We start from the raw sequence: 72,089 nt of genomic DNA on the forward strand, positions 1-72,089 counted from the left end.
CTACAAGTGATTCAATCAGTTGAACAGCTGCTTCTAGAAGCATGGATAAAATTCGGAGATGAAAATCAGAAGAATGATTGAAAACAATTCCAAGGAAGAGAAGAAAACGTAACTTGTCTGATTGTCAGTGCAATGTTTATTCAGATTCATTACCACCTCTGGAATCCAGCACATAGAGCTGCTTTCTTCCCGGCTTTGGTCATTTACTAGTAGAGGGAGTTGAAAGGCAATAAAAACTTCTATCTGACAACAGACTGCACATCGCTGTTCTGTCTCCTCTTTAACCAAACATGAATCAACACTTCTCGGTTTGCCATGGAGGAAGCAGGGATTGACATCGGAAACACCATTGTGTCACTCGGAGACTGGAGGTCAGAACCAGATCACCGGCTTACCACCTGAGAATAAGGCTAATATTCGGGAGATTGGCCCCTGATCATTTGACCATTCCCTTTTCCTATTTAGGGTCACATGGTCTATGAGCAGCATTTTCCTTTTGGAGGCCAACCACAGTGAAGTGAGCAGCGGGCTCTGAGGTGAAGAGCCACTGCTGAAACTGGTGTGAACTCTGACTGCCCGGTGTCCGCAGCAGAGTTAGATGGTGAAGGTGGCAGCTGGCTCAGAGGTGTTGAGCCACTGCGAAAAGTTTATCCGGTGATTCACTCTGCTGCCTGATGACTGCAGCAGAGCAAGATAAGTGTTTTGGTGTTTTTCCCTTTTTCCTTTGGGTGTTGTGCAGTACACTTTATTCCCTGTCTCATCTCCTGGGGAGGGGGTTGGTGGTTTAGCTCAGGGCTAAACAGGAGATAGGGACAGGTCGGGGACTTGGGCCTCACTACCATCAAGTGTACCCCCAAGTTAGGGAAAATCAGAGCACCTCCTTAGCCTTAGGGGCAGTTCAGGGGCCCAGGTTCCACGTCTCCTGCTTTGTCCCCACTGCCCCGTGACACTAAGGCTGTGTGCACACGTTGCGGATTCTGCTGCGTTTCCGCAGCGTTTTTGGCCCTGCGGAAACGCAGCAGTTCCGCTGACATGGTACAGTACCATGTAACCCTATGGCTTTTCAAAACCGCTGTGCTCGCGCTGCGGTTTTTTCCGTGCGGTTTTGCTGCAGTTTACAAACCGCAGCATGTCAATTGTTTGGGCAGTTTCCGCAGCGGTTTCACACCTTTAGCATAGTAGAGGTGTGAAACCGCAGGCTAAACCACAGGAAAACCGCAGGTCATTTTTTTCTGTGGTTTTACCTGCGGATCCGCACGGAAAAACCCACAGCTTAATCTGCAACGTGTGCACATAGCCTAAGGCTTTTCAGCATAAATGGATGGGTGGTGACTCAATTCATTCTTAGTGGAACTGCCGGAGATTGCCAAGCACCGAACTAATTCATTTTCGGCAGTCCAATAAGAGTGAATGGAGTGACAGTGTATACGATAGACTAACAATCCTTTCACAAAGAGCCCTAGTTCTCGGGATCGTGAGGGTCCAAACGGTCAGACCCCCTGCAACCGAGAAGATAACACCTATCATGCGTTCACTGGATAACGTCCAAGCTTAAAAATACCCCTTTAAGCTCTGAGACATCAATGATGTCTCCTTCACTGAATCTACTTGAGCTCCTGCGACACTAATTGTACACTTGTAATTTTGAGATATCAATGATCTACATGGACAACTGAGGCAGAGGCATTGACTTCAGTCTAATTCTGACACTGTTTCTGTTGGTTCCTCCTCCCATGATTGAGGTTCCCTCAAAATAGGCAATCTCTGAGTAGCTGAGTAGGTGCTTTTTTTTCCAGTGCCATTGATTATGGGTCTCTTACCTCGGTTCCACCATGAATTGGTTAGTCAACATGCACAAGAATTAATATTTCATGAATGGTATCATGACCATAGTGACCGATGTTGCTGACAACCATGGTGGAACAAGCAATAACCCATCATTAGAAATAAAGTACACAAGTAGATTTCCCACACAGCAAATAACTCACAAGCAGCAAAGAGGATAATTCCTCTGTACACTGTCTGTAACTTGTGCCTAAGTGAAAGGAAACCTAAGCATACAGGCTGTGTTTGTGCAATAGATCCCTATTCTATACTGAGCCAACAAAGTGTTTGAAAAGACGCATTATCGTAGAATTATTCCTTATAGTCGCCGTCAGTCATTGCTTCTCTTCCATTATCAGATTCCCGGAACAATAGAAAGTCTTGGATCTCGGAGGTGATGAAGTTCATACCTGGCTTCATTTAATACGTAGAGTGGATTATATGTTCCGTGATGTGGGACGAAGCTTCAGAAAGGCATGTGCAGATGGCACGAAGTCAGACGTGCACCAAATAATGGAAAAAACTGCATCGCGTGCCACAGAAAATAAAACCGTAGTTCAGCTACGTCAGCGTAAAGAGGAAAAGTTATAGCAGTCAGAATGAGGTGAGCGGTAAAACATAAATGTCCTTGAAGTGACCCAAACTCTCAGTCTTCAGTCATCCATCTGCCCGACTTCTACAAGACAGAAAAAACACAACACGATAAAACAAACGCTCCTAACCAATCAGGATCGCTGCAATCATAATCTTTACCTTGGCTGTCAATGTGGATACATCGCCTGTCCCGCCCAGCGTTTGTTTATCTGCAGGCAGCTTGTGACCGCTGCAGTCAATCAGTGGCCGCAGTGGTCCTGTGCTGTACTTTCATTATCATTCAGTACAGGGCCATGATGCCAGTATTAAGGCACATGATTGACATTGCCAGTGATGGGCTGCAGCGGTCACAAGGTGGCTGCTTGTAAACAAAGACTGGGAGGAACACACAAGCATCAGCGCTGGTTAAAGGATGGAAAGGGTGAGTGTTGTATGGGGTTTGTTTTGTAGCATCTGCCTTCGGCTTTCTTATTGTTGGAGGGGGTTGGGCTCCTAAAGACTGACAGCTCTCACCAGTGCATGGCTGAGCTTTTCAATGCTGTAGCAGAGGTAACTTGGCATCAGAGGAGTGCAGGGACACTAGGCTTCACATCAAAGACTTGCAAGCATGCCTTTCTTGCCTGGAAAGCCGACTACCTCTGATAGACTGAAGAGGTGGCCAGTAACTTGGATAACGAGCAATAAATTATAGATTCAAAATATCCTTCCATTCTTGTGAATGATAGTTAATAAAAGGTAAATTGAAAAGTTGCTTGTTTATGCAAGTCTGAGCCAAGTATCATTTTATTGTCATCACATGAGAGAATCCCAGCACAGGTGCAGAGAAGACGGAGAACTTAATCTCTCCATCTTCTCCATTGTCTGAGTCCGCTGTGGTCAGACTGCACTTGTATGACATCCGAGTGCAGTCTGATGTTTCACACACACACCCATAGACTTGTATGGGTGATCTTGATCCAAATTGCGGAGCCACTCATAGCATGCTGTAATTTTTTTCTACAGTTCGATTCAGTCTGTAGAAAAAAAACGGAGATCTACACTGCCCCATTATATAACATTGGTCCGAGTGCTATCCAATAAATCATGGTCCAATATATACGCTCATGTGAGCAAACCCTTACTAATATTACCCTGCCTGGAGGAAGCCAAGATTTACTACAAGACCAATATTTCTAATAGTACCAATAACACCGCTATAAGAATGAATAATAATAATACCACAATAACAATATTGCAATGTAACAGAAATACTGACAAACCATAATCAAATATTACCAGCATATACAGTATTGATAATATCGCTGACCGTTAAAAGGGTTGTATAGGCTTGAGGTTAAAGTCTGCATGACTTCAGACTTCGGAAGCTTTACAGCGCACACTGTCAGGATTCTCCGGTGTCATCATTGGGTGCGGCCGCCATGTGGCTCCAAGTATGGGAGTTCCACCCCTCTGGTCACGTTCCGACTAAACATACTCGGCTTTGCTAAATTCACTTGTATCAAGTGAGACCACGAACGTCTAGTCAGCATGTGACCGTCACAAATTTGCGGTCACGTGACCTCCCGGCATCGGAGAATCCTCACAGCGTGTGATGTACGCACTGTCAGGAGTCGCATACAGTGACTGCAGACTTTTAAGTTTGGACAACCTATTTAACCAAAACCATTTTACTAGGACTTTTATCACCGCCATACAGTGACCACATAATGGTAATATCGGGTCTACACCAGTGCTCTGTGTATATTGTGCAGGTTCTCACCAGTGATGTTCTAGCTTATCGTTGTCATTCATTTTCTTTTTAACCTTTGCCTTCAGTCCAGACAGCCATGTCCTTTTCTTCCATCCATAATTCGTCTCTGTAAAATGTAACACAGACATCTTTACTGCTTTTCCAGGACCGTCCTCACAGTCTTCTACCCAAACCACAACTTGTGCTACCTTATAATAATTCCCCTCTGCCTTCTTTAATAATATTCCCCATTGACCTCTTATAATAATGACCCTGTACATCCTTATAATAATAAAAAAAGACACCCCCTGTGCTTTCTTATGATAAAGCCCCTGGAATGGTAATGATCCTCCTTATAATAATGACCCGCAGTGAATCTTTATTGGAATAATGCTCCTGAGCAGGGGCATATATGGAAATATCTGGCGCCCCATAGGAAAAGTCCTATCACGTCACAGTCAAAGAAGAGCATACCTTCCAACATTTCAAAAAGCGGAGAGGGATATTTATTGCAGCACTTACAGTTATTTTTCCCCATCTAAAGCCCCAAAGTAGTGTCCCCTGCCCCACTATGATACCCCTCTCATGACCCCCACACAGTATGATTGCGCCACAAACCCTACACAAAGGATGATGCCCCACAGCGCCACACAGTAAGCTGGTCACCACAGCCACCCAAACAGTATAATGTTCACCACAGCCTCCAATATGTAAAATGAGGTGCACCACAGACCCCTTTATAAAATATGATGTCCACCAAAGCTCCAACTTACAGTATGATGACCCCCATAACCACCCCATATAGTTCAATGGTCCCCCCAAACAGCCCCTTATATAGTATGATGGCCTGGCCCACATCCCTCCATATAGTATGATGGTCCCCCCAAACAGCCCCTTATATAGTATGATGGCCTGGCCCACATCCCTCCATATAGTATGATGGTCCCCCCAAACAGCTCCCCAAATAGTATGATGGTCCCTCTCATTCAGCACCCTTTATAGTATGATGGCCCCCTCAAACAGCACTGTATATAGTATGGAGGTCCACCCACAACCACCCATATAGTATGATGGTCCCCCCCCCATACACCACCCTATATAGTATGATGGACCCCCCCATAACCACCACATACAGTATGATGTCCCTCATAACCACCCCATACAGTATGATTGTTACCCCAAACAGACCCCTATATAGTATGATGGTCCACCCCACAGCCCCCATATATTAAAATGGTCCCACCCAAACAGTTCCCCATATAATATGATGGTTACCGCATACAGCACCCTATATAGTATGATGGTTCACCCAAACAGTACCCTACATAGTATGAGGTCCACCCCATAGCCACCCAGAAAGTATGATGGCTCTCCCGTAACCACCCCATACAGTATGATGCCCCCCATATAGTATGGTGGTCGCCGACAGCCTCCCAAAATAAAATATCCTTATACTCACCTAATCCAGAGTCTTTGTCCTCTGCAGCACTCATCTCCTCGTCTATCCAGTCTTGCAGTGGACACTGGCAGTGCGATGCAGTGACGTAATCGCATCGCCGAAATCTTCTACATGCGGCTGCCTTCAGCAGGTTGCAGATAGAGAGGAAGCCTGCCTGGGTAAGTGACGGAGCCTGCCCTATCACAACTGTTAGCAGCACAGCAGGCAGTGTCACCCATGGTCAGACCATCCCATCTGGCATTTGTCGGAATTCCCAGATGGCCAGTTCTGCCCTGTCTAGGGGGTACAGATTCTGTTTTTCATGGATAGGTATGCATGCTGGGCTGTTATTGTGAAGCACAGAGGATGATTATAACCATGGGGGTACCTTAATTCATTTATTTGAGGAAGGAGTGCTTGGAGTTGAAACGCTGCTCTACATTAGAAGGTCGGAGGCCCTTATCATAACGGACACTAATGTTATATTTCCTACTAATCAGGGTGGCTTGTGCATAGGATAGATGTCAAAGCTGGAAATGTGATGCATAACATTGTGCAATAAATCATCATCATATTACAAAAATAATGCAAATGATGCAAGGAGGATCTGTGCAGATAAACATCTGTTTACACTCAGTAAGCCCAAATACTCTGCTGCAGGAACCACACATGTCATTGACTTCCTCCCCGGGAAATGATTACTGCAAATTTCCCAATATTCTTCCTTTAGGGCATGTTCACACACAGTAAAGATGTGTCGGAATTATGCAACGTACATTTATTTTATAATTTGTAACGGAAATCCAGGATGGAACCATAGGTTTCCTTCTCGGAATTTGCCCTTTAGGGTGTGTGTACACGTTGCGGATTCGTCTGCGGATCCCCAGCGGATTTGGCCCTGCGGATCCGCAGCAGTTTTCCATGTGGTGTACAGTACCATGTTATCCTATGGAAAACAAAAACTGCTGTGCACATGCTGCGGAAAATTCCGCGTGGAAATGCAGCAGTTTATCTTCCGCAGCATGTCAATTCTTTGTGCGGATTCCGCAGCGTTTTTACACCTATCCCATTCTAGGAATCCGCAGGTGTAAAAATGCAGGCGAAATCCGCACTAAATCCGCGGGTAAAAAGCAGGCATTTTGACCTGTGGATTCTGCAGATTCCGCGCGGAAAAATCCACAGACAAATAATAATAATAAATTTTATTTCTATAGCGCCGACATATTCCACAGCGCTTTACATTTCAGAGGGGATTATAACAGATACCAAGAGGAATGAGGGCCCTGCTCGCAAGCTTACAGTCTATGAGGAAAGAGGTAGACACGAAAGGTGGGTGGTAACAGTTGCCCTGATTGTATGGACCAGCCATAATGTTAAGTGTGTAACAGTACAGACACAGAGGGCTAATGGATGCATAAAGCATGTGGGAACATGATGCGGGGAACCTGGTTATGGTAATACTTTTGGCTGTGCCACACAGGGATAGATTAGGTTAATGTGTTGGGGCGGTAGGCCAGTCTGAATAAATGCATTTTCAGGGCACGCTTAAAATTGTAGGGATTGGGGACTAATCGTATTGACCTGGGAAGTGCATTCCAAAGAATTGGTGCAGCACGTGTAAAGTCTTGGAGACGGGAGTGGGAGGTTCTGATTATTGTGGATGCTAACCTCAGGTCATCAGCAGAACGGAGGGCGCGGGTAGGGTGGTAGAATGAAACAAGGGAGGAGATGTAGGGTGGTGCTGAGCCATGGAGGGCTTTGTGGGTGAGGGTAATAAGTTTATACTGAATTCTGGAGCGGATGGGTAGCCAGTGTAATGACTGGCACAAGGTAGAGGCATTGGTTTAACGATTGACGAGGAATATGATCCTGGCTGCAGCATTCAAGACAGATTGGAGGGGGGAGAGTTTGGTAAGAGGGAGACCGATTAGAAGAGAGTTACAATAGTCCAGACGAGAATGAATAAGAGAAACAGTAAGAGTTTTTGCAGAGTCAAAGGTAAGAAAAGTTCGAACTCTAGAGATGTTTTTGAGATGCAGATAACAAGAGCGAGCCAGTGATTGGATGTGGGAGGTGAATGAAAGCTCGGAGTCAAGTATGACCCCAAGACAGCGGGCATGTTGCTGGGGAGTAATAGTGGAACCACACACAGAAATGGCAATGTCGGGTATAGGTACATTAGTAGAGGGAGGAAACACAAGGAGTTCAGTCTTTGACAGGTTCAGTTTCAGATATAGTGAGGACATGATATTAGACACAGCGTTTAGACAATCGCCGGTGTTTTCTAGAAAGGCAGGCGTGATGTCAGGAGAACAAGCGTATAATTGGGTGTCATCAGCATAGAGATGGTACTGGAAACCAAATCTACTGATTGTTTGACCAATAGGGGCAGTGTACAAGGAGAAGAGGAGGGGGCCTAGGACTGATCCTTGAGGAACCCCAACAGTAAGGGGAAGATGAGAGGAGGAGGAACTGGCAAAAGATACAGTAAAGGAGCGGTCGGAGAGATAGGAGGAGAACCAGGAGAGAACGGTATCCTTGATGCTGATGGAGTGGAGCATAGTGAGGAGGAGCTGATGATCCACAGTGTTGAATGCTGCAGAGAGATCCAAGAGAATTAGTATGAAGTAGTGACCATTAGATTTAGCTGTTAGTAGATCATCAGAGACTTTAGTGAGGGCAGTTTCAGTAGAGTGTAAAGAGCGTAAACCGGATTGGAGAGGGTCGAGAAGAGAGTTATCAGAGAGATAGCGGATCAGATGGGAGTGGACCAGGCGTTCCAGGAGTTTAGAGATGAAGGGAAGATTAGAGACAGGTCTGTAGTTAGCGGCACAGTTTTGGTCGAATCCGCAACGTGTGCACATACCCTTAAACTTCATAGAGTGTAATCAACATGACGCCTCCCACTGTTGAAATCCCTTTCTTATTTATACCATGGGTAAATAGGGGTCATCTTGTGTTTTATTAGTAGATTTTCTCGCTCAGAACACGCATTTTTATTTCCACCAAAGAACCTCGTGTGAACATGCACCTATACCCATACACTCCGTCTTAAAGATCTGATATTCCAGAACAATTTGCATCCTTTTCATATACTGTATGAATGTATTTAAAAAAGGAAACTTATATTTTTGACTAACAAGCATACCATAGTTTTATGTCTATAGCTTTTTTGCAGATTTATGTGTCTCCAGAGTAACAGACTACAAATGAACCCTGTGTAGTCTGATCAGTCATATTGCCGTTTATCTGTCCCCTTCTCCTTACTAACCTACTGCATATTTGCTACCAAGCGGTAAGGAGTGTATATAATCAGACCACTTAGGTTTGTAGTCAGTTTGTAGCCGTGGAGACACATAGGCAGGGGTGGGATTCAGCGGGTTCTCCCCGGTTCGGTGAAACCAGTTGTTAAAAAAGCAGCCGGTTCCCCGAACCGGGGAGATTCACAGCCGCAATCCGGTACTTTGATGTTCCTGCAGCAGCCGGCAAGGAGCAGGAGCAGAGGAGGACTCTTGCTCTGCTTCCTAGTTCCGCCCGCCGCGCCGGATACCGCGCACTGATACGTGCAGCCGGCCAGCCGCAGGGACTGAGCACACCCCAGCGGCCCCCGCGCACTGATACTAACCAGGACGAACCGCGCGCCGCTACCCAGTGTGAGCTGCGCGTGGTCTGCGGCCTGCCTTCCTAGTCACCCCGGGCCCGGCCTGCCATCTTCATCATCCTGGACTGGTCACACCAGTGCTGCTGTGTCAGGTCAGTATGTGCTGCTGCCTAATGGGGACCTGCTGTGCTGCCTAATGGGGACATGTCCTGGCTGCATATTGGGGACCTGTCCTGCCTAATGGGGACATGTGCTGCATATTGGGGACCTGTCCTGCCTAATGGGGAAATGTGCTGCATATTGGGGACGTGTGCTGCCTAATGGGGACGTGTGCTGCCTAATGGGGACGTGTGCTGCCTAATGGGGACGTGTGCTGCCTATATTGGGGACCTGTGCTGCCTATTGGGGACCTGTGCTGCCTATAGGGAACAATGTTGCCTATTTGGGAACAATGCTGCCTATTGGGGACCTGTGCATGCCTATTGGAGACCTGTGCCTGCCTATTTGGGAACAATGCTGCCTATTAGGGACCTGTGCTGTCTATTAGGGACCTGTGCTGTCTATTAGGGACCTGTGCTGCCTTTTTGGGACCTGTGCACTGTTCTGATCTCATTCCAATTTATTATTTTTTTTTTTAACTGTTTGACTGCGCCCCTACTTGTATATGTTTGAGGAAAAGGTGCGTGTAGATGGGTGTGGCTTAAAATGGGTGTGGCTTAAATGGGTGTGGCTTTCCTACACACAAACACAGAACCTGTTGTTAAAAATTTGAATCCCACCACTGCACATAGGTCTGCAGGGGAGCTGTAGACATAAAACAGTCAGACATTTCTTCATGGTATCTACATATACAGAAGACACAAGGAGTGATATTGGCAATAATTATTTCACTGTTTTTACATATTTCTAATTTGTAAAGAATAAAAAAAATAATGATACATTAAATGTCGATGAGGTTCCTGCTTTGCAATTTTGTAAGCTTAACCCTTCAATTCATCTAGGTAAAATGATTCTTGAAATGGATGTTACATGCAGATATGTTCATTTTCTTCAATTTGGTGACGGATACATTAATCATGGCAAGTGAGCAGAAATCTCAACAGGATGCAATTCTCATCACAACCAGAAAGTGGCGACATACACATACAGGTGCTTCTCACTAAATTAGGATATCATCAAAAAGCTCATTTATTTCCGTTCTTCAATACAAAAAGTGAAACTCATATATTACATAGAATCATTACAGAGTGATCTATTTCACGTGTTTATTTCTGGTAATGTTGATGATTATGGCTTACAGCCAATGAAAACCCAAAAGTCATTATCTCAGTAAATTAGAATACTTTATAACGCCAGCTTGAAAAATGATTTTAGAATCTGAAATGTTGGCCTACTGAAATGTCTGTTCAGTAAATGCACTCAATACTTGGTCGGGGCTCCTTTGGCATCAATTACTGCATCAATGCAGCGTGGCATGGAGGCGATCAGCCTGTGGCACTGCTGAGGGGTTATGGAAGCCCAGGTTGCTTTGATAGCAGCCTTCAGCTCGTCTGCATTGTTGGGTCTGGTGTCTCTCATCTTCCTCTTGACAATACCCCATAGATTCTCTATGGGGTTAAGGTCAGGTGAGTTTGCTGGCCAATCAAGCACAGTGATACTGTTGTGTGTAAACCCGGTATTGGTACTTTTGTCAGTGTGGACAGGTGCCAAGTCCTGCTGGAGAATGACATTTCCGTCTCCAAAAAGCTTGTCGGCAGAGGGAAGCATGAAGAGCTCTAGAATTTCCTGGTAGACGGCTGCGCTGACTTGGTCTTGATAAAACACAGTGGACCTATGTGGGGAGGTTGGTCTGACGGACGGATCTGCCTAAGGAGAAAGGCAGAGGAGCAGCGCAGTGTAGGCTAAGATATAGAGCCAGGGGCGACCTGTGGCCGTTTGACCATTAGAGGGCAGTGGGGAGCGTAGGAGAGAGTGGTTATGTAACTGCCATGGGTCAAGGTCACTGCCATTGGTTAAGGGTTACTGTCAGGTGATAGTGGGCGGAGCTACTGGAACTGGGAGTATAAGAGGTCAGGGAAGGTTCTGGAAGTTCCAGTCAGCCAAGGGAGCTCACTAGAGAGGAGAGTTTGCTGTAGGTTGGAAGACGGAAAAGGCCTACAGAGGGCTACTGACAGTGGAGACGGTCACGGGGGGGTGACCCAAAAGAACAGTGGCTGCGGACAGACAGACTGTGAGTATCAGGTGGATGGCGTACTCTCTAAAGGGTGAAACGCTGTGGTGAAAGTACTTAGGGCAGCCACAGCGGGGAAGAGCCATAGAGGACGCCACGAACGATAATACTAAAAAGAGAAGGTACCCGGGTCTGTGTAAAAAGTGAATTGTGGACAAATCCTATGATGAAGTTCGGTGGTCGTCCGAAAAGCGGCCAATAAAATCTGAACTGTTGGACACAACCCTTTTCTCAGTCTCATGTCTGCCGGCGCCACAAAGTGGGTCACCCCCCAGTCCTGTTGGATCAGCACCACCTAATCACCTCACTCAGCCCGATCCTGCATTTGGCGTAGTCGGCAGGATCAATTGCCACCAATACAACATCTTCAGTGGCAAGCCTGCTCCCAAGCACCACAGGCCCCCAAGCTGTACGGGGTGAAGAGTTTTTATTTATTTTTTTTTCTCTTTCTTTCTTCTCTTCCTCTGTGGATTACAATTTGGGACTGTCCTCCAGATTGCTGGCTGCCAATAAGTAAAACTGGAGCAGAAAAGTGTACTGTTACAATGGCTGTGGCATTTCAACGTCCGAAAAAGACACAGAAGTTTACAGCCATAACGGACAATCTAGGACTGTGTCGCATCCGCCCCTGGGGGGAGCGGCTTACATCAGGAGACAGCCGCCCTCCCATGCTGGACCTTGGAAAATAGGTGGAGAGGCCATCCAACGCCCCACCCTCGGGCGGGAGTGGCCCTGATGAAAAGACTGAGTGTAGCTGCTTGGCGCCATTTATTCTCGGGAACTCGGGCGATATGCGACGCTGCTGTTGCCGTGGCCTCGGATGCCTGGAGTGGAAATGGCATCAGGAAGTTGAAACCCACCGGGAGACCTGCCCCTGGGAGCCGTTCTCGGTGCCCCGTACCCCGATACAACCGCCGGTGGAAGAAGCTGGAAAAGTATCTCCCACTGAGCCATCGGGCCTGGAGACCAACCCTGCCGGGCGGAAGAGTAAAGACCCTTGGCGATTGGAGGAGCTGCGGGAAAGCCTGCTAGGAGCCACGAGGCCGGGGAAGGTGAGCGTTCCCCCGGACCAGCTGGCGGCACTACAGACAGATCTCGCCACCACGCCCAGTGCACCAGACAGGTCCCCGGGCCCTGACGCCAGCCATCGGCCCCCTCGACTGACCTCCCACTCTCCAGCAACTACGGCCCTGGATGACATTACGCCTCCTGACCAACATCCTGAGTCACCCCGCCCGGCGACACCGGTGCGGAGCCAATCTGCGGCTGCCCCTGCCGTGACCTGTCTTCTGGCCGCGGCCTGTTTACCGGAGCCTGCTGTCCCTTTGGGCCGGTTGCCACGGCCTACCTACCGACACCCGCGGCCGGTGCTGTCTCATCTGCGGCCATGGCTGCGGCCTACTCATCGGAGCCCACGGCCGCCTTGATTCCGGCTGCGGCCGACTGCACAGCCTACCCAAAGACAACTGTGGCTGTTTCTGCCCCGTCCGCTGCTCCGGTTGCGGCCTGCTCCCCAATGTCTGCAGCCACCTCTGCTCCACTCTCGGCTGCGGCCTGCCCACCGGACTCTGCGGCCTACACCGGACCCTCCACCTAGGTTGCGGAGATTATTGAAAAGAAGAAGGCCAGGGAACGGGAGGTGTGGGCGTTACTACATGAGAAGGGGAAGGCCGCCATGTCTGTTCCACGGTCGCGTGGGTGGCTGGTGTATATGGACACTGGCGGGGGCTATGGCTTTATTAGAGACATCACCGGCTGTAAAGTATATCTGAACGTGGCCTCAATTAAGCACGGCCAGGTTCCGTGGGAGGGAGACCTAGTCTCCTATTATAAAGAACTAGCTGAAGACCCCGGCGCTGCCCGGGCATAGTAACTAACTGTGGTTAGTTATAACAAATTATAATTATCCTCCATCCCATAGTCCCGTGCCCATATACCCATCTATTATAAAGAATATTGCCCCTGCGGTTTCTATGCTGTGGCCGTCATCACGTACCCGGAAGGGTACGAACCCCCATAAAGAGATGAGGACTCCTGGGTCTCGAGCATCAGGGACACTGGAGGCCCAGAGATATTGTTTGGCATTCCGGAGACTCTACGGCTGTGGAGTTCCCCTGTTTTGGCGTAACATCGGCCACCAGGAGGAGGCCCAGAGCACCTGTATATTGGCTGCCGGGACTGCAGTGAACCGTTGCACAACGAGGGGGACTGTTCTGCGTCCCCATAGGAAACATATCCTCCTGGTGCATCAGGAATGCTTAATGAGAAGTGTTTTACTTAAAGGAAGGGGGAGTACCCCTGTCCTCATTTAGTTAATATTTGTTTTGTTTGTTTGTTTGAGGGTTATTGGGGTTTTTTTGTGTTTTGTTAAAAAGAAAAAAAAAGGGGGGTAAAAAGGCTAAAAAAAAATGTTTTGATAAAACGTATTGCAAGAGATATGGTAAGGTGTGTGTGGTAAATTTGACATGTTGAAATGTTATAAAAATGTGTGTTTAACAGGTCCCTGGTACGAGATGTGACAAGGATGCCGACCGTGAGGTACTTAAGTTGGCAGGGCGACGAGACAGGAAGAGTGTAGACAGACAGTGGTCCATGAGTCAAGCCCCCAGTACCACATACCCTCAGACACTGACGATGACCTGACAGGCTGAATGGAAAAGAAGGTGACAGAAGGGGAGAAAAGTGGGAGGTACGCATCCGTAGAGTAGTCCGGATGGACCTAACCCAACCTGAAAGAATTGTCATGGTGGCTTGCGCGCTGGCAAGTAACCCGTGAGTTACTCGGAGCATGATTGCTCCCATTTTGGTTCAGCCCCCGCGTATCGCGGGCCTGGCTCAACAACCGGTCTGACAAAAGGAGGTGGGAAAGTTTCAGAACGGAAAAGGAGATAAGATTGTCGGGGAAGACAATGGATAAAGGAAGAGGAATGTAGGGAGGTTGAGCTGATGGACAGGTCTGTCTGTAGTAAGAGACAGAGAGATAGTGAAAAGGGTGTCATGTGGCAGTTTGGCCATTAGAGGGCAGTGGGGAGTATAGGAGGGGGTGATTGTGTAACTGCCCTGGGTCAAGGTAACTGCCATTGGTCAAAGGTAACTGTCAGGTGATAGTGGGCGGGGCTATTGGGACTGGGAGTATAAGAGGTCAGGGAAGGTTCTGGAAAGTCCAGTCAGCCAAGGAGCTCACTAGAGAGGAGGACCTGCTGTAGTGAGGAAGGTGGGGAAAAAAGCATTCAGAGAGTAACTGACAGTGGAGACGGTCACGGGGGGTGACCCAAAAGGACAGTAGTCGCGGACAGAGACGTTCTGTGAGTACCAAGTGTTCGGTGTACTTTGAAGGGTGAAACGCCATGGTGGATGTGCCTAGGGCAGCCACGGTGGGAAGAGCCATGAAGGACACCACGACGGTGACAAACTAAGAAGTGAAGGTACTCGGGCCTACGAGCAAGAGAACAGTGAAAACTTCCTGTCAAGAATTGTGCTGGTCGTCAGAAAGGCGGCCAATAAAAGCGGAACCTGTTGAATATAACTCTTGTCTCTGTCTCGTGTCTGTCGGCGCCAAGAAATGGGTCACCCCCCATTCCTGTTGGATCAGCACCCTCCCTCGCCTATCCTACACCTACACTAGATGACATGGCTACCCAAACCTTCACTGATTGTGGAAACTTCACACTAGACTAGTGATGAGCGAGTATACACGTTGCTCGGGTGTCCTCCGAGTATTTTGGCGTGCTTGGAGATTTAGTTTGTGTTGACGCAGCTGCATGATTTGTGACTGCTGGATAGCCTGTATACATGTGAGGAATGCCTGCTTTTTAGGGAATCCCCACATGTATTTAGGCTGTATAGCAGCCGCAAATCATGCAGCTGCGTCAACACAAACTAAATCTTTGAGCACGCCAAAATACTCGTAGGACATCTGAGCAACGAGTATACTCACTCATCACTACACTAGACCTGAAGCAGCTTGCATTGTGGCCTCTCCACTCTTCCTCCAGACTCTGGGACCTTAACTTCCAAATGAAATGCAAAATTTACTTTCATCTGAAAACAACACCTTGGACCACTGACAACAGTCCAGTTCTTTTTCTCCTTGGCCCAGGTAAGACGCTTCTGGCGTTGTCTATTGGTCACGAGTGGCTTGACAGAAGGAGTGCGACACTTCTAGCCCATGTCCTGGATACGTCTGTGTGTTGTGGCTCTTGAAGCAATGACTCTAGCAGCAGTCCACTCCTTGTGAATCTCCCCCAAATTTTTGAATGCCCTTTTCTTAACAATCCTTTCAAGGCTGCGGTTATCCCGGCTGCTTGTGCACCTTTTTCTACCACACTTTTTCCTTCCACTCCACTTTCCATTAATATGCTTGGATACAGCACTCTTTGAACAGCCGGCTTCTTCAGCAATGACCTTTTGTGGCTTACCCTGCTTGTGGAGTGTGTCAGTGACTGCCTTGTGGACATCTGTCAAGTCAGCAGTCTTCCCCATGATTGTGGAGCTACTGAAAAAGACTAAGGCACCTTTATTAACGCTTAGGAAACCTTTGCAGGTGGTTTTTGTTAAATATTCTAATTTCCTGAGATAATGACTTTTTAGGTTTTCATTGGCTGTAAGCCATAATCATCAACATTAACAGAAATAAACACGTGAAATAGATCACTCTGTGTGTAATGACTATATATAATATAGGAGTTTCACTTTTTGTATTGAAGAACTAAAATAAATTAACTTTTTGATGATATTCTAATTTTGTGAGAAGCACTTGTAGAATAATAAACAAAAATCATTTTGTAGCCTTCTGATTGGACGGTGCCCAGTTCGGGAGGTTTTTTTTTTAGCAGATGCACTCCAAAATATTTACAATTGCCTATAAGGACAAAATTTAACTACTTCCACGTCACAGAAAGAAGAATTCTTTATTAGACACTATTAAAACTAAAACAGTTTTCTCCTAAGTGCAGGTCAAAATAAAGAAAACAAAGAAAAAGAAGTCGATCTAGTGATGCAAACAGCGGAACTGTACTACTAATAATAGATAAAGTATCCCATGTAAGCGCAATGTTATATTTAGTATTGTGACCATGATCTGCAGAATTCAACACCTACGTTGTAGTTTGTAGAAATTGAGAAATTGCCATCCACACGTTTCGCTGTCTACACAGCTTCATCAGGAGAATAAAAGGGGGCAGATTGTGATTATTTTTTTAATTTGCATTTTGCCCCTTTTCTGTCCCTGATGAAGCTGTGTAGACAGTGAAACATGTAGGTAGGTGGATACTGCAGACCTCGACCACAATGCTGTAACAAATTCATCAAAACGGAGCACAAGGTTCATGAATTCTGCACAAAGCAAAACATAGTCTTTATTTTTATCTTCACCAATTTCTTTGCTTTTTTTTTTTTTTTTTTTTACAAAAAAGTTAAAAATTGTTCCACAAAAAGTCAATAAAAATTGTTGGCGTACAACACATTATTCGGGGGGATGGGATGCATTTGCACAAAAATGTTGCTACTTTTTAAAACGTCACATTTAATCAATCAGTGAAAAAGCCACAATGAGGTAAAAATGCAAAAATTTACTAAACACCAAAAACAACTATAGTTGTAAATCTGCCCCCCAGGGGTAAGTACAATGTGGGAATTATGGTAATTTTTTTTCACATGATTAAAAATTGTAAAATACTTTGAAAGTTCCCCAAAAAAGGAAAATAATAAATTCAATGATAAAAATTCTACAAAATTATTTTCTACTCCCTAAACCATCACATGACAAGAGGGAAGAGAGGTTGTCCCTCATTAATAGCCCTAGGGTGCTGCAAAATAATAACAAAAATAAAAAATATATTCACCTCCAGGGGCTGCGCCTTCGCTCCCATCACTGTGTCACCCAGGAGTTTATTAAAGCAAAGAAGTGGAATATTCTTGAATGGCCAAGTCAGTCACCTGATCTCAACCCAATTGAGCATGCATTTCACTTGTTAAAGACTAAACTTCAGGCAGAAAGGCCCACAAACAAACAGCAACTGAAAACCACCGCAGTGAAGGCCTGGCAGAGCATCAAAAAGGAGGAAACACAGCGTCTGGTGATGTCCATGAGTTCAAGACTTCAGGCAGTCATTGCCAACAAAGGGTTTATAACCAAGTACTAGAAATGAACATTTTATTTACAATTATTTAATCTGTCCAATTACTTTTGGTCCCTTTAAAAACAGGGTGGCACATGTTAAGGAGCTGAAACTGCTAAACCCTTCATGCTGAAAGTCTGAACTTCAACTGCATCTGAATTGTTTTGTTTAAAATTCATTGTGGTAATGTCTAGAACCAAAATTAGAAAAATGTTATCTCTGTCCAAATATATATGGACCTAACTTTAAAGCGTTATCATACCCTCCGACCCCTCTTCCCCCCTCTGTGAACGGGTCACGGAGGTGCTTATCGGTAGCACTGTCTGGAGGGAAGATGGCAGACCCTCTGGTGGAGGCCCTGCATCATAGGATTGAGAGGGAAGGTGAGCAATGGCTGTCATCCCTCATCGCAGGGCTCAGCGCTCACACCCCCAGTGCGTTACATGAGCCTCTTATGAATCCCCCGTCGGTCGCTTACCTAAGCAGCCCACCCGCGGTCGTGCCCCCGGCCCAAACAGTAAATACCCGTGATTCAGCAGTGTTGGGTACAGGACAAGGAGGCAGGCGGTCAGAGCGGCGTTCCCGTCCTCCAATTCACCTCAGAGAGAGCTCTCCTGTCATGACAGGAATCTCACGTCGAGCCATGGCGGGAGAAATGTCCCTCCCACGAAGCTCCCGCCCTCTCATCAAGCAGCAGATGCAGTCACAGCTCAGCAGCGGGAATCCGGCTTCTGCAGCGCCATTATCACATTCTTCCCTCCCCTGTCAGCCGTCGCAAGTACATAGGAGCCCGGTTGTCACTACGGGTGACACGATTGGGCAAGCAGGGGGAATAGACTGCAGTTCTGGTCCAGCGGTGGCTGCTATGGGAGGAAGGAATAGTGTACACTCATCATGTTCCACTGAGGAGCCAATTACACCATTAAGTGTTACACAAAAGAATACTTCTTTGGGTATTCCACAACACAATATAACTCCACAACACAATATAACTCCACAACACAATATAACTCCACAACACAATATAACTCCCGCCCAGGAGTTAATATACGCAGCAGGAGTCATTCCTAATTATACTGCCCCTACACAAGTTTGTCAGCCGCTGGGGGATGTAACTCCATCTGCCCCCCCTCTACCTGACAGCCTGTCTCAGGCTCAAATATTACCTCATGCTGTTACTAATACTGCAGGTTCCTTTCTGCCTCCTGACGGTGCCTCCTTGGCTCCTGCTTCTGTTCCACACTCACACAGAGGAAGAAGTGACAGGCGTAGGTGCCATAGGTGATATTCGACTTCTTCATCTGCGCACTCACGTCATAGCCACCGCACCTTGTCCCGGTGTAAGAGGCGACATGCTCACTCACGTAGGAGATCAAGGTCCCACAGATTTGATAAGTCTCGGGTCCTCAAGGCGCCGCTCACCATCATCTTCTGAGGTGTCCAGCGGGTCTGCGAGCCCTGATCGAGAGTCCATGTCCCATCAAAGCAGAAGGGAGTAGAGAGCGTCGTCAAGGGCTTACAGCCTTTTTGAGCTGGGCGCACTTCCGGGGGCTTCAAGCCAGGGCCTCAATTCTTCCTCTGTATACCCTGGAGCCGGAGTTTCTCCACTTATGGGAGTCCCTCATCCAGCTACTGCATTCGGTGAGTGTGTGGCGCGCCTGAGGCTCAGTCGCCACAGAGGGCCTGCACCTTCTCCTAAGGTGTAGTGCCCCACCAACTAGGTAAGTTGGGAACTCCTTTCCACACTCCAACACCTGCATCCCACACACAGGATAGTTCAGTAGGTCCGCCTAGCAGCTTCAGGCTGGGGGTAGCAGAGCACCCTTCGTGGAACCCTGCTTCGTAACACGAGATGTGCTGGGAGGTGGGTGGAGTTAGTACAAAAGAGAGGGAAAGTAGAGAATAGTAGGTCAGTCTGACGGGAGGTCAGTCTGGGGTGAGTCCCAGAGAAGTTCAGTTGTGAAGTTCAGTTTTGAGTTCAGTTTGAGTTTAGTTTAGAAAGAGAGTGCTGCAGCTGCCTCAGTGATCTGAGCCAGCTGGCACGGGAAAGAGAAGAGAAAGAGAAGGATGTAGACCTGCAACCTCAGCTTCCATAAGAGAGAGAAGGAACAGAGCGGAATGAAGGAGTCGGAGAACAGAGAGGAGCTGTGGGTTGAGAGAGTACCCTGCCTATAGGTTCTCAGAGCAAGGCCGGGGCACGGTCCCCAAGGTTGTATGGACACTTATGGTTCTGCAGCAGACACCGGTGGAGTAGTTGGCTGTAAATGCACTACTCCCATCCAAGACTTGGGACACAACAGCAACTGATTTGCAAGCCAGGACTCTGAGAGGAGTCCCCGATAGAGGCTACAGCTGTCTGTCATACAAGTGAGGTTCTAGGAACATCTGACAGGAGGAATTCCAGAGAACTACGGTACTGGAGCTCTTCACATTAAAAGGCGCCATAGAGGAGTCGTTCAGGAAAGGCACATGTTGGCGGAGTGTTGGAGAGGAGAACCCTGACTTGCCCGGGAGGTTGATTGAGTCTTTACCCCGGAGGACACGGCACGGAGGCGGGCACCAGTGGGTACCACGAACTGTGAGTAAAGCTTTGAAACTACAAGCCCTGGTGTCCTCCATTCATTCGTCGCTAACACCTTCAGCACTGCTACATCTGGGTACCAGCATCTATACCATTCTGCGCCTCTCCTCATCCATTGCACCCACACTGCCCTGGGACTACAGCTCCACCTGTGGGGAGCTACACCATCTTTGCTGCACCACACCATCAGTCCCAGTGGATCTGCATGCAGCGTTTGCTCAACATCTTACTTGCCAAACACCACGGGTGGCGTCACGAACTATTTAAATAAACTTTAACACCATTAACATCACCGCCATTGATATTGGGCGCCCAGGGCCACGGACCGGGTCACCGCTGCTGTGACACATCCCCCTGACACCGGCCCGATACCGAGTACCCCGCTGCCCTGGGTGTGAGGGGCGACCCAATTTTGGCATCACGAACAGGATGACGAGACCCGATGCCATCGGGTTCTGTGTGCCTGACATTTGTGAGACTTTGTGCTTTTGAAAATGTGCAGAAGACCAAATTTAATAGACTGTAAAATGGACATTAGAAATGGCCGCTGGCGCGGAGAAGAAGGGTGTGAAGAGATGGGAGGTCCTAGAAAAAAGACTGCGAAGAGTATTGGGCCTTCCCTGCCTGAATTACTATGTGACAGCGACATGGCCCACCACCCAAGGGGTACGCATCCTGGCTTGGCATGGAGGCCCTGGAAGAAGATGCCGCCCCCAGAAGGAGGGGCAGAAGAAGCCAGTGGCAGGAAAGGGACCAAGGCAGCAAGAAGAACGCCATTTTGGAGAGTGAGGGAAGGAGGCCTGCGGAGCGCAGGGAAACGGATCTCCCTGGTGTCATGGCTAAAGGCTCCAACCCAATCTACGAGATGAACCGCCGGAATTTGGAAGAAGAGATAGTCACGCTGACCACCCGACTGCGGCTGAGGCAGGAGGCCTTAGAGAGACTGAGCCGGCAACGCGCCCAGGAGGGGCCTACACATGCGGTACCCGCAAAACCGGTACCCGCAAAACCGGCACCCGCCGCCGATACACCGGATCTTTTCCTGGCCGACATTGCGGAACTTGGAGCCGCTGCCATGCCACCAGCAGCGTACTCTGTCCCCTCTTTGCCACTAATACCGGAGGAGCGGTACGCGGTCCAGGGAGCTGAAGCGGAAGAAGAGAGGCCCCTGTCCGGACCTGACGCGGCTGCGCAGGTCCCGCCAGCAACCCTCGGGGGACCGGAGCTGCCATCGCCTCCACCGCCATCCCCAACATCTCACCGGGCAGCACCCGCTGCCACCGCACCTGCACTGGAGCAGAGGCCGCGCCGCCGGGAACTCCCAGGTATATACACCGGCCTTCCTAATGGGTTGATGGGGAGGAGGAGGACCATGCTGGTGGGGGTACGGTTGGAGCCGGCGTGCCCGATTCGACATCTACAGGTAAGAAGGGGGTTTGGATCATTTTGGGACGGTGATTTCGGGATTCCTTCACTGCCAAGTCCCCAGGTAGTGGCCTGTCAGAGCCGGCAAGCTGCAGAGGCCCAAGGAACTAGACCTCGTACCAGAACAGTGGAACCACCTATTGAGGAAGAACAGTTGACGGGCACTGAGATACATCATGGGTTCCATTTGCTACAGATTCAAGACCCTTTGGCAAGAAGCCAGAATCACGATGATACCACCTCTGAGAACAGTTCCAGTTCGGCTTCCAGAACCCCAGGAGGGGATCAGCACTAAGGATTACACTTTTCAAATATCGTTACCCAGGAGGGTTTGTTTGCACCAGTTGTGCTTTGTTGTTTTGCTATCATGTTTTTGTTTTTCTGGTAGCACTTTTGTTGCCCTGCCTTTTATTGGCAGCATTTTTCTACATTTGGAACTGAGGAGATCATGAACGCTGTATGATCCAAAACTTTTATTGTAAATAGTTTGCACCTCTTTAGGTGCCCTTTCTTGGTTTTACATTTAGAGACTCTTTGCGAAGATAATGTTTTTGCATGGACACTTTTCGAAGATGATGTCTACCTCAAAGGACACTGCAAGAGATCCCGGCTGGGAGCAGTGTCCAGCACCTTACAAGAATAACTGTTGAATGTTTTACTGTGAAGTATTTGATAACGTGTTTTACAAGAGTATTAGTAATGCCTTTTATAGAAGAATTAGGAATGTCTGATATAGCGATGAGGGATGTGAATAAAGAATTGAAAGTAGACAGGTGACGGACCAGGTACTTGCGGTCAGCGTCTTGCGTCTAGAAGAGACAGTGAAAGTAGAGAAATAAATGTGTACTAGAGAAGGAAAATGAGAGAAAATGTGTTACAGAGAATAGCACTTTGAATTGAGAATTGCACTTAGAATTAAAAATTTTAGATAGAGTTTAAAATAGAATTGTTTGAAACGTTCAAGATGAGTACCTCCTATACTAGTAAGATTAGTATAAGAAAAGTTGTTATGCATTACAAAATTTTTGTATGTTTCTTTGCTGTCTACTTTGTTATCTTGCAGCCCACGGACGTGCTGTGTTTAACGGGGGGTATGTGGCGCCCCTGAGGCTCAGTCGCCACAGAGGTACTGCACCTTCTCCTAAGGTGTAGTGCCCCACCAACTAGGTAAGTTGGGAACTCCTTTCCACACTCCTACACCTGCATACCACACACAGGATAGTTCAGTAGGTCCGCCTAGCAGCTTCAGGCTGGGGGTAGCAGAGCACCCTTCGTGGAACCCTGCTTCGTAACACGAGATGTGCTGGGAGGTGGGTGGAGTTAGTACAAAAGAGAGGGAAAGTAGAGAATAGTAGGTCAGTCTGACGGGAGGTCAGTCTGGGGTGAGTCCCAGAGAAGTTCAGTTCTGAAGTTCAGTTTTGAGTTCAGTTTGAGTTTAGTTTAGAAAGAGAGTGCTGCAGCTGCCTCAGTGATCTGAGCCAGCTGGCACGGGAAAGAGAAGAGAAAGAGATGGACGTAAACCTGCAACCTCAGCTTCCATAAGAGAGAGAAGGAACAGCACGGAACGAAGGAGTCGGAGAACAGAGAGGAGTTGTGGGTTGAGAGAGTACCCTGCCTATAGGTTCTCAGCGCAAGGCTGGGGCCCGGTCCCCGAGGTTGTATGGACACTTATGGTTCTGCAGCAGACACCGGTGGAGTAGTTGGCTGTAAATGCACTACTCCCATCCAAGACTTGGGACACAACAGCAACCGATTTGCGAGCCAGGACTCTGAGAGGAGTCCCCTATAGAGGCTACAACTGTCTGTCATACAAGTGAGGTTCTAGGAACATCTGACAGGAGGAATTCCAGAGAACTATGGTACTGGAGCTCTTCACATTAAAAGGCGCAATAGAGGAGTCGTTCAGGAAAGGCACATGTTGGCGGAGTGTTGGAGAGGAGAACCCTGACTTGCCCGGGAGGTTGATTGAGCCTCTACCCCGAAGGACATGGCACGGAGGCGGGCACCAGAGGGTACCACGAACTGTGAGTAAAGCTTTGAAACTGCAAGCCCTGGTGTCTTCCATTCATTTGTCGCTAACACCTACATCACCGCTACATCTGGGTACCAGCATCTATACCATTCTGCGCCTCTCCTCATCCATTGCACCCACACTGCCCTGGGACTACAGCTCCACCTGTGGGGAGCTACACCATCTTTGCTGCACTACACCATCAGTCCCAGTGGATCTGCATGCAGCGTTGGCTCATCATCTTACTTGCCAAACACCACGGGTGGCGTCACGAACTATTCAAATAAACTTTAACACCATTAACATCACAGCCATTGATATTGGGCGCCCAGGGCCACGGACCGGGTCACCGCTGCTGTGACACATCCCCCTGACACCGGCCCGGTACCGAGTACCCCGCTGCTCTGGGTGTGAGGGGCAACCCAAGTGTTTGCCATCAAGTGGTCAGTGTAATGATGTTTCTGCTTTATTGTCTTCCCTCAAAATGGTACCTATGGCCGGTGGTTCTGCGAAGGATGCCAAACGGATGGACCCTTTAGCTAGCGCTTACAAAGATGCCTTTTATTGTGGTGTTAGCATCCTTGGGTCTCATTTAGTTGACGATACAAAAATCAAGATTTGGAAAAACGAATATGTCGATATTTGGTCTTTAATTTCTGTTGATCAACATACTATTGATAAAAAAGGTGCCCGGTAGAAAAGGTATTTTGAACAAATTATTAAACAACATGTATGTCAGTACCTGGACAAGAATGAAGTGATTAAACAGAGTCAGCATGGGTTTGTAACTAATAAGTCATGTCAGACTAACTTAATTTCCTTCTATGACGGAATCACTGATTGGGTGGATCAGGGAAATGCTGTAGATATAGTATACCTTGACTTCAGCAAAGCATTTGACAAAGTATCTCACACAATCCTTATTGAAAAAATGACTAAGTATGAAATGGACAAGGCAACTGTTAGGGGGATTCATAACTGGCTTAATGATCGGACCCAAAGAGTGGTCCTAAATGGCTGCACATCCAGTTGGAAGAATGTCTCAAGTGGAGTACCACAGGGCTCTGTCCTGGGCCCTGTATTGTTCAACATCTTTATCAATGATTTAGAAGAAGGAATTGAGGGTAAAATGATTAAATTTGCTGATGACACAAAGCTAGGAGGGATAGCTAATACTAGAGAAGAGAGAGGATTCAAAAAGATATAAATAAACTGGAGAAGTGGGCAGCAACTAACAGAATGTTTTTTAACAGGGAAAAATGCAAAGTACTACATCTGGGCAATAAAAATGAAAAAAGCATATACAGAATGGGAGGAATAGGGCTAAGTGACAGCACATGTGAAAAAGACTTGGGTATACTAATAGATCACAGACTGAATATGAGTCAACAGTGTGATGCAGCAGCAAAAAAGGCAAATGCAATTCTAGGATGTATTAACAGAAGCATGCAGTCTTGATCACGTGAAGTCATTATTGCCCTCTACTCCTCTTTGGTCAGACCTCATCTGGAATACTGTGTCCAGTTTTGGGCGCCACATTTTAAAAAAGACATCAACAAACTGGAGCAAGTTCAGAAAAGAGCGACCAGAATGATGACCGGTCTGCAAACCCTGTCTTATGAGGAAAGGTTGCAGGATTTGGGAATGTTTAGCTTGCAGAAGAGAAGACTGAGAGGAGACTTAGTAGCTGTCTACAAATATCTCAAGGGCTGTCACATTGTAGAAGGATCATCTTTATTCTCATTTGCACAAGGAAAGACTAGAAGCAATGGATGAAACTGAATGGGGGGAGACACAGATTAGGTATTAGAAAAAACTTTTTGACAGTTAGAGTGATCAATGAGTGGAACAGGCTGCCACGAGAAGTGGCGAGTTCTCCTTCAATGGAAGTCTTCAAACAGAGGCTGGACAGATATCTGTATGGGATGATTTAGTGAATCCTGCTTTGAGCAGGGGGTTGGACCAGATGGCCCAGGAGGTCCCTTCCAACTCTACCATTCTATGATTCTAAACAAAAAGTGGCTAGAACCATGGGCGGACATACCGCATGTGCAGCCTGTGCGGCTGCACAGGGGCCCAGAGGTGGAGGGGGGCCCCTGCAGGACAGCTAATAATGAGGGCAATCTGGCCAGTTTATCCAGCCCGAGGCTCTGGGAGGCCCCTGGCTAGATTGCCCTCATGTGCGGCGGGCAGGGATGGGAGAGATCCCTGCAGCTCTGCTGCCTGCAAGTGAAAATGGCAACGGAGCTACAGCATCCATCCTGCTCCTGCCCCGCTTCCTGTCTCTCACACAGCAGCAGCTGGATGAAGTCATCATTCAGCGCTGATACTGTGCCAGAGAGAGGAAGCTGATCACCTGGAGAGGTAGGAGTGACTGTGTGTGTCTACGGAGTGCAGGGGGCTTGCTGATTCTGCAGTCTTCTTCCCCCTGTGAGCTCCACTTCCCCTGGAGCTGCTCTCCAGCACACTAAACACCCACCCATTGCTGACTCCAGACTAAAATCTTTACTTCACTTCAACTCAGACAAAGCTCCTCATCTGCGTGTGCTGAAGCCAAGCAAAGGACAGTGAAGTCATATAACTCCAACAGTCCATGCGGTTTATTAAGAATCATAAACCATGAACAGCAACAGAAAGTTCATATCAACAGCATAGCGTCCATGACAGAGCTTCACTCTGTTAACCCCGTAGTCACACAGGTTATGCAATGTCCAATATGCAGGCTCCCTAGCCTCACCCCGTGGCCGGGTTACCTCATGGTTGCTTCACCACACTACAGACGTCCATTCCCTCCTCTGGGAATTCTCAGACACGTGCAGTCATTACACACAGGCACTTCAGGAAGGCAGACACATTTTCCAACGAGACCTTCCAAACGGACCAACTGGATCCAAGCATTCACTCATGTGAGCTACCCTGGCCACCTTATATGGTCCGTAGCCACGCCCACCGGATCACATGGCTATGACCTCATCACAGGTCCTACAAGCACACTCACATAGTCTTTACTATAAGCATTTTTAAACACACCCCTGGGAGGATTTGTAGTTAGCTGGTCCTGCCCGTCCCACCAGCTACCTGGAAAGCTCTCCCTGACACAGTGTAGCAAAAGCTAAGTAGTACCTCTGCTGATCAACACACATATTCAAGCTTCCATCCCAAGGCCACCTACCTTGGGATACATAACGTTCATTCAGCATCCTGCCACTCATTCTCTCTCTTGGGACACCCACACAGCGCCCCCTAGCGGACACAGTAGTCACTACACCACATACCTCCCCCTCTGTTCAAACTTGTGGGGTTGAACACACAACATTACCCTGAGATCTCGAGACTGGGCACTCATTACACCTTGCCCAATAGGTCGAGAGAACCGTCTCCGTCTGTCATACGGCCTCATCCCTACATTAAGCCTCCCCCGCCCCCAGCGGTCAGAATATCGGCCTTGGTCTTTGACCTTCCAGTCACAGTCTGTCTGCGTCATCAGACACTGTTTAGTCTCCATCCTTTATCTGTTCCATTCCCTGACCGGCTCTCCCGGTTGGCGCGGTCATAAGTCTTAGTCGAGCCTACTGTCGGGCCTGAGTCTGACCCATTCAGTGTCTCACAGGAACTAAGGTCTCTCAGCCTCGAACGGCCCGTCGAACTGTCACTTGCTGACATTCTTCGGCGACCTGCCATGTCACTACTTGGAGGAACCCTTCGGGTCCTTACATCTTGGGTTGAAGGCGTCCGCCACCTGGTGTTCCGTACCTCTTTATTGATCCGCCGACGGTCCAGCCTCAACTGTTCAATCTCTTGCAGGTACCCCATTCGATACTCCAAGAGCATCCAAAAGTTTCTCAGGCTTTCCACGGAGCCAACCACCATGATGGGAATCCTACCCTCTTCACTGGATACCTGGTTTTCATCATCAGGAGGTATCCTCACAATCACCACACCGGTGATTTTTACAAGGTCTTGCCTTACCTTCCCGAATCTTCCAATGATTCTCCCAATCAGACCTTTGGGTACCGGAACTACATCTTTCCGCAAACCCAGCCGATCCATAGCCTCCCTTGCTAACTCTAGGCATCGAGCAGCTTTCATATTACTCCGCCTGACTGTCATGATCCAGGTTGGATTATGACAGATAAATGCACTGGTAACCTTTTTTTTCCTTAAGCTGTGTGCTTAAAGATAGTTTTGCCCCCTCAGAGCCACAGTCACCCCCAGAGTCTGAGTCACCCCGACCTGCCGAGTCATCCCTCCAGTTACCCATTAACTGTGTGAATACTTCAGCCGTCTTATCAATCAGGTCAACGTCAGTCCTGTCACGAGACGTCAGGTCCGTCCGTTGGGCAGACGTACCCCTTCTTCCGGTCACTTCTACCTCTGACCTCTCCACGTCAGGAGCCGTCACCGTCTTAATATCTGTTAGCCCAACAGTAGAAACGTCTCCAACCTCCTGCCATATGTCATCAAACACGACAAAGTCCCGGCCCCTCTCCAAGGCATACAATAAGTCTGGTGGTATACCGCCACCATGGCACTCAATGCCTCCAGACCCCTCAAACATTACTCTGTCCACCGCATAGTTCACAGTGACCCCATGTTTACAGCGAACCTTGGACCATTTTCTCGGTCAGACAGAAAGTGAGAGGAGTTCCTGTCAGAGTCACCTGACTCTTTGAGTCCAACCATCCCGAGACTCCTTCCCGGTGCAGCATCACGGTACACACCTGCGGCCCGTCATTATCCGGAAAGAATATCCCACATTCTGACAAAGTCATACACACACACTGCGGTTCCCCAGACAAAACGGCCCCTTTCTGGACCACACCGATTTGGGTCACCGCCCCCCTCTGGGACTCCACCCCTTTTTGGGCCACCACCCCATTTGGGTCACCGCCCCCTTTCGGGATTTCCCCATGTCCGTTCTACAGGTCTCCTTAGACCACAGTTCACACGACACAGTTTATGTCTCTTGGGCCCGTACTGGGCCTTTAAGTACGATACCACACAAGTTCTTGCTAGTACCACCACAGCTCCTGCTGTCACCGATCACCGACACCTCCGGCTGCCGCTCACACACAGCTGCTGGTGTCACCTTCGTAACCCCGCTGAGTTACAGGAAGCCGCTTGTCCCCTTCGTAACCCCACCAAGTTACAGCAAGCCGCATGTCACCTTCGTAACCCCGCCGAGTTACAGCAAGCCGCTTGTTGTGACACCCCAGAGTCCGGTTGTCTCAGTGACATTGCCTCCCTGTAAGAGTTGAAGTCATGCTTGGAGGCAGAAAGGGGACCCCCATGCCAGGTAACAGATTAAATCACAATTCCTGCTGCAGGTCAGAAAAGGAAGCTGCCTTATAAATTCTGGAAAGAGCAAAAAGAAGCCATGTCTAAAATATATCAATCTTTATTGAAATGTAGCTTAAAAAGTTTTATATATGAGATAACAATGTGGATATTAAAAAATGAGGACACTACAAAAAATCACCACACCGTGAAGAGAACAGCAAAAGACATTCATAAAGATGCAAAGTTTCCATGGACAAAGAAAATTGCTCAATTGCATGGAGAAGAGTGGATAATTAGGGTGCCATAAAACCAGTACTGTACTGGTTTTATGACACCCTAATTATCCACTCTTCTCCATGCAAATTTGCACACTTTTGGCTTGTTTACAATGTTATATTCTTGAAAACGCCTATTAAGGTTTGTTACTGTTATATTTACATATATTTGTTATATACATGCTGGTTATATGATACCTCAAAACTTTTTTACTTGCGGGGGGATGGATGGTATACACCAGGAGGAGGTGGCTGAAGGTTATTCACCGTGGTCGAGGGGCCAGATGTTATACACCATGGGGTGAGGTGCCTGGAGGTTATACACCATGGGGTCAGGGGCCAGATGTTATACAAAAGGAGGTATCCTCACCCTCACCACACCGGAGATATTTACAAGGTCTTGCCTTACCTTCCCGAATCTTCCAATGATTCTCCCAATCAGAACTTTGGGTACCGGAACTACATCTTTCCGCAAACCCAGCCGATCCATAGCCTCCCTTGCTAACTCTAGGCATCGAGCAGCTTTCATATTACTCCGCCTGACTGTCATGATCCAGGTTGGATTATGACAGATAAATCCACTGGTAACCTTTTTTTTTCCTTAAGCTGTGTGCTTAAAGATAGTTTTGCCCCCGGTGGCCATTAGGGTCATTGCACTGTGGAGGGTTCAGTTCTAGTTTTGCCCCCGGTTGCCGTTAGGGTCATTGCACTCTGGTTACTTTAGTTTAGTGCACGTGACTATGAAGCAGATGTGATTGCTGGCTCTTATCTATAAAAGAGTGTTAGGTGGTTGCAATCACTGTTGGTGATATTGGTAATTTCAACCATCCTTGAAGGAGGAGCTAGAGAGAGTTCCTGGCAGCTCAGTCACAGTCCTGATGTGGAAGGAGCTAGAGAGAGTTCCTTGCAGTTCTGACAAAGCTTGGTGAAGTAGCAGCGATTCTGGAGGAAAGCTGCATTCTGGTGGTGGCCTCTGTTGCTGGGAGCAAGAGCAACAGAGCAAAGCTAAGTGGTGATATCCCTGTTTGTGACTTCCCTTATGTGTGTTTCAGTGCAGTGTTGGGATTAGTTTCTGCACCATCCATTTCACTAGAGAGGGCTAGCTGCAGGGTGAGCTAGGGTTCTTAGGTTCCAGCTCGGCGACAGCGACATCTGATGGGCCAGATGTTACACACCAGGGGCAAGGGTCCGGAAGTTATACACCATGTGGCGGGGGACTGGATGTTATATACCAGGAGCAGTGGGTCGGAGGTTATATACCATGGGGTGAGGGGCCAGATGTTATACACCAGGGGGTGAGGGACCAGATGTTACTTACTGAGGGCGGAGGGCCAGATGTAAAACACCGGGGTTCAAGGGTCAGCGGTTACATACCGGGGCGGGGGGGACAGATGTTATACACGGGGGCAATGGGACAAAATAAAAACTCTGAATTCATTTATTAAGATAGGTGTCCCAATACAGTGTCCCAATACAGACAGACAGATATGATATTGTCTGGAGCCCATTACTGGAGATCACATAATAATTACTTCTTTGATCTCATGGGTCTGGCACGCTGCGGCAGACGCTGAGTAATTCCTGCTGATGAATCAGTGTTTTGCTCTGTCAGCTTTCTCCTCGCTGGGTTAAGGAAGGACACGCCAGGCTTTCTGCCAAGCAAAGACTCAGATTTCTGTGTTGCGCTTTCATCAGACCTTGGCAGAGAACACTAAGGTTCTGTAATGCGTTACAAGCATTTTTTTATATTTGCGGTGTTCACCTCTAAAATGTACAAGAAAATATCAAAATCATGTTGTCTTTATTTTTTACTTGCAACAATATAAACACATTTACATAGCGAACATGCAAATCATTGAAGTGGATCTCCTGCCCACAGAAAAGAAACTTTTTGGGGGGCAACAAAGCAACATCCACCTCGGTGTCATCACAAGATCCTACTTAATTTTCTTTTTTCTTTTTTTTTCTCCAATCCTGGGATAAATTTACTATTGTGAGCGTGATAGATGTCAAATATTTTGGTAAAAATTTTTTTACAAAACATCAAATCTAATTTTTTACGACTTTTTACGTTCTTTCAAAAAGTGGACAGTCCACTTGGGATAAATTCTGACAATGCGTCAAAATTTAGGTTATAAAATGTGGTGAAAAATTAAGCAAAAATAGGGTTGCGAAGTCAAACTAAAGGGTCTAAAGAGGCCCAAATTTATTTTCCAACAAGAACCACTGTATTTCATGTTATGCACTTTCAGACTGTCCAGTCTATTGTGGGCAATTTCTCAGGATACTTTTTAATGTAAATCTGGCTAGTTTCTGCGTTGCTGTTATTTGCGGCAAATTTATCAAAGCGTCGCATGATATTTGATAAATTTGTTGCCCCTTTAGATTTAACAGCTGTTATTCTAGTTTTTTATGCCACCCTTACTGGAGAGAGAGTTTGCTTTTTTTGTGACTTTCTAAGACTTTTTCAAAGGGTGTAAGAAATGCGCTTAAAAGCAAAAAGTCACACATTTTAGTGCAAAACTTACATGCAACAAAGTTAGCATCTATCTAATGCTAGAAATCTGACGAAAAAATTCCCTGATAACTTGCCCCTTAAGTTTACCCTAAGTACTAGGCGATGTTGGTAAATCTGCCCTATTGTGTGTTCGTAAAAGTAATGTTTTATTTTGTGACACAAAACTTATTTTATTTAAATCAGGAGTTAAAAACGTCTGAAATGTTGAGATGAAATGTGAATGCTGCAGTCAATCAGTTGACGTAGATTGGCTGCAGCATTCACATGACCACCCGGTGGATGTTGATGTCAGGGGACTGAGGGAGGTCGCAGCACTGAGCATGACGGAGCAACACTGGTCCGGTGAGTATGAATTTTTCACTTCCCTGGTCCCACTAATAAAGGATTATTAATGTGACCAGGAAAGAAGGTGACATTGACTTCCATTACTCAGTGTACTATCCATATACTAACAGTTTTGCACACTGACAGCAGCCGAATCGATCATACATTTGTCTGATCGATCCTTTAGGGTTATACTTCCACATGGAGGTACAGATAAGTCCTTATGGACCTCAATCCCAGATTTTCTTATAATTGATGCCATTAGGGCCCATTTTTTATGCTAACAGAAATTATCCTTCTACATTGAAAATACAACATAAATATGGATATAATAAATCTAACAAGAGACCCTATAGTGCTCAAAACAAGATATAATAAATAGCTAAAAAAATATATCATACGCAATAAAAACAGTAGTCCATTATAACAGTCATAAAATCTTTTGGTCATGACTTGTTCTCTGCCAGCAGGAAGCGTGGGCACCGCCCTATTATTTCTTAGGTTGCTATAGGAGGAACATAGACCTTTATTGATATATACAGGGAAATATATAAAAGCTGTGGGACAATGGAGCTAGGTGTTTGTGCTTTGCTTGGGGGGTTTACATTGTTCTTAAAGAGGACCTGCAACTTGCTAAAAAAAGAGTGAGTTAAATATCTTGTGAAAATCGCTGAGCTCCCCTGATTCTGTTGCAATTTTCCGATTTGCTCTGCGCCACTCCATTACAGAGATATTCACATTTGTTTGTTCTGGAGTGCAGAATGTGAAATATCTGCTTACAGTTCAACTGGGCGTTTCTTCAGATCCTTCTCTGGGGGGGGCATGCGCTTCTACTCATCCCGGAAAGACTGCTACATCAGTTGCTGAGCTGTGAGTGTCAGCATCTGGGAGGAAGGAGTGGAAGAGTAAGTCCCCAGAGAAGACTCTGGAAAATCGCACCAGTTGTACTACAATCAGAGATTTCACATATTGTGCTCCAAAAGTAACAAATGTGAATATCTCTGCTGTGGAGTGACGCAGCAGAAAACAGAAAAGAGCGTCATAATCAGGGGAACTGAGAGGTTTTTACAAGGTATTTAACTTTGTTCTATGGTCAAGTGACAAGTCTTTATTAAAATAAATCCTTCACACTTTAGGACCAATATTTCTTTACATTTCTTCGTAGTAGTGAGAGCTCTGCTTTTCTGATACTGAATGCAGAAGAGTGCATATTTATCCCCTTTACCAGTTGTCAGTGAGCTGAAACCCTAGGCTCTTTAAAAAAAAAAATGGTTGCCGTAAACAGTATACATTGCAACCAATTTGCAATAGATTACTCAAGCCTTCAATGCAATGCAGGACTGGTACTAAGCTGCAAGTAGCTAATGGACGAGGGGACTCGGCAGTAGGTTAACTAAGCGTTTTTTTACATCTTTACGCCATATTATTTCGATTTTTAAAACAATACTGTCACATAAAGGATCTCACTTAAAACATTGTTGGGTAAAATAATAAAGCTACACTTTAAATTGCAGCGTTAGCACCTTATGGCCATAGGCGAGGCCCAAAAAAATCCCTAAGCAAAGATCTTCAGTCAATGCGTTGTACAAAAATGAGTGGCGGAAAATTGGATTCCTGAAAAGTATTAAACCATAAATAAGAAGTAGCACTTATACCTATATCAAAGATTCTAGCGAGCAAGAGTTCTTGTAGTGTCTTAAAGGGGTCGGTTACCTGGATACTTCTTTCTTGACGCCACTCAGTATTACGTAAAATACTAAAAGAAGTAATAGTCACTTTACCGATGCCCTACCATTCCCTTCCCGAAGCTTAATTGTTTTTTCTTCAAGCTGTGGGATAAGGGTCCAATGCATAGTCTCCAGCAAACCACCAACTATCACGGATCTTGAGTGGAATATGTTTTTTTTTCATTCACTTTTCTTGTCTTGGTGCAAAAATTGACTTTTTTTGTGACTAATTATTTAAAATGCTTGAAATTATCGGAGTGCGGATAAAATGCTGGGCTGCAGGTTATATAAATCAAAGGATCAGGTGGACATAGAATTCTCAAAGAATATACTGCAACTGATTCACCTGATCATTCAACCAGCAGCGCAGCATTTCATCCGCACTCCGAACCTTTCCAGCCTTTATTTTTGTTTTTAAGGTTTCTTGCGACTCTTTAGTGCAAACAGTCGCATGTTCAGCTAAAATAGCATCAAATTTGGGCAAAAATTTCAGGTGTAAACTAAATTACTCCGGAGATGACATTTGCACAATATCAGCCAAAATCATCTGGAAACACCCAAACAACAACTAAAAAATAAGCTAAAAAATAACTTAAAAAGGCACAAAAAAAAAGAAAAATTGGCCAAAAAAATCAAAAACTAAAAAAAAAAGAATCCACCACTTCTATAACAACTTGGCCTATAATCTTGTCCTGTAAGCCAAAGATATCTATTGGGTCCACCTAGGCTTAGATGCAACTGCAACGCCTGCAACCATTGTGGTTACACTTCTACCTGCCGGTCTCAGTATTTTCTGCTCCGCCTGGACAGACATGTGATCCCTGCAGCCAATCACCAACAGCAAGGGCGACGAACAGAGCAGGAAGTACAGATACTGTTGGGGGATTGGTAAAATTGTGACTTCTTTCATTAGTTCACACTACATTTTTCTGGGTGGGCTTTTTTTTAACTGTAAGTGGGCGGACAACTCCTATAACTATGTACAAACTGATGATACCAATGTGTAATATTCATGGTGAGTCCAGAACTGTACTTATGATAGTAGGAAAGCCCAGAATCCTGGCAGGAGGTGTTACAGATGTCTGCTCTATGATGGATGACAGTGATGTGCCCAGGTTTAGCACCAGAGAATCGAGTTGGTCTTCAATAATCGGGTCACTTTCTTACTCCAGATGCTGTATTCAAATTGTAGGGGCCCATTGAAGAAGTAGAAGTAACCTATAATAGAGAAAGAAAAATATGATGATATTTATAGGGTAAGAGCTGTTGTCAGATTTCATTTTCCTCTTCCATTGTTACCTTTCTGCAGATTCGTTTTCGGACGGATATATCAAAAGGAATCTCTGTACCTGTGAGTGTAAAGTTACCATGATACCCCGACACACACCTCTAGGGTCATGCTTCTGAGCATTGAAGGCTAGCTTAGGTGGCAGCATGCTGCCTGAGTATTCAGGTAGTCAGCAAGCTAGCCATCACTTAGGACTTAAGGGTACTTCACACATAGCGAGATCGTTAGTGAGATCGCTGAAACGTCACAGGTTTTGTGACGCAACAGCGACCTCGCTGCGTGTGACACAAAGCGGCGACCGCCCCCCCCAGCTGCGATATCGCTGATCGTGCTCGAATGTCCTGGGCCAATTTTTGATTGTTGGTGTCCCGCTGGCCAGCATGCATCGCTGTGTTTGACGCCATAACAAAGACAAGCGACCTCGTTGGCGACTCAGAACTCAGGGACGCAGGCGTGATTTTGCTTTGTCTTTTCAGCGCCCCATCAGCTCCAATTGATGGTCTCAAATTAGGATCTTTGTAGCATTTCCTTTTATAGGTCAGCTATAAATTATATGCAATCATAACATTTAACATGTACAGTTATAATAATCGCGTGTCCCCGTGTCAGTGACTGTGAATCCACGAATAAATAGCGCACTAGCGACTCAGCCAGGGATGCTGAAGCAAACCGCGCAGTAGTGGCCACCAATCGGAGCAGAGGGGGGTGGAAAAGGCAATGCTGAAGCATGCCTATCGAGGTCTGAATCATCAGAATAGGTGCTGTGTGACAAGGTCCCAACGACCGCCGAGGTTGTTATACGGATCGCGAGATCGTTGCTGCGTCTCTGAAGAGATCTGCCTGCTTGACAGCTTACTAGCCACCATGTAGAGACGCACCAGCGATACTTACCAGGTCGTATCATTGTCGGGATCGCTGGAGCATCGCTATGTGTAACGGGACCCTTAGGCTGAGTTCACAAGTGGCTTGTTTTCGCGGCGGTTTTAACCGCGCGATTTTGCAGCAAAAAATAAGCATCCCATGCATTCCTATGGGATTCCGCAATGCTGTGCTAATGCTGCGGTTTTTACCGCGGCGGAATCGATTCACGGTAAAAAACGCAGCATGCTCATTAGTTTCGCGGAATTGCGGCGATCCCACACCCATAGGAATGCATTGTTCTGCTTACTTTCCGCATGTGGCTGTGCACACCATGCGAAAAGTAAGCAGAAAATCTGTGGATGGTACCCACGGTCCGAAGGAGAGGAGACTGTCCTCCGGGCTTTGGGTACCATATCCCTGTAAAAAATAGAATTTAAAATAAAAAATATTGTTATTCTCACCTTCCGACATCCCGTGCAGCCTTCCCGCCTCTCTCCACGCTCCAGGTCCCAGTAATCCTTTGCGAGCGATGATGTCCGTTCTCGCAGGATTGCGAAGTCTCGCGGTCATTCACGAGAAGTCATCGCGAATGACCACGAGACGTCGCGATCCCGCGAGAACGGACGTCATCGCAGTAATTCTCGCAAAGGATTACTGGGACCGGGAGCATGGAGAGAGGCAAGAAGGCTGCGCGGGACGCCGGAAGGTAAGAATAACAATATATTTTTTTTTATTATTATTTTTTACATCCTATCTTTTACTATTGATGCCGCATAGGCGGCCTCAATAGTAAAAAGTTGGTCACACTCGTCAAACACTATGTTTGACGAGTGTGACCAACCTGTCAATCAGTTCTCCAAGTGATGCTGCAGATCACTTGGAAAACACTAGCAATTCTGCAAGCTAATAAAGCTTGCAAAATGCTAGCTTTTCCGCGGGAAAATAGCGGGAATTTAAAATGCGATTTTCCCGCGGAATGGAATTCGGAATTCTCGCGGTAATTTCAGCGAGAGTTCCACTACGAGTGAACGTAGCCTAAGGCTGGTTTCACATTAGCGCTTTTTAAGCGCACGCACGGCCGGGGGTAGCTCCGCCCCCGAGCCGGCTCTCTGCCCGGCGTGCCCACCCCTTGCTTGTTGCGCCGCCTGTGATCGGCGCACCCTATCTTTAGCATAGGGTGCGCAGATCGTGCGCAGGCCGTGCGCTAGTTGCGCTTTGACCTGCGCTGCGCACTTTTGACGGTGCGCCGTGCGCGCCAAAATCCGAAAAGTTTGATTTTGGCACGAACGGCGCACCGTCAAAAGTGCGCAGCGCAGGTCAAAGCGCAACTAGCGCACGGCCTGCGCACGATCTGCGCACCCTATGCTAAAGATAGGGTGCGCCGATCACAGGCGCCGCTGTGCGCTAGGAGGCGGCGCAACAAGCAAGGGGCGGGCACGCCGGGCAGAGAGCCGGCTCGGGGGCGGAGCTACCCCCGGCCGTGCGTGCGCTTAAAAAGCGCTAATGTGAAGCCAGCCTTAGGCTCACAAATTTTTACCACTACTGGTGGTAATGCTTTTCTGCAGTGCTGGGTTCTGCTACATTTTTTCTAGTTAGTTAACAACCTATAGCTGTAACAATAGATCAAGGCCGTTCAGATGAAAAAGTGATTTCAGCTGATTATTAAAAATTAATACATTTTTATTGATTCATGATTCTAACTCAACCCTCTGTCTGAGGCCCCACACAAAACTAGACTATCAAACTACCTATTAAACATTATGATTACTGCAACTATTAAAATTGAAAAAAGATAAAAATCTGCTTTGGTTATGATGAACTCCACTAAATCATCATTGATTCTTTGCAATTTTTTATGAATGTCTACCACCTACCCAAAGATTTGACCCATTGGTGCTTCAAAGTTTTCTGGATTTTTTTTGGGGGGGCACATACCATACCAGTGGGTTTCGAAAGAGGTTTGCTCATTGGGACAACTCCTGTCAATCTTTTCTATGAGGGCAGATGGACATCACTTAGTGACCCCAACTCTACAGATGTAAAGGGCTTTTCCTGGAGTTAAAAATATTGATGACCTATGAAATCGGTGGGGTCCAAAGACCGGCACCTTTGACGATCAGGTGTTATAGACTCTAACAATGGCTGGATGTAGGCAATGTATGGAGCTGAAGACCACAGCGCCATACACTCTTTAATAGCCATTGTAGAATAATGCCGTTTACCTCTTATTTCCATTCTGCTACGATGTTCTGCTCTATACAATGCTTACACGCGACCGCGGAAAGAACCGATAGCAGATGATCAGTCGAGACACCCATGATCTCATATTTATTATCAATCTCATGGATATGTCTTCAATATAATGATCCCGGACAGCCCAGATACATTAGATAGATTACATATTAGATATTTTGATTCACAGAATACAAATATTATGATAGCCCCATATTTACCATTTCTTCGATAAACCGCATCAACTTTTTCCCCGATACCCAAGAAGTCTTCTGCAATAAGCCTGGGGTATCCTTTATCCATAGTCATTCTTTCCTCATCATAGCTGGAAGAGATAAAGAAAAATGAAATAAATTTTTCCTAAGAAATATTTTCAACCTGAGTGTGAGATTTATTTGTAGGTGCCCTCCATTTTACACGGTGTTTCCAAGATTAACCTATAACTGCACGGTATTCTTGGAGGTCGGAATGGCATCTCCTGTGCAGACAGCCCTGACCACATAAGCTGCTGCACTTTACATTTTTAATTTACAAAATGTAATTTTTTAGATCTTTAATGAAAAATGATAATTTGTGTAATACATTCATTAATTGGCAATCGTACACCCCAGCACACTAACGCTGTATGGTCGGGATCACACATGTGAGGAATACGGCCGAGTCTCGCAACTTAATACCCGGCACTGCCGGCGGCACTCAGGATTGGAGCGTGCAGCTCCATGTATTGCTATGCGGCCGCACGCAGTGCAGTGATCCATACGGCGGCAGTGCCCGGTATTAACATGTGAGACTCAGCCGTATTCCTCGCATGTGTAATCCTGGCCTATCTGCCACCATTGGTCCTTCGGGTGGTGGTCACAAAACTGCAATTCTAAAGCGGTTATCCTTAAACATGATTTCGCTCTTGGAAACAGATTAAAGGGGTTGTCCGGCACTTTAACATTGATGGCCTAGCCTAGCTCATCAATAAATGATCTGTGTGGGTGTGACAGCCAGCACCCCCGCTGATCAGCTGTGCGCGGTGCAGTGTCAGCGGCGGACGGAACTGCTCATTTCTGAAGCGGAACATCACAGATCCATGAATTGTATAGTGGCCAGTCCGAGTACTGCACATCTGCCCCCTATTCAAATTAATAAGGGGCACATATACAGTAGCCGGCAGTGGCCACTATTCCGTTGATAAAGCTGTGCAGCTCCTCAAATGAGTGATTCCAGGTGACGCAAAACCGAAAACACATGATTGGTTGGAGTGACCGGGGTCGCACCCCTACCGATCAGACATTAATGACCTATCCTAAGGCTAGGTGATCAATGTTAACAATCCGGAAAACCCCTTTATATGATAAATGTATCATCAGAGAGTCAAATAGCTGTCACCCCAACCGACTGAAAGAATTGGTGTCCCATGTCCCCCTTGTGAATGGAGTGGTAGTGCCTAAGGATTGGAAACATAAGCCCCTCATTCTTGTGATTGATGAGGGTACAAATAGTGGAAGCCCCTAAAATCACACATTTATTGGTGAAATGACCCCTTTAAGTAGCCTAAGTTTTAAACAATACACAGGGGTTGTGCGCTTCGGACACACTCTTTTTGTTTTTGGTGCCCTATATAAGTTGATCACAAGGTTTCATGTTAACAAATCTCTAGCGATCAGTACGGAAGCCCAACAGGTGGAATTAAGCATTACAAGGTGTTCTTTTAGATCCATATGTTGTCCCTAATGTAGGGATGCCATCCGAGTGCAGTGTGATATTTTCACAGACCCATTGCCGATTTTGAGCCAACAAATCAAATTTGGACATATCTCTGATATTTTTCCACAGACCACTCAGTCCGGAGAAAAAGAATCGGACATGTTCACAGCCCTATGGAATATCATAGGCACGAATGAAAACCACGGATAGCACTTGTCCACGAGCCCTAACGATACAGTTCATCATTTTGGGATTAATAAGAAAGTTTTGGCACAGGTAACAATGGTGGTTTTCTTACCTCCAATATTTGTCGCCAGTGAAGAAATAGGTTTTGCCAGTTGCATCATTGTGGACAGCTGCGTCTATAGATTTCAGAATTTTGGGGAAACCAAGTTCATGCAATTTTTTGGGATAGTCATCCATTATATCGTATCCATTCAGAGCCCAGAACTTTTTCCCTGGAAAGGCAGAATGAAATATCTAAAACAACAGTCTATGAATAATTTGGTTATAATTATTTTCTGCAGCTTTATTCTGCGCTGAAGTTTAATCTACGATGGATGCTTTATATATTTGGACAGAGACAACATTTTTCTAATTTTGGTTCTAGACCTTACCACAATGAATTTTAAACAAAACAATTCAGATGCAGTCAGGGCCGGTTTTAGGCAAAGTGGGGCCCTAGGCAAAGATTAAAATGGGGCCCCAAAAGCTAACATATTGCACATCACACAGAAGCATTTCGGTTGTATTTATATGCGCTAAGTTCAGGCCGCTAAATGAGTGTCATCGACAATATTGAAGTCGCTCAACACTTGTTTCCCGGCCTCTTTCCACCGTCTGAGAAAGAATGATGGGGACAGAACAATCACTAATGGATCACTAACAAATCACCATACAGTATCATGTTATCAGCAGCACATCTACAGTTTACATCCCATAGTCCTCCATATAATATAATATGCCCCATAGTCCTCCATATAGTATAATAAACTCTTCAGTTCTCCATATTGCATAATTCACTCCCCATAGTCCTCCATATTTTATAATACACTCCCTATAGTCCTCCATATAATATAATGTACTCCATAGTCCTCCATATAGTATAATACACTCCTCAGTCCTCCATATAGTATAATACACTCCCCATAGTCCTCAATATAGTATAATACACTCCCCATAGTCCTCCATATATTAAAATACACTGCTCAGTCCACCATATAGTATAATACACTCCTCATAGTGCTCCATATAGTATAATGCACCACCATAGTCATCCATGTAGTACAATTCACTTCCCATAGTATAATGCACACCATAGTTCATCATATAATGTATTCTCCATAGTCCTCAATACAGTATAATGCAGCCCACATAGAGCATAATGCAGCCACCCCACAGAGCATAATGCAGCCCCGCCATACAATATAATGTAATCCCCATAGAATATAATGCAGCCCCCCTCTTATAGTATAATTCAGCCACCCCTTAGAGCATAATGCAGCTACCCCTCAGAGTATAATGCAGCTATTCCACAGAATATAATGTAACCCCCCATAGAATATAATGCAGCCCCTCCATAGAATATATGGCAACCCCCTCATAGAGTATAATGCAGCCCCTTATATAGTATAATGTAGCCCTTCTCATATAGTATAATGCAGCCCCCATAGAATATAATAAAGCCTCCATACAATATAATCTAGCCCCCACAGATAATGCTGCCCCCCATAGAATACAATGTAGCCTCCTCATATAGTATAATGTAGCCCCCTCATAGAGTATGATGCAATCACCGCCCATAGAATATAATAAATATAATACAGCCCCCCATAGAATATAATGTAGCCCCAAATAGAATAAAATACTGCCCACCTCCCCATAGAATATAATGTAAGCCCCCATATTATATAACACAGCCTCCCCCATAGATTATAATGTAAAATGTACCCCCTTGGTATATAACTCAGCTGCATAGTATAAAGCACAGCACCACCATGGTATATAGAACAGCCCACTATGGTATATAGCACAGTACCACATGGTATATAGCACAGCCCACCATGGTATATAGCCCAGCATGGTATGTAGCCCTGCACCACATGGTATATAGCCCATCATGGTATATAGCCCAGCACCACATGGTATATAGCCCAGCACAGTATACAGCCCAGCATAGTATACAGCCCAGCACAGTATACAGCCCAGCATAGTATATAGCCCAGCACAGTATAGAGCCCAGCATAGTATACAGCCCAGCATAGTATATAGCCCAGCATAGTATAGAGCCCAGCACAGTATATAGCCCAGCACAGCATATAGCCCAGCACAGTATATAGCCCAGCATAGTATACAGCCCAGCATAGTATACAGCCCAGCACAGTATACAGCCCAGTATAGTATATAGCCCAGCACAGTATACTGCCCAGCATGGTATATAGCCCAGCACAGTATACAGCCCATCATTGTATATAGCCCAGCATAGTATATAGCCCACCATAGTATACAGCCCAGCATGCTATATAGCCCACCATAGTATACAGCCCAGCACAGTATACAGCCCAGCATGGTATATAGCCCAGCATAGTATACAGCCCACCATAGTTTATAGCCCACCAGTGCCACAATAGTATATAACCCAGCACAGTATACAGCCCAGCATGGTATATAGCCCAGCATAGTATACAGCCCACCATAGTTTATAGCCCAGCATGGTATATAGCCCACCAATGCCACAATAGTATATAACCCAGCACAGTATACAGCCCAGCATGGTATAAAGCCCACCAATGCCACCATAGTATATAGCCCAGCACAGAGTATAGCCCAGCATAGCATATAGCCGCTCCCCCCCAGAATGGCCCCACAGTCCAGTACTCACACTGATATATTAAAAAAAAACAAAAAACTATTCTCACCTTCTCCTTGTGCCCGCGCTGCTGGCTGCTCCTGTCTCCTGCTCTGCCGGCACACAGTGAGAGTGCGATGATGTCATCGCGCACCCGCTGTGTCAGTGGCAGAGCGGGGAATGATGGGAGAGGGAGCGTTGGCTGACGCTCTCTCCTCCATTATTGCTTTGAACTGTACTGGCAGTCGCCGGTATAGTTCAATGCGGTGGCGGGGGGAGTCGGCGCTGGGGGAAAGCGGGCCCCCTGCTTCAAGGGGCCCTATAGCAGCTGTGTGATGTGCCGCTAGCTGGGGGCCCCTGGGGGAGCGGGGGCCCTAGGCAGCTGCCTGGTCTGCCTGCCCCTAACGCCGGCCCTGGATGCAGTTGAAGTTCAGACTTTCAGCTTTCGTTTGAGGGTATCCACATTAAAATTGGATGAAGGGTTGAGGAGTTTCAGCTCCTTAACATGTGCCACCCTGTTTTTAAAGGGACCAAAAGTAATTGGACAGATTAAATAATTGTAAATAAAATGTTCATTTCTAGTACTTGGTTGAAAACCCTTTGTTGGCAATGACTGCCTGAAGTCTTGAACTCATGGACATCACCAGACGCTGTGTTTCCTCCTTTTTGATGCTCTGCCAGGCCTTCACTGCGGTGGTTTTCAGTTGCTGTTTGTTAGTGGGCCTTTCTGTCAGAAGTTTAGTCTTTAACAAGTGAAATGCATGCTCAATTGGGTTGAGATCAGGTGACTGACTTGGCCATTCAAGAATATTCTCTTCTTTGCTTTAATAAACTCCTGGGTTGCTTTGGCTTTATGTTTTGGGTCATTGTCCATCTGTAGTATGAAACGACGACCAATCAGTTTGGCTGCATTTGGCTGGATCTGAGCCCACAGTATGGCTCTGAATATCTCAGAATTCATTCGGCTGCTTCTGTCCTGTGTCACATCATCAATAAACACTAGTGACCCAGTGCCACTGGCAGCCATGCATGCCCAAGCCATCACACTGCCTCCGCCGTGTTTTACAGATGATGTGGTATGGTTTGGATCATGAGCTGTACCACGCCTTCGCCATACTTTTCTCTTTCCATCATTCTGGTAGAGGTTGATCTTGGTTTCATCTGTCCAAAGAATGTTCTTCCAGATCTGTGCTGGCTTTTTTAGATGTTTTTTTAGAAAAGTCCAGTCTAGCCTTTTGATTCTTGATGCTTATGAGTGGCTTGCACCGTGCAGTGAACCCTCTGTATTTACTTTCATGCAGTCTTCTATTTATGGTAGATTTGGATATTGATACGCCTACCTCCTGGAGAGTGTTGTTCGCTTGGTTGGCTGTTGTGAAGGGGTTTCTCTTCACCATGGAGATTATTCTGCGATCATCCACCACTGTTGTCTTCCGTGGGCGCCCAGGTCTTTTTGCATTGATGAGTTCACCAGTGCTTTCTTTCTTTCTCAGGATGTACCAAACTGTAGATTTTGCCACTCCTAATGTTGTAGCAATTTCTCGGATGGTTTTTTTTTCTGTTTTTGCAGCTTAAGGATGGCTTGTTTCACCTGCATGGAGAGCTCCTTTAACCGCTTGTTTCCTTCACAGCAAAACCTTCCAAATGCAAGCACCACACCTCAAATCAACTCCAGGCCTTTTATCTGCTTAATTGAGAATGACATAACAAAGGGATTGCCCACACCTGTCCATGAAATAGCCTTGGAGTCAATTGTCCAATTACTTTTGGTCCCTTTAAAAACAGGGTGGCACATGTTAAGGAGCTGAAACTCCTAAACCCTTCATCCAATTTTAATGTGGATACCCTCAAATGAAAGCTGAAAGTCTGAACTTCAACTGCATCTGAAGTGTTTTGTTTAAAATTCATTGTGGTAATGTCTAGAACCTAAATTAGAAAAATGTTGTCTCTGTCCAAATATATATGGACCCAACTGTGTGTATATATATATATACATACATATATATATAATTTTTTTTTTTTTTTTATATCAAAAAAATAAAAAAATATATATGTATATATAAAAGCATCCATGTAAATATATATATATATATATATATATATATATACAATGAATTTTGTACATATTTTTTATATATGTATATATATGTATATATTATATATATTTTATACAGTATATATTTTTATATACGGTATATATATTATTTATATATATTTTGTATAGATACATTTATATATATGTTTTATATATTTTTAATATATATTATATATACATTTATATATTATATACTTACAGTATATTATATATATAAATATTTATATATATTGGATATTTAAATACATATATATTATATACCGTATATTATATATATTTTTTTTTTATATATATATATTTATATACACATATACTCCATATTCCTAGTAGGACCTTAGTGGTTCTCACTTGAAGAATGATTGGTGGCTTTCATGGTTGCCGGCAGATTTTACAAAATAGTTATAACTTGACAGACAATCAAATCCGAATGATAATTCCCAGCAATGAGACCTTTTTTAGGTCCAACCTGTTCGATCTCAATCAATAAAAATACGATGGAGTGAATTTAATAACGGGTGTCAGTTTTGATCTCTGCTCTGTGCCCCCTTCTCTCTTCCGTTTACACCAATGTCAATGGATTTCTAACACTCATTCCTTGAATGATGACCATGATAAAAAAACGAAGGTTGCTTTTTTAAGAAGAAGAAAAAAAAAAAGATGTCGACACCTTTGGGGTCTTTTTTTTTAGTTAAATGTATTTATTTCAAGTTAAAAAAAAAGTTTTGTAATTGGATTTAATTAAAAATGTTGCACCTTTAGACTTTTAAATGCACATTGCATGGTTGTAGAATGAGTTAACTGAGAATCTGAGAGTGAGTTCTTTTTTGACAGAGAGGTTGTATCAATTTTATCTGCCTTTTTTGTGAGATGCTCTCTACTTTGTGACCACATCAATGTTCAGGTCCATCTTTCATGTGGTCTGAGGTCATAAATCATTGAAGAGGATTTCAGAAAAATAAACAAATTAAAGTGATATCAACTTTTTGTCCGATTGAACTCACTCTCGGATTCTCAGTTAACTCATTCTTCAGCCAGCAATGTGCATATAAAAGTCAAAAAATAGATAAAAGCTAAAAACTCCCCGTTAGAAGCCACTCACTGATGGTATCTCTGTTAACTCATTCTGCAGCCAGCAATCTGCTGAGAAACAAATAGACTGTATAGTCATATTATGCAAATTTTTTAATGAAACCGAACAGTAAAAATTTGTTTTAGCCCAAAAATCATGCAATAATTACACCCGAAGGACGGAATTTCCATCCAGACTGAAGGACATCCATCCTTATTCCTCACTCTGTATGATAAGAATTGGGGCTTTTTCATCCTCTAAGGTTTTTGATAGTTGGGGATTTTTCTAGTATAGGTTTGGTTTATTGCAGAGCAGATAGTAGTAAAGTTCACACTCACCTCTGAAAATGAAGATCAGATCCTTCTGGGGGTTTTCATAAGCTGCGTCAATTTTGTTTGGAAGTTCAGGCCAGAAAGATTTGGTCAAAACTAACTCTGCATCTGTCATCTGTGGATGGAGCCTCCAAAAGAACCTGGACAGAGAAAAAAATAGAAAGGGATTAAGGCTTAAAGGGATGGTCCATCCTCTGATTAAAAACTTACGAGCAGCAGGTAGTCATGAAATCCTGTTGATCAGTGTGGAATGTGATTGTCTGCAGTTGTCAGGTGACTAATATAGTATTACAAAGCCGGAGCCGCTGACCCCAATAAGGCATATGGACAAGGCTTTTTTCCCTGCCGCAGCAACTATCCATAAACAACCTCATATTTATGACAGATCTGTTACCAGATTTCACAATACCATAGTCATAGTCATTTATATAAAATACAAAAACTTTCAAATCAGCTTTTTTGACATGAAATATAAATGTAAATACACCAGCCTCATCAGGTTTAAGAGATCTATTTAATAATGGATATACTTTATTCAGATCCTCCTTAAAAAAAATGTTTCAATTGTCGTGCTCTGCAAAATTGTTACTGCTGACAGCTCTCTCTACTCCCCAATCCCTGACAGAAATTATTTAAAGTATGGCAGAGAAAATAGTCTATACAGTTGTGGCCAAAAGTATTGACACCCCTGCAATTCTGTCAGATAATACTCAGTTTCTTCCTGAAAATGATTGCAAACACAAATTCTTTGGTATTATTATCTTCATTTAATTTGTCTTAAATGAAAAACACAAAAAGAATTGTCCTAAAGCCAAATTGGATATAATTCCACACCAAACATAAAAAAGAGGGTGGACAAAAGTATTGGCACTGTTCGAAAAATCATGTGATGCTTCTCTAATTTGTGTAATTAACAGCACCTGTAACTTACCTGTGGCACCAACAGGTGTTGGCAATAACTAAATCACACTTGCAGCCAGTTAACATGGATTAAAGTTGACTCAACCTCTGTCCTGTGTCCTTGTGTGTACCACATTGAGCATGGAGAAAAGAAAGAAGACCAAAGAACTGTCTGAGGACTTGAGAAACCAAATTGTGAGGAAGCATGAGCAATCTCAAGGCTACAAGTCCATCTCCAAAGACCTGAATGTTCCTGTGTCTACCGTGCGCAGTGTCATCAAGAAGTTTAAAGCCCATGGCACTGTGGCTAACCTCCCTAGATGTGGACGGAAAAGAAAAATTGACAAGAGATTTCAACGCAAGATTGTGCGGAGGTTGGATAAAGAACCTCGACTAACATCCAAACAAGTTCAAGCTGCCCTGCAGTCCGAGGGTACAACAGTGTCAACCCGTACTATCCGTCGGCGTCTGAATGAAAAGGGACTGTATGGTAGGAGACCCAGGAAGACCCCACTTCTTACCCCGAGACATAAAAAAGCCAGGCTGGAGTTTGCCAAAACTTACCTGAAAAACCCTAAAATGTTTTGGAAGAATGTTCTCTGGTCAGATGAGACAAAAGTAGAGCTTTTAGGGCAAAGGCATCAACATAGAGTTTACAGGAGAAAAGAGGCATTCAAAGAAAAGAACACGGTCCCTACAGTCAAACATGGCGGAGGTTCCCTGATGTTTTGGGGTTGCTTTGCTGCCTCTGGCACTGGACTGCTTGACTGTGTGCATGGCATTATGAAGTCTGAAGACTACCAACAAATTTTGCAGCATAATGTAGGGCCCAGTGTGAGAAAGCTGGGTCTCCCTCAGAGGTCATGGGTCTTCCAGCAGGACAATGACCCAAAACACACTTCAAAAAGCACTAGAAAATGGTTTGAGAGAAAGCACTGGAGACTTCTAAGGTGGCCAGCAATGAGTCCAGACCTGAATCCCATAGAACACCTGTGGAGAGATCTAAAAATGGCAGTTTGGAGAAGGCACCCTTCAAATATCAGGGACCTGGAGCAGTTTGCCAAAGAAGAATGGTCTAAAATTCCAGCAGAGCATTGTAAGAAACTCGGAAGCGGTTGGTCGCAGTTATTTTGGCTAAAGGTTGTGCAACCAAGTATTAGACTGAGGGTGCCAATACTTTTGTCTGGCCCATTTTTGGAGTTTTGTGTGAAATGATCAATGTTTTGCTTTTTGCTTCATTCTCTTTTGTGTTTTTTCATTTAAGACAAATTAAATGAAGATAATAATACCAAAGAATTTGTGTTTGCAATCATTTTCAGGAAGAAACTGAGTATTATCTGACAGAATTGCAGGGGTGTCAATACTTTTGGCCACAACTGTAGAAAAGTAAGAACACCCATGAAAAGGAAATGAGAGCAGGATAGAAGCTATGCTGATATCTGAGCTAATAAACACAGCAGCACAGTGAATACACGCAGCCTTCATATCCAGCCTATATTACTGGGAGGGACACTCCCACAGGAGAAAAATCTGAAACATGGATCAAGCTACAAACTGCATACCAGATGGTCTAAAAATGAATGCAGAAAAGGGAATTTGTCACCAAGGTCTTGCTACTTCCTTTAAGAACATCATAATGTAGAGACAGATACCAAGATTCCAGTGATGTGTCACTTATTGGCCTGCTTGATGTAATTTTGATAAAATCCCTAATTTCTCTCCTGCAGATCACCCAGTTCTCTGAATGCTGAGCTCTGTATAACCCCACCCACACCACTGATTGGCAGCTTTCTGTGTACACTGTGCATAGGCAGAAAGCTGTCAATCTGTGGTGGGGGTGGGGTTACACAGAGCTCATAAATATGGAAGACTACATGGCAACAAGCTTACTAGTTTACTAGTCCTATAGTTAGAATCTCGTGCTGATAAAACAGTGATTTTATCAAAACAAGAGCAAGCAGCCCTGTAAGTGACAAATTGCAGGAATCAGGGCCTCTGCCCCTACACTATGTTGCTTTGAGATTAGATAGCAAAAATTTAGTGAAATATTCCCTTTAACATATGTAAAAATATTTTTTATATGTCAAAGGTGTCTACAGGATTTGAGTTTTTATTCATCATCTATAATGGGGCATGAATAATACGTGTTACCGACCTGTCCTTGAAGATAAACTTTTCTCCCCTGAGTTCAGTGATTGCATCAATCTCCAGATCTGGGTCACACTTCTCAGGTGTTTTTGGGTGTTTTGGGTTTGGGTCTCTATCACCAGGTCCTGCAAAGTGATCACAAAAAAAAAATATTAGTTGATATTTTAGGACCTAAATTAAACTCTGATTTGGGTAAATGAACCCTTCTGCTAAAAAGAGGAATCCGGGCTTTGATATACAATGTCCTATCTGCACCAGGCAATGTAGCTTCATGACAAAGATCACTGCATCTTCTGCCGTCGTTATGATCCCTGTTGTGTGGGGGCATTTCAGTCCCGGCCTAATCTCTACAATCCTGTAAGTTTTGGTTATTAGACCTGCAATTCGGAGAGGTCCAAGCCGGACACTATAACATAGAAGCACAATGGCCAGTCTATCGAGGCCTGAGCCAGATTTGCCGAGCAGTCCGGCATCTTCACGACTACGTAAGATGCTACACGCACCGTAAAGTTCTTGTATTCCTTGTACATCGTCATCGGGAAGAATAAAGCTGGTGGTCTCTGCATAACTATAAACCGGATACATCAAGGACCCCGGATCTCTGGAATGGTCGAGTCCCAGAGCATGGCCGAATTCATGAGCAGCAACGATGAATAGGTTGTATCCTGAAAAATGGCAAAAATCACATTATATTATGATTTACCATACACAGAGATAATCCTATACCTATATTATTGGTTCAAGAAGCAAGCTTCCCAATAAATCATCAGAAGTATCTCCAGCAATTTCATCCATCGCTCTACTCAACAGTTCCTTATTAAAAGAGGACCGTTCACTGGATCTATTAATTTAAGTTGAGCGCCTTCTCCAATTGTCGTTGGTCCACTGATTCTGGAACACTTTTTCTTTTTTATTTGAGCCCCTTGTTCAAACGTTATACCCCTAGGTAATAATGGTGGAAGTTTTCCCTTCTTGTGTCAAGGTGATGATATAGAAGGGTTAATGTTTTTCCTTTTATTGCTAAAACTTGTTCTTATAATGTTGTAGCCTTAAGGCCCCGTTACATTTAGCGATGCACCAGCAGTCTTATAGTCTTCAATTCAAGGATTTTATACTTCTTATCTCATATGCCGTGTTTACAAGAATCAGCAAGAACATGTTCTGGGTACATGGTAAATAAAGTCATCATGACCTGGGTAACGGGTGCATTGCTGTAAATGACGTAAAATTCTGCCTCTTGTTTCAATAAACCAGAAAAGTGACTTGCCCACCACAACGAGTGTGCATGCTTTTCTCCAAGCTCGTTATCTGGGGCGAAATCTCTTAATTCAGCCTCACTGGTGATCCGGCATATCCGACTTTGGGTTAAAATGAAAACAGCTACAACAATGTCATAGTAGCATCTGGTTCTGCCCCATAGGTCTTTTCCTTTCCCCTACCTTTCTGCACTCTACGCTATGGAGAGGAAGTCCATCAATATTATTCTTGTTCCGTCCATGTAGGGATAAAATGATGCGATCAAGTCATTACGTATTACAGCCAGTGGGGGGCGGTGCAGAAATAATGTGGGCAACACTGCGCATCATAGCAAGGGGAGACTTGTGGGGACCGCACTACTGTGACGGCTTTGCTAGGACACGGACTCTAATTCCTCCTTTTCGAGACAAAAAAAGTAAAGAGTTCCTAGTTCTCCGCTAAGAGGACAGTCAGTGGGAAATTATAATGGGGGGGGTTCTGCAACTTTTGAAAAATTACCAAAGGGTAGGGATTAGAGATGCGAAAATTGATTCGCAAGACTCTGGTCTAGCGGACACATCAGTAGTCTTTGGCCACAGATTTGACCCATGAAAATCCCCAGAGATTCTTCTGATTAGTAGGCTTGGCTCAAAGTCATGCATGCAACGATGAAACATATCACGTACATTGTGCCTCAGGGGCTTAGAGTCATAGGCGCATAAAGTTGAGCGAAAATATTAGCAACCCCTCAGTCCAGCAGCCATGTCAGTAGTCCATCGGCATGTCAGAGCCCTATCTTCCTGCTGACCCTCTTCTAATTAATGAGTCCAGCTCGAAGTATGCTTGACATCATCACGGGCCTACAAATCGGAAGACGCTCAAGGAGGCTCGCATCTGGTATCTATAGAGAAATGACGCAATCGCTGGACCGGGTTCCTGTAAATCGATTTGCAAATCTCTAGTAGGGATACCTATAAAATAAGGAAAAAACTAATACCCACCACTAGAAGTCCCCACCCTTCTTATGGCCACCATCACGAATGGAAGAGTTGACATCCCGTCCAACAGTCACCTGGACTATGAGGACACCAATTGGCTGCATGGTCAGGTGACTGGTAGTCAGGACGCCATCACTTCTTGTCCTAGCGGAAACCATTGGAGTGACAGCGCTAGAGCAGTGTAGGATTCTAGTGGTAGTTATTACTTTTATTTTTCTCTTATAAAGTCCACACCATCTGTGAATTTTTCAAAAAGAGTAGAAAACCTCTTTAATAACAATTTCTAGTCTGGCGTTGTAAGCTGGGATTTCATGGGGTCTACTTTGGCCATTAATTTTCCCGAAACCATCTGATGAGGATCTACAGATGTACTGTACACACTATACACAAACTTTACAACTGAACGGTATCTGTTACCTTTAAAGTCGTTTGTGAAGGTTTCATCATCATCAAAGTGTGTGTCTCCTCCAATTCTTTCTCCAGGGGGAAAGGCATGAGCGAGCAAACCATTAGGGCCATCAAATGGGTGATAATCACCATGCTCTAGAAAGAGATAATGACATGGACATATAACACTGTGAGCTGGGGTGGGGTACAAGAAACAACAATCGAGCTTTTTGGGGGGTGGCTAAAGAGAGATTTTCTGAATTCTTGCCAAAATGTGCTAAAATCAGAAAACAGGATATACTGACCGGTTAAACCCGACTGCCATTCTAGAGGCTATTCTCAGACCTCTCTGCCGATCACTGTTTGCGTGGCTTCACCGATGATGAGCCTTGTACCACATGTGACCACAACAGACTGGTCTCAGGGAGTACACATTTTATGCCCTTAGATTAATTTAACACAAACTCGAAAAATCTCTTTAGACACTATGTACACCTTTGTGCATGTTTTAATAGTCATTTTCGACATATAATGGGCAGCTAAACAACGTTCTAAATAATGTTTATACAATTTTCTAACATTTTGCTGTTGCAGAATGTTTGTAAGTCCTTTGTCTAGCTGAGTGATCTGCAAAATCCACAACTAGCAGAGTGGGAAAACTATGTGCAAGCTCACAGAGGGCAGAGAAATCTGGCTATAGAAAAGGAAGAAATCACATGAAGAGGAAATAAGTTCAGGATAGAAGCTGTGCTGATATATGAGATAATGAAGAAAGCAGACTTTATTACTGGGAGAGACAATCCTACAAGAGAAAAATCTGAAGATGACTACTAAAGTAGTAAAAGCAATGTTTTGCCATGTATATGGCCTTTAAAGTGACCCTCCATCATGGGTATCGTATATAGTCACCCTACCTGGTGCCTTCCATTTGCCTTCTCTGCTTTTTATATCCCACAACACCAGAAAGGTTTGGGAGGCATGGTTATTCTTGTATTGTAACATTCAGACAGACATATTTAAGGGTAAATTGCAACTCATCTCATTTAGAGGATGTCCACATTTGAGGACAATGTTCTTTTTCTCTTCAAATGCATGTATTTAGGGCTAAAAATTATTTTTATATTTGGGTTCCATTAAAAATGGTGCACTTTTGTGGCCTTTGGTGTACTTTTATGACATTTGGAGCATTTTTAGTGGCCTTTGGTGCACTTTTATGACCTTTAGTGCACTTTTAGTGGCCTTTGGTGCACTTTTATGGCCTTTGGTGCACTTTTAGTGGAATTTTATTGCCACTGTGTTGCACTGTCTATTGATGACTGCTGAATGGTTTTGATGGTCTGATGGCCGCAAACCACTTCAAAGGAAACTAGGAGCCTATCAAAGCCAAACGGTGTAAAATCCTTAATAAAACCCATTGGCAAAAATTATTTAAAGCTCAAAATACATGCACTTAAGAAAAAATAGAAATTGTCCCCAAAGGTGAACAACCCATTTAAGTATGTGATAAGAGCTTGATGTCCCAACAGGCTAATTGTATTGATCCAAAATGCAGTCAGATGACGTTATTAGGAGGCAATTCCCTAATATATTTTAATATGTAACTAATAGTAATTTTCATTGCATAACAGCTACTTACCCATTTTTCCAAAGGAAACCATAATATCAGCAGTGCCGGAACGGACTCTAGTGAAATTCAGTGGGGTGACATCACTCCATACTTTCAATGCTTTTTTAATAGCTCTGTCCACATCTGCACGCGGTAAATCGGGGGTGTAGTTAACAATTCTAGAAACAGAAAAAATAAATTGTGTAAGTCATCAAATATTACCAAACAGGTATAAAGGAAGTGGAAATAATCACAGAATTTAAATGCTATGCCATAAGATGAGGTAAAGAAGTTTTCTAGGTTTTATGTTAAAAAAATACTATTTTATATGTTTTTCCCATTGTATTTTTTTATGTTCACCATTCTGGGCAGCATTTGGAGATGTTTTCTCATGACGTTTCAAAAAGTCGCAAATTTTGTCACAAGTGTATTTAAGTCCACCCCTGAATTTATTTTATGAAACATGCAGCGTTTTTGCATTAGAAAGTCGCGAAATGAGTCAAAGCCAAAATGAAGGACAAAAGGTTGCATAATCCTTTAAAATTGGTCTTCAGCTATGCCAAAAAAAAAATCGACAGGAATCTTATTCCAGCCAGTGACTGGAGTAAGATGCACCAAAAAAAATGCAACATTTGGGAAAAGTTGCATTTCATGACTCTGTCTAAAACATTTGGATAAGCAAAGAAATTGAGGACACAAAAATGTTTTTTAAAAATCAATAGAAAAAAAAGAGCAAATTAATCCAGAAAAGTGGAGAAACGGCAATGAAAAATCGGGGTCAAAGTAAGTTAGAGTGATATGTAATACTGTATTATTTACACAATAAAAACAGGAAAACTTTTTACATGGGGTTGTCTGACCCTTTCTTAAACCTTATATATGACCCCAATGTGGTAACAAAATAAGAAATAGCACATGTAGACCTTATGATCCTCTATGAAAAATATTTTTAAATACTTTTGTGTAATAATGTAGGGTGTGATTGGGGATGACATGTCAGAATGGCTGCAAAGCTTTCACCAACTCTGCTAGAGCATGTCAATCTCGGTGGACCGTGGATTCGGGTATAGGTGCATCTCACATGCAATATCTGAACCCAAACCATGTGTATCATGGCCATGCTCTTTGATAACTGGTCATAAGAGAACCCCTGGATGTTCAACTCTGGCGGGTTCAGCAGAACATTTAAAAAAAAAGTTCAGTTCGCGGGTACCAGAATAGTACCCGAACCTGAACCCAGATCCCATTCAGATGAATGGGGACCCGAACATCCGTTGTTTGCCACGCTGTTATCTGCGTGACAGCGCGGCAAACACTGCCTCTGATTGGCGTTAAAATTATTACCGCCGGTCCATTACTAACCTCATAGTAAGTTTTTAAATAAACACACAGCCAGAATAAAGTCCTTTAATTGAAATAAATGACTCATTTTATGTGAAACAAAAATAAAAAACAAATTTATACTCACCTTACGTCCATTCCTTTGAAGCCCTTGTCCCCTGTAGACTGGTGGGAGTAGTACTCCCATCCGCCAACACATGTAGCCGGAGGTAAACTTTTTACCTCTAGTCACAGCTGCTGGCTCACGCAGCTCTCTGACCAGCGGTAATAATCTTACTACTGATCAGAGCCACCGGTGTTTCTCACGCTTTCATGCAAATGAGTGGGAAACATCCAATGTTCGGGGTGCTGAACCTGAGCAGTGACACAGACTTGCTGGAGAAGTTTGTGCTCGGGGTCCATGACCGAGCAGCAGTTGTTCAGTACGGACCCAGATCTTTACTCTTCGGGTTCACCCCTCACTAGTCATAATCTTCAATGATGGGGGAAATCAATTTTAGATCTTCCCTGAGCTAATTGGCTGTCTGAGACTGGCTGCCAAAGCAGCTACATTCATTTACTTGTGGTTCTCCATCATCTTATCCCTAGTAGACTGTCTGTCTGAGATGACTGCAATCTTCAGAGCTGGAGAAGATCAAGAAGGTTTGGAATTACTCAAACCACACATTCAGTTCTTATTACTGCCATATTAATCAGATTTATGGAAATATAAATATGGGTGGAGATATGAATGGGTTACCATATAGATGGAATATATACAGAGCAAGAGACGTGGATATAGAGATACCTGTAGGTAAGATTGTATCTGGGCCATTTTAGCTTTCTTGGGAAGAAGTTGTATTCTCCGATATCTGGGACCCCACATCTCGGCTGTTTCATAATTTCAAGGGTTTCTTCATCCAGTTTGCCCGTTACATCCAGGCCAAAGAAGGCTTGCATCTCTTTTAGCCGGGCAGTCACACTGTTGACTCCGCTTTTTCTCAAAATCCCAGTGGGGTTGGTTGAAGAACTGTACAAGGTACTTAGATATTTCTAGGATGAAAGGAAAAATGCATTTGGTGAATTATGGAGAAAAATTTGACTTTTTACCTTTTATGGTGCGAACCAAATTTATTAAACATCTACAACACATTTTGTTGGACATGGTTTACCATTGCAGATGTTTTTAGACAGATTTATCAGCAGCTTTTTCAATTGTCTCAAAAAAAAGTCACAAAATGACTCCAAAAGGAAGAAAATGGCATAAACTAGAGTAAAAGTCCTAAATAGAAGTGGGTCCTGCATTATCAGGGGCACTTTCATTTAATTTATTTGGTGTAAGAGATAAGTTCAAAGTTATGGAGTTTTGTACCAAATTTACAAAGCTTGGCACCATGTTTGTTAAAATTGGCACAATTTAAAAAAATACTCCCTACAGATAAGCTTCATTTTTTTTTTCAACAAGTTAGCGGAACTTAAAAAACGAAGAGTAGCAACACTTTTGTTCAACTGCACGTTGCATAAAAAATTGTGACTTTTCTACTGCAATTTTCTTGTCAAAATGGTTTGATGAATTAACCCCTTAACAGGGTCCAGTGAAAATAAGTTTTCACCTATCTACAAGATGTGATCTGTGGATGTCCGACCCGACAGCTGGGCATCATGTAAAAATTGTCAGTTGTGCATTGGGCAAGAAGGCAGAGAGCCAGAGAAACTCTAATTCAGCATCTGGATATATGCACACAGCCTGCGCAGCCCCCAATAGTCAAGAGCGGAAGTCTGGGGGTACTTTCTGTGTTATGGAGACACTGTCTATGTATGGCTTGAAGACTTAAAGAGGTTAGCCGGGACATTTTTATTTTACAATGTGCCACTGCCTACGAACTAACAGGCAGGTAGTTGCTAAAAACTTACCTATTTTGCCTGGCACCAATCTCTTCTGGCAAAAAGTGGGCATAAACCGATCCTGCCGGTGATTTAGCAGCTTCTTTCCGCTCTGCTCTATTGACGGGAGATGACTGCTGACATCATGCTGATTGAAAGCGGCCACCCCATTGCCATACTGCAGAAGGCAGGCTGTCCATCAGCATGACACCAGCAGTCACGCCAAGTCAATGGAGCAGACTAGAAGAGGAAGAGCTGGTCTGTTGACGTGAAGCCGCTGAATCGGCGGCCAGAGCAGTATGTTACCGCTCTGAGACGGAGCCGGGTAAAACAGGCAGAAACGTTGCCTCTGTTAGCCACTACCTGCTTGTTAGTTTTTAGACTGATAGTAAAAAAAAATCCTGAATTGTCTCTTTAAGTATCAAATGTAGTTGATTACCCTGCTCCTAAAGCCACATGCAATTTTAATAACCAGAGTTATGCGTCAATTAGACGTCCATTTCTCATGTATGAGTTCTATCCATAATTTAATGGATAAAACTTGGTTTTTAGGAAGTTTCATGTGTCTGTTTTTTTAAAATTCAAATTAATGGGATCATAAAAATAACAACAGCACACGAATGCATCTCCTTGTCATCAACGTGCTGTCTGTTTTTTTACTGGTTTATGGAATAGTGACACTAGAAATTTTTAACCAGACAAAGAGATGACGCAATGATGGTAAAAATGGACCAAAGTTGGGTGAAATTCAAATCCAGCACACTAATGAAAAATGGTTCATTTTTTTCTAGTTTGTAAAAAAAACAGTCTGATAAGAAGCCATTTGGGTGAAAGGGGGATTTGCATTAATTTTTTGCTCTGATTCATAGAAATGGGTATTTGGCATGCATTTTGGAGTAAAAAAAAGGTGGCAACCTCATCCACTTCACCTCATAGGATGTCAATATGCCTTAAAAGTAGGCAGAATCTAGAAGAGTAGGGTTACCTGTGCAAAGTGGAGATCTTTCTCCGAGACTTCAGAGCTGTCCTCCACGGGGATGGGGATGGAGAAGCAAAAGCCGAAGCTGACCACCAACAGAATCACCGCTGATATTGTAGGCATCATGTCTGATTCTTATGCCCTGAACCTCAGCTGGCTGCATATGAGCCTCCTTATATAGTGTATGAGCCATGAGTCACTCGCTTGAGACATGCTAAAACTTCTAACCAGTGGACGGTAAATATGATTACTCCCAAATCCCCCCAGAAGACATCCTGGCTTGTGGTATGGAACAGAAAAACTTCTACATCTGTGCCCCGCTGCTAAGAGGAGATTACAAAGTAAACATGCCCTCAGCAGATTTGTGTGTGGGAAGTACTGAATTGCACAAAGTGCCACACGATGCTGGGTTTTATTCATTAGTTTGCAAAATAAACTTTTTGACTTGAAAAGTTAAAAGAAAAACCTTGGAGAAAGATTATTGTGGGCAACTCTCCGTATGCGAGAATACTGTCCAGACAGCAAGTTGTCTCAAGCTAACAGGAAGTTAGAAATAAATCTAAAAGACACTATATTAGGTAGGCAGACTTATAGATAGATGTGAGATCGATAATACGTTATGAGATAGAAAAATAGATATGAAATACCCAGACCCGCTTCTGCAATATCTGCCTCGATCACCAGATTCCACCGTATTCATCCTGTGGAGGCACTGGTGATAAAGGAGATGTTATAGCTAAAATCACCGGTCAAGATGTGAGCAGGTTGCGGGATGCAGTGTCAGATGGGACATATATCAAGGGTTAACATATTTACTAGTACAGTATATACTCTACACAGGGAGTTAATAAGGTTTGACGGATTATTGCAGTAATGGGGGGAAAACAACAAGGAAATAGTGTGAATGGAGCAACATCGGGGACGAGGTAGAAATGAGTTCTTAAAGGATAAATTTATCCGGTTAGTAGATTTCCAGGTGCTGGATTCAACGATGTGGAGCGGTGACGCCGACAGCCGTCAGCGAAAGCTTGTTCCGGTGGAGTGCTGAGGGAAACAAGGATCCGATGGAGTCTGTACGGCGATAGTTCGTCTCTGGTACCCTAGGCAGGGTTCTGACTCCAGGGCTTGTGGTTGTGGGTAAGGTGTGGGCCGCAACACAATTCAGACCCACCGTGGCTTGGCCGATATGGACCGGGGAGTCAGAACACAGTTCACGGTCACGTACCCTGCTTTCCCCTGAAACGGTGCAAACGCGGCACAAGCAGGAATAAAGTCTTTGGCACCCTGGTATGGGAGAGCCCGTGGAGGCGCTCCAAGTCTCTGTCCACAGTCCCTTCGGGTGACCGAGGGTAATCTCAAGTGCTGGCCTGCTCTTCTCTGGTGCTGAGGGGACAGAGCACCTGCCGTGCACTGTCCCTTCCCGCCAAGTCTCCTTGCTTCTGCGCACGCTCCGCTCTCCCCGAGCTAACCACGCTCCCTACTGCTAGGTGCAAATGTCGGTCCGGTTGTTTTGCTTTCCCCCGGACAACAGAGGAGACAGTCCCGACAGTTCCGGACCCGGCGCCGGAAAGGTCCCCTCAGCCCGGTCCTTCTGCTTACACTGGCAGGCTCTGTCCAGCCAGATATACTGGTGTGGCTACTGCTCAGTTAGCCAGAATTGTTGTGTCGCTGTCCTACAGCTCAGCAGGGGCCAGTAGGGCAGTGCCACTCCCTACTTAAACTTACAGCATACTGTTAGGAGTTATCAGCTATGGTCTGGCTTTCCTAATTTTCTGATGCTACTTTGTTCCTGATTCTGAACTGGCTAGTGACCTTGGCCTTCATTTTCTCTGTAGTACATCTTAATTCTGGCCCTGGCTTGTCTGACATGACTCTTGATTGACCTCTGATCCTGGCTTTACCTCTGACTTTTTTTTTCTACTGTTTTTGTAGCTGGATTTGTCCCTTCCAGTTACGGACAGGGGCTTAAATTCACCCCTGGCATTTGAAATCACACAGGTCTATGCTATCCCCTTCCCCAAGCACCAGATGGAATATATTACTACTAATATTACCCTGGATAGAAGAAAGCAAGATTAACTACAAGACCAATATTTCAAATGATATTCAAATGATACTCGAGGCCTGCTGGGGTAAGTGACGGAGTCAGCGACTTTGTGCTCTGTCACAACTCTTAACAGTATGGGTGTCTTGAGACCACCGATTGTGCTAACAACGTAGCAGGCAAGGCAGCCCACGACCAGACAGGCCCTTCTGGCATTTGCCAGAATTGCCAGATAGCCTGTCCAGCCCTGGTCCCTTCTAATCCTGGACTGGATTTGTTTTGCAATTTTTGCCTCAAACTCGCGCCTATAACCGACAGCTGCTCCATAGATGCAACCCAGAGGTCCCCTTTGTAAGTCTAGGTTCCTCTATAAGTTTTAAAGAGTTATGGCCAGGGGTTCCCTTGAAATCTAGACTAATTTTTCCCAGGAGCTGCATTAGAGGATGTGATTGTAGTGGAGGGCTGAAGCATTAGACTAAAATTTATTCTGTACAATATTAATATTATAAGATAATTATTATTTTATATTAAGATTATATTGCATCAATTAATAATGATAAGAATTAAGTATGCTTATGGGTCGCCCTCCCAGGGCTGTGGAGTACTCGGTCCGGGCCGGTGTCAGCGGGATGTGTCACAGCAGCGGTGACCCGGTCCTTGGCCCTGGGCACCCAATGTAAAAAGGGGAGATTGGAAATGATGGAATGTAAATGAATAGTTCGTGACGCCACCTGTGGTGTTCGGCAAGTGAGATGTTAGGCCGACGCTGCATGCAGATCCTCTAGGACTGATGGTATGGTGCAGCAAAGATGTAAAAGCTCCCCATAGGTGAAGTTGTAGTCCCAGGGCAGCGTAGATGTGGTTGGCATGGGGATGTAGCGGTGCCGGAAGGGTAGGAAGCAGACAAGACACAGCGGGTGCAGTTTCTCTACCTTTACTTGACAAATGCAGTCCAGGGTCCTGATTACAGATGGCACCGGAGCAGGCTAGCCAGGAAGCAACTCAGGGATTCTCTCTCAGCAGATGGGCTGTGCAGTCTCCTTCCTAGCGCTTATTTGAGTGAAGTACTCCTAGTACTGAGTTACACTGAAGTTCCTCTCAATTCTCTTCTACTCTCACTCCTCGTATGGCAGACAGCTGTAGCCGCTATTCCTCTCTTGGCTCACTCTGAGCTGTTGTGCCTCCAAGTCTTAGATGGGAGTAGTGCATTTACAGCCTCCTACTCCTCTGGTGTCTGTTGCAGGATCATTAGCATCCATACAACCGTGGAGACCAGGCTCCAGTTCTTGCGCTCTCACTGGAGATGAGCCTTTCCTCTCTGCTCAATCTCCGTGCTTCTTCCACACGTCTGCACACTTCACCCTCCTCAGACTAACTGACTACTCCTTCCTCTTGGCCCTCAGAGAGCACTCCTCCCATCAATTCCAGTTCAGAGCCCCCCCTGCTGGCCTGGAGTGGAACTGTGTTGCATGTATAGGTTAACTGCGAGACAGACCCTCCATTGCCTCCAAGCCTGGCATTACCCTCCCTGGAGGAAGGCAAAGCCACTGTGGCAGCCATACTCCTGGGGGAGCCACATTCCCCCTAGTGCAAGTCAGCACTCCTGGGCTGAACAGAACATGAAAAACATATGAACAGTTAAACAAGGTGAACAATTATAACTGTACAAGATTTGAAAAAGGAAAAAGTTACAAAAACCAAGAGCTCCAAAAAATAGTCCTATGATGATAAGTCCAGCATCAATGTCAATGGTCCATTACTGGGCAAATGGTGACCTAATCACAAAGAAAATTTTTGACCACACACAGTCCTGTGGTTCAGTGTCCATGAAACAAGGTAAAAACTGGAAAATTCAGAGGAAACTCTTACAGGTTACCTGTAGGCACAAAACTTGAAAACAGTTACATATAAACACAATTTCAACATTTACATTTACTTATCTATACACAATATCTGATGGGCGGTATACCTTGTGTAACACGGATAGACCTGCGTAACACTGGTGTGACTGGGGATCCTACTGGTGTAGTGGGTAATGTACTGGGTACACTACTGGTGGTTCTATGTAACACAGGGATACTAGATTGTCTAGGAACTCTTAGACTCACCATGGGCATAACAGGTTCACCACTGGCAGGGCAAGGGTTCTCTGGCTCCACTGCTGGTGTGGCATCTGCTGCCTGATTTTCCTGATCTTCAGGATTTTCTTGAGTCACGTCTTCCAGTGCTACCAGTTGGGGAAATGTCAACACGGGCACCACTATTGCATCATTTACTTTAGTCCAATTGGCAGGGAATTCTCCAAGTATGGTGATGACCTTTTCTTCTTCTAGGGGTTGGATGTTATCTTGTTCTTCCATTCTTTCTCTTAACTGGTAATGGCATAATTTCAAATGATCACTTGATATTGCTGCTGAGGTTTCTCCTCCATGTTTACTAATAAGGCACACCTTGGTATTGTCAAAATTTGAGGGTAGAATGGTGTAGGGTTCAGCTTCCCATTGGTCATCCAATTTATGCAGTCTTCTCTTCCTCTTGAGGACTTGTTCTCCTGGTGACAAGGGAACTGCAGGTGCATGCTGGTTGTAGTCCCTTTCTTGTTTTTGTCTTGCCTGAGCTAGACTCTTCTCCACACACTCTTGTACTCTTCTGTACTGCTGCTGCCTCTCTGTGTCCCAGTCAGCATCTGGTGACGTTACTTCAGGTGTCAGGACTCCCATGTCCAAATCAATAGGCAGCTTACCAGGTCTTGCTCTCATTAGGTAGGCTGGGGTACAGTTGGTGGAATTCACTGGAATATGGTTGTAGGGGTCTACCAGATCTGGCAACTTTTCTGGCCACAGATTTCTCTCCTCCAAAGGCAAGGTCTTCAGTAGGTCAATCACTACCTGGTTCATCTTCTCACACATGCTATTGGCCTGTGGGTGATACGGTGTTGTCCGGATCTTCTTACAACCATACAAGTTACAGAATTCCTGGAACACTTTTGCCTCGAAAGCTGGACCTTGATCTGTAAGCACTTGCTCAGGATATCCATGTGGTCTACAGAAGTGCTGTTGGAATGCTCTGGCTGCTGTCCTGGCTGTTTGATCTTTAACAGGCACAACTACCAGGAATCTTGAGTAGTGGTCCACAATGGTAAGAGCATAGATGTAGCCTGACCGGCTTGGAACCAGCTTCACATGGTCCAGGGCTACCAACTCGAGTGGCTGCTTGGTTACTATTGGCTGCAGAGGAGCTCTCTGGCTGTTTCGATCCTTTCTGCGCAGGTTACATTGTCCACACTCTCGGCACCACTTTTCAATGGCTTTCCTCATACCCGCCCAGTAGAATCTCTCCCGGAGCAATTTTTCCAACTTCTTCCATCCGAAGTGTCCAGCTCCATTGTGGTATGCTTCCAAGACCATTGATGCCTCTCTCTTTGGGACTACCACCTGCCAGAGCAGCTCATGAGTCCGGGCATTGATACTCCTCCAACACAGCTTTCCTTCATAAATGAACAGCCGACCTCTTTCCTTCCACAACTGCTGTGTTTCTTCAGGAGCATCCAACTCTGGGCGTGAGTCAGCTTGTGACAGTAGCTCCTTCACCAGGCGGACATCGGGGTCATCATCCTGAGTTTCTGTCCAGTCATGATGGGGCAATGGATTTAGGGTGACCTCTTTCAAGCCAGACCGCCTGTTTCTCACTCCTTGTGCACGTTGGGCTGCCAGTGGCCGGTGGAAAGGAGGCAACGCTATTTCCTCAAGAGCCTCGGGGCCTTCTCCTGCATCCGGCAGATTAGGCATTCTGGACAGCGCATCGGCATTGGCATTCTTGTGCCCTGCTAGGTACTTGATGGTAAATTCATAGTTAGACAGCCGAGCCATCCATCGTTGCTCCAGTGCACCTAGTTTCGCAGTTTCCAAGTGGGTCAACGGATTGTTGTCCGTGAAGATAGTAAACTTGGCTGAAGCTAGGTAATGCTTGAACCTTTCAGTGACAGCCCAGACTATGGCAAGGAACTCCAGCTTAAAGGAACTGTAGTTGTCAGGGTTCCTTTCAGTGGGACGCAGCTTCCTGCTGGCGTAGGAGATCACTCTTTCTTTTCTATTCTGTACCTATGACAGTACTGCTCCCAGTCCCACGTTGCTGGCATCAGTATACAACACAAAGGGCTTATCATAATCTGGGTAGGCCAGAACTTCATCTCCCGTGAGAGCCATCTTCAGTCGGGTGAAGGACCTCTCCAACTCCTCAGTCCATTCAAATGTGGAATTCTTATGTTTAGCTTTCTTGGACTGCCCCACCAGAAGATTTTGCATAGGAGTGGCTATTTCAGTGAAGCCTTTGATGAACCTTCGGTAGTAGCCTACCAACCCGAGGAACTGGCGTACTTCATGGAGGTTGCTGGGCTTCGGCCAGTCCCGGATGACTGTGACCTTGTCAGGATCTGGGGCCACACCTTGTGCACTCACCACATGTCCGAGGTACTGTACCTTGGGCTTCAGGAGGTGGCATTTGGAGGGCTTCACTTTCAGGCCAAAGTTGGACAAGCCTTCAAACACCTCAGCCAGGTGTTCCAGATGGTCTTCGTAAGTCTTGGAAAAAACAATGACATCATCAAGGTACAACAGGACTGTCTCAAAGTTCATGTGTCCCAGGCAGCACTCCATCAGCAGTTGAAATGTTCCTGGGGCAGTGCAGAGCCAAAATGGCATATAGTTGAACTCACAGAGACCCATTGGGATGGTAAATGCTGTTTTCTCCTTGTCTGTCTCTGCCACGGGAACCTGCCAATACCCACTAGTGAGATCCAAGGTGGAAAAGTAGTTAGCAGTTTTAAGTGCAGCTAATGATTCCTCAATTCTAGGTAATGGGTAGGCATCTTTATGTGTAATGCTGTTAATTTTCCTGTAATCAATACACATTCCATTCTCATGGTACCATCCTTTTTCTTTACAAAAACTATTGGAGCTGCCCAGGGGCTACAACTGTCTCTGATAACCCCTGCTTCCTTCATCTCTCTCAACATACCTTTAGCACATTGGTATTGTGTTGGGGGTATAGGCCGGTACCTTTCCTTTATGGGTGGATGATTTCCAGTGGGGATATGATGTTGCACCCCTTTTGCCTGCCCAAAATCTAGTGGGTGTTTACTGAATACCCGCTCATATTCTTGTGTCACTCTGTAAACCCCATTTTTCTGGTATGAAGGTGTAGAGTCAGTCCACACCTGCAGTTGCTGGCACCACTCCTCTAGTTGCTTTCCAGAGCCACTCACTCTGACACTGCCAATTTCTCCGCCAGAGAGTTCCACCTGTTGTCTTTGCATCAGAGCTCTGATCTTCTTCTGCAGGACTCGTTGTTCACTACAACCAGCAGTCTCAGCCACCTGTTGCAACAAGACAATAACTTCGGAAAGACAATTTTCAATTACATTTGTACCAAGAGTCATCATGGGATTACATTCTCGTCGACCAATATCTACAACTATCAGACCTTGAGATTTTAGCTCTACCCGACCCACTTTAACAGTAATCTCTTTACATCCAATCTGCGGCAAAGACTGACCATTACTGGCAAATACTGTCAGTTCATCAGTGGGGCCACGAGTAAGTTCAGAATCAGCCCCATACCGCTTGTAAAGGATATAGGGCATAGTGGTCACCTGGGAGCCAGTGTCCAGCAAAGCGTTCATGGGGATGCCATCAATCACCACAGGGAGAATCGGGGTCTCCCTCCAACATACTTGGCTCTCCAGTTCTTTGGGCCTGGGGATCCTATTCCTGGGGGTTGGCCCTGTGCCCCAGGGGTTGCTCGTTTAAATGACAGTACCTGGAGATGTGACCTGGCCTGCAACAGTTACGATAGATGGGGCATCCATTCTGGTCATAGCGATCGTTGGTTCTCCCTCGGAGTGGCGGGATCCTCTTCCGGAGCCACGGGACATCCTCTGGACTGGAAGCCAGCTGGATCTTCTCCTTGGAGGACACTTGCAGGGACTGCACGGTTTTAGTAAGTGCAGTCATACCTTTGGTCAACTCCTGGACCTTAAGACGCAGTTCTTCAGTTGGATCTTTATCCAGAGTCTGTGCATCAGCCTCCACAGGGATGGAAGGGAAAGATATTGCTTCCTGGTGGTAGGTGATCGCTGGGCGCCTAGGGGGCGCTGGATGGCTGTCAGTGGATTCCTGCAGTACCCGAATAGCCCTGTCTTTAAAATCAGCAAAGTCCAGGTCAGGGTATTGTAGGGTTATGATGCACAGCTGTGCTCTGTGGGTACTGGATAGGAGTCCTTCAATGAACTGTTCCTTTAACAGCTTGTCTTCCTCCTTCACACTGTCAGGATCTATTTGTTTTACTGCTCGCAGCGCCTCCTGCAGGTTAAGAGCATAGTCCCGTATACTGTCCTGCACTTTCTGTTTGCATCCAAAGAATCTCATCTTGATTTCAGCTGCGGTGTGGGTGTCAAAGGTGCTTTTTAGCTTGGCCAAAATCTTTTTAACAGTCTCTTTGTCAGTGTCCTGCCAGGCTTTTACTTCTCTCTGTGCTGCACCTGTTAGCTTCCCAATCAGGATGTTCACCTTCTGGCTTTCAGATAGAGGATACACCTCAAACAAACTGCACAGTCTCTCTTTAAATTCACTCAGCGTATGTGACTCACCCGAGTACTGCGGTAGCCAAGCCGCTCCCGGTATGTAGGGCATGCACAGCGGCATTATGGGGACCGCTGCGGTGGGCGCTATTCCTTGCGGCGCGGAGGGGTTGGCGGTGGCCGCCGCCGCTGCATTACTGTGTGGCGCGGACATTCTCTTCCCCCCTAGTTAACGTTAGCCAGGGCCGGGGGTTAGGTGAGCTTACCGGCGGCCGCTTCGCAGGTCCGATGCTCCGGGCTCTAGGCCTCAGCTCCTCCCACTTCTTGCGCGCTTTTTCCTCTTCCCACGCGGGACTTCACTGCTTCGCGCTCTCCGGCAGCCTCCTCCCATGAAGGCCTGCCCCTTTTCTTCCCGCGCGCGCCAATCAGTGAGATAATGGCGGTGATGGCGCCAATTTCACACACAGTCTATAGCACACAACAGTCTCTGGCACACAGGACTCGGGGATACCGGGCTCCGTAATCCTGTTTATGATGCCAAATGGGTCGCCCTCCCAGGGCTGTGGGGAACTCGGTACCGGGCCGGTGTCAGCGGTATGTGTCACAGCAGCAGTAACCCGGTCCGTGACCCTGGGCGCCCAATGTAAAAAGGGGAGATTGGAATTGATGGAATGTAAATGAATAGTTCGTGACGCCACCTGTGGTGTTCGGCAAGTGAGATGTTAGGCCGACGCTGCATGCAGATCCTCTGGGACTGATGGTATGGTGCAGCAAAGATGTAAAAGCTCCCCACAGGTGAAGCTGTAGTCCCAGGGCAGTGTAGATGTGGTTGGCACGGGGATGTAGCGGTGCCGGAAGGGTAGGAAGCAGACAAGACACAGCGGGTGCAGTTTCTCTACCTTTACTTGACAAATGCAGTCCAGGGTCCTGATTACAGATGGCACCGGAGCAGGCTAGCCTGGAAGCAACTCAGGGATTCTCTCTCAGCAGATGGGCTGTGCAGTCTCCTTCCTAGCGCTTATTTGAGTGAAGTACTCCTAGTACTGAGTTACACTGAAGTTCCTCTCAATTCTCTTCTACTCTCACTCCTCATATGGCAGACGGCTGTAGCCGCTATTCCTCTCTTGGCTCACTCCGTGCTGTTGTGCCTCCAAGTCTTAGATGGGAGTAGTGCATTTACAGCCTCCTACTCCTCTGGTGTCTGTTGCAGGATCACTAGCATCCATACAACCGTGGAGACCAGGCTCCAGTTCTTGCGCTCTCACTGGAGATGAGCCTTTCCTCTCTGCTCGATCTCCGCGCTCCTCCCACACGTCTGCACACTTCACCCTCCTCAGACTAACTGACTACTCCTTCCTCTTGGCCCTCGGAGAGAACTCCTCCCTTCAATTCCGGTTCAGAGTCCCCCCTGCTGGCCTGGAGTGGAACTGTGTTGCATGTATAGGTTAACTGCGAGAGAGACCCTTCATTGCCTCCAAGCCTGGCATTACCCTCCCTGGAGGAAGGCAAAGCCACTGTGGCGGCCATACTCCAGGGGGCGCCACACTTACATCACCTATATATGAGCCCACACATACCCCCATATACAGTATGAGCCCACACATACCCCCTATGTACAGTATGTGCCCCCACATACTGTCTCTTTAGTCAGTATGACCCTTCTCACAGCCCCCTATACACAGGAAACATACACAAATAAAAAACACAGACTCACCCCAATCCAGTTCCCTCTGTGCTCTCGTCTGGTCTCTGGTGACTCTCTGAATAGCAGACGTGATGTAGATAGATAGATAGATAGATAGATATGGGAAGCATCCCCACCAGAAATGGGAGTGAAACATCAGGTTGCCGTAGAACCGGAACAGAAGTGAATCTCCGCTTAAGCTCCTGAAACGCCGAGGCTGCCTCTGGAGACCAATTCACCACATCAGCACCGTTTTTGTCAAATCCATCAGTGGTTTAACAATACCAGAAAAATTACTTATGAATTTATGGTATAAATTAGCAAAACCCAAAAATTTCTGGAGAGCCATCAAGGAAGTGGGCTGAACCCAATCATAAATGGCCTGGACCTTGTCCGGGTCCATTTCAATAGCAGACGGGGACAAAATGAATCCCGAAAACGAAATTTTTTTACGCCAATGAGACATTTCGAACCCTTAACATACAGAGCATTTTCTCTCAAATTCCAGAATGCAATCCGAACATGTTCCACATGAGAATCCCAATCACTGGAAAAAAATCAAAATATTGTCCAAATAAACGATCAAAAACTTGTCCACAAAATCCCGGAAAATATCGTTCATGAAAGATTGGAAGAAGGAAGGGGCATTAGTGAGCCCAAAAGGCATCACTAGGTACTCAAAATGCCCCTCCGGAGTATTAAACGCCGCCTTCCATTCATCACCATGCTTGATGCGAATAAGATTATATGCCCCCACTAAGGTCAAGCTTGGTAAACCAACTAGCACCTTTCACTCTGGAGAATAAATCGGAAATCAGGGGTAACGGGTACTGATATTTAACAGTGATTTTATTAAGGAGACGATAGTAAATACATTGCCTCAATGAGCCATCTTTCTTGGCCACAAAGAAAAAGCCGGCACCGAAAGGTGAAGAGGACGGTCTGATATGACCCTTCTCCAATGACTCTTTGATATAAGATCGCATAGCATCATGTTCAGGTACAGATAAATTGAAGAGCCGACCCTTGGGAAATTTACAACCGGGCACTAACTCGATCGCGCAATCAAAACTCCTATGATGAGGCAAGGACGCAGACTTTCTAATCTCACTAAATACATCAGAGAAATCAGCCAAAAAGTCAGTAACATCATGAGACTGGGGAGAGGTAGAGAAAACAGGAGTGTCACAAAGAACACATTGACAACCCCAACTAACTACAGACACAGATTTCCAATCCAGAACAGGATTATGAGTTTGCAACCAAGGAAAACCCAGTACAATAATGTCATGTAAATTATGCAACACCAAAAATTTACAATTTTCTTGGTGGTCCGGGGCGACCCGCATTATCACCGGCCAAAACTGGGGTTTATTCTCCGTCAAAGGGGTAGCATCAATACCCCTTAAAGGAATAGGAGTCCGCAGGGGTACCATGGGAAAACCACAACGTTAGGCAAAGTCGATATCCATCAGGTTCAGGGCTGCTCCTGAATCAATAAAGGCAGAAAATGAAGATAAGGAGCAGATCAAGGAAACCGACAAAAGGAATTTAGGCTGTACACTGCCCAAAACAAATGAGTGAGCAAAACGTTTTTCCCGCTTAGGGCAGACGGAAATAGTATGTGAGGCATCCCCACAAAAGAAGCACAACTTATTACGCCTTTTAATGAAGATTCTTTATGCTGAGCCCTAGAAAAAAACCCTATCACACTGCATTGGCTCAGAAGTTTGTTCGAAAGGCAACACAGCCTCTCGCATAGTTTTACATTCACGTAAACGTCTGTCAATTTGAATGGCTAATGACATAGAGTTGTTGAGACCAGAGGGGAAAGGAAATCCCACCATAACATCTTTTACGGTCTCTGCCAGACCTTTCCGAAAAAGAGCCGCTAGGGCATCATCGTTCCATTTAGTAAGGACCGCCCACTTTCGGAATTTCTGACAATATAACTCTGCCGCTTCCTGACCCTTGTTCAATGCCAATAAGGTTTTCTCAGCTTGATCAATAGCATTAGGTTCATCATACAACAACCCCAGAGCCTGAAAAAACGCATCCACATTAGCCAGAATAGGATCCCCAAGTGACAGGGAAAAAGCCCAGTCCTAAGGTTTGCCGCGCAACAGGGATATGACAATTTTAACCGGCTGCACCTTGTTCCCCGATGAGTTAGGTTTCAAGGTAAAAAACAGTTTACAATTATTCTTAAAGTTCAAAAATTTAGACCGATCCCCAGAAAATAAATCAGGAATAGGGGTTTTAGGTTCTACAGCAGACAACTGAGCGAGATAGGCAGAAATTCTCCGAACTTCAGCAGCGAGCTGCTCAACATGATCAGACAATTGCTTAGTATGCATTAAAGAAAAAATTCTCTTACGGCCCCCAGAGAAAAAGAGGAAAAAATATATAAAAAATTCTGACACACTTTTTTTTTTTTACTATTCTTTCCTTCTTTAGTGTACCCTAGATTCTACAGATTGGCCGGTGATTCTGTTATGATTAGGTAACGGAGGAGAATAGCAGGGGAATAAGCTAGGCAACCAGATAACCAGAGAGGTTGGTAACTTACCGGATTGCAGACCCCTAACTGACAACACAACTAGAATTAGCCGTGGGACGTACCTACGATGCCCTAGACGCCTCGGCACAGCCAAAGAATTAACTAAGCCTGAAGAGAGAAAGGGGAGAGCTAAACTGCCCCAGAGTAGAACCCCAAAGGAATAGATAGCTCCCGAACATATATTGCCGGTGAGACAAGATGAGGCACAAAACACAGGCAGAAAATAGAGTAAGCAAATGATGGGGCCCAAACTGTCTAGATAGAAAAGGACAGGAAAGGATACTGTCTGCAATCACGCAAAAAACCCAAAGAAAAAATCCAACACGTCTGATATGCAAAAATACTGAGGCCACATGACCTCTCTCCCACTAAATTAGAACTCTGTTGTGAACTGGACGCAAAACAAAAGATACTGATATAACAGGGGATTAGAAATACTGAAAAAAGACTGACATGAGCTGTGGCATATGGAACAGAGTCCAGCAAAAGGTCCCCGCAGTCAACAAGGCTGAACTCACACCAGCAAAGCAGAAATCAGAGAAAAGCAAAAAATGAACCAGATGCAAAAAGATTCAAGTAGACAAATAACTTATCTGAAAGATGCAGGACAAAACAGGAGGCAAGCAGACTTCCAAAATGCTCATAAAGAAAACCAAATCACCAGCAACAACTGAGGGAAGGTTGCTCACTTAAATCTCTCCAGTCTGTAACACCTGACCTCCAATCATCCTCCTCAGGTGATTGACTTCTGTCAGCCAGACCAGCTCCATTACCAGCAGCAACCACCAGAGGGAGCCTTAGCTCAGAAGCCAGGTCAAAAGTGTTCACAACAGGGGTCAGTTCCAAGAGTTCTGCCCGCATGTGTTCCAATATCCGTCGTCCCTCCTTCAGCAATCGGGGGTCCAGGGTGACTTCAGCACCTACAGTCACCATCCATGGATCTTCCGGCTTCACAATCAGCTGTACTGCTTCAGATGGAACTAATTCATCGGGCATGCCTAGGATGTGGGCCACTACACTCCTGGGGGGCAAGGTTAAGTCATTCTCTCCCAAAATTACACATCGCACAAGGACAGTTCCATTCCGCACCGTAGTCATTGTCAGTGCAACTAATATTCCTGAAGGTAGCTGATCGGCTTTGCTAGGTTCAACTTGCACTTCAACCCCTTCCAGAGGGATACCAGCCCGGACAGGCAACGGAAGAACGGTCTGTCCAGGGGGCAACACTCGGTTGACAGAGGCGGACACGATTATTTTGTCATGCAACTTCCCAACACTATATGTTTCCTGGGCCTGAACTGTCCATATCAGTTGCTGGAAGACCCTTCTTAGAGCGGTATGGATGCTCCACTGTCGCAGGAACTGGTCTGGGGACTCGTTGATGAGAAGGCTCCCGAAGTTTTTAAGCACATTCATGCCCAAGGTTACGGTATGGTCTTTGGCCTCCTCTCCATCCACCAGCACTACTCCTCTTCTCCCTACATCCTTACCGCAGACTACTATGTTCATCCATACCACCCCTGCAAAAGGGATGGGTAAGTGTTTAGCCACCGTGAGCTTAATCTCCAGCCCCCATTCTGGCCACATCGCCTCTGTGAAGTGTCAGCGGAAATATCCTTCAGGCATGGTGGTAACCTGAGAGCCAGTATCTACTAGGCAACATAATGCTC

General features: G+C 45.4%; 1 protein-coding gene across 1 annotated transcript; it reads right to left on the reverse strand.

The window, feature by feature from the left end:
* Positions 1 to 30,891: 30,891 nt before the first annotated feature.
* LOC141069061 (collagenase 3-like) lies at positions 30,892 to 57,688 on the reverse strand. The gene is made up of 10 exons (XM_073558362.1): positions 57,561 to 57,688; positions 55,500 to 55,744; positions 53,402 to 53,550; positions 51,796 to 51,921; positions 49,648 to 49,809; positions 49,152 to 49,269; positions 46,103 to 46,236; positions 40,051 to 40,210; positions 38,279 to 38,382; positions 30,892 to 34,894 (listed from the first exon to the last, which is right to left on the reverse strand). Exons 1-10 carry the CDS (start codon positions 57,678 to 57,680, stop codon positions 34,794 to 34,796), a joined length of 1,419 nt encoding a protein of 472 aa, XP_073414463.1. The 5' UTR covers positions 57,681 to 57,688; the 3' UTR covers positions 30,892 to 34,793.
* Positions 57,689 to 72,089: the final 14,401 nt, after the last annotated feature.

The sequence above is a fragment of the Dendrobates tinctorius genome, unplaced genomic scaffold (genome assembly GCF_039654945.1).
Source record: "Dendrobates tinctorius isolate UK_male_01 unplaced genomic scaffold, ASM3965494v1 ptg000256l, whole genome shotgun sequence".
Taxonomy (NCBI): Eukaryota; Metazoa; Chordata; class Amphibia; order Anura; family Dendrobatidae; genus Dendrobates; species Dendrobates tinctorius.

Coding starts and splice junctions, on each gene's coding strand:
- LOC141069061 (XM_073558362.1), bottom strand. CDS start 57,680: ATGATGCCTACAATATCAGCGGTGATTCTGTTGGTGGTCAGCTTCGGC. Junction 51,922..53,401: donor GGTTTCCTTTGGAAAAATGG/GTAAGTAGCTGT, acceptor ATCTCTTTCTAG/AGCATGGTGATTATCACCCA. Junction 49,810..51,795: donor CTTCACAAACGACTTTAAAG/GTAACAGATACC, acceptor GCCATTTTTCAG/GATACAACCTATTCATCGTT.